The sequence below is a fragment of the Crotalus tigris genome, unplaced genomic scaffold, assembly GCF_016545835.1.
Source record: "Crotalus tigris isolate CLP2741 ecotype Arizona unplaced genomic scaffold, ASM1654583v1 scf7180000019060.718356, whole genome shotgun sequence".
NCBI classification, from domain to species: Eukaryota; Metazoa; Chordata; class Lepidosauria; order Squamata; family Viperidae; genus Crotalus; species Crotalus tigris.
Window position 1 is genome coordinate 402023 of NW_024097351.1, and position 71755 is coordinate 473777.

The following is a 71755-nucleotide window of genomic DNA, read 5'->3' on the forward strand; positions in this document are numbered from 1 at the left end:
AGAGTTAGTTTTGTTTTAGCTAAGTAAAGTGGATTACCTACACTTACAAATCTTGCACAACAGCAATAAACCACAGACTACTCAATCACATTCTAATCTGGCACATGATATCAATTTGACCAGAGTACTGACAGCTCATTGGTTACAAACAAGGAGGAACACTAATCTTGATCAGGAACCTCAACAAATAGAATGCTGGCTGGATTTAAGGAAAGCATATGCAAATCCTTCCATGAACTAACTTTGATCTTTTGGAGCTACCGGTATTTACTTGGTACCTAACTTGCCGTACAGAATTGTTATGAACAACAATAAAATGCATGCAAGAGATAAACCTTTAAAGAAGAGATGAAACTATAAATATGAATATAGCTGCAATCAGGACGAAACAGAAATACGTTCAGCTTTCATCTAAAGTAGAAGTTATACATCTTTAATCCCTAAGGTATACAGTAGTTTGTAATTACAAGAATGCTAAAATACCCATTTTATTCTCAAATGCAGTTTTTAAAAATCAGAACACTCCCCTGGTAACCTAAGATTTTTTTCTACCTGATATGACAGTATAGTCAAAAATCTTCCTTTATGTGCTCAACAGATATCTACCCCCAAAACGTAAATCATTACACTGAGTTTTACCAAGTTGGCAGAGAAAAAAAGCACAAAAAGGTCAAACTAAGATACTATTTAGACTCATGTTTTTTCCCTCTTAAGGTTTATGGAGCACCTCTCTAAAATAGAAATTACAGATTCAGAGAATATAGTTTTAAAATAATAATTTCCATCAGCTAAGATGCACTCAGGCAGCAAATCTATGTGGCCACTAAGAGTTGAAATTGATAACACAATGAATCAATCAAGAACAATTTAATAGAATGCAGCAGTAATAGAATGTAAAAAGTTTGTAAACGGTTACAGAACTTTAGGTCAGCTAAGATGTATGGATTTGCCAAATATATAAACTTGCTACTATATTCACAAATAGCATAGGACATAGATATTAACATACTACAAAGAACATTTGCTCAAGTAACACTTTTAATTCCAGTGATGCCTCTGTATCCTCTATGTATGTTTATATATGTGTATGCATGTATATAGAGTATTCTTAGAAAATGAAAATTACAGGGGAGATACAGTCCAGTGCTGTATTTGGAAATGACCCTCCCCCACAAATACAAAAGACATCTAAGTAAATGTGATAAAATGCTTCTGGGAGGTCTTATGGGAGAAATATCCTCAGTGTGGTTTCAAATTAATACTGGTAGTCCTTGCTTATCACTCATTCAGTAGCCACTTGAAGTGGCACTGAAAAAGGAAATTACAACTGGTCCCCAAAGTTGTGGCCATTGCAGCACCCCCATAGTCAATGTGATTTATCAAGCCTGTGACCAATGCACATTTACAACTATTGCAGAGTTCTGCACTCATGTGATCGCCATTTACGACCTTCACAGCCAGTTCCTGACAAGCAAAGTCAATGAGGAAACCAGAAGGAAGTTACACTTGATCATGCTTCATGGCTGCAGCTGGAATTGCTATGATTAATTAGCATGGTCATGTGATGTTTCACTTTACAATCACATTGCTTAGTGACAAGAGTTGTTGGTACCAACTATGGTAGATAAGTGGGGGCCACCTGTATTTGGCACTGTCTACCTTTACTAAAGTAGTCAGTTTGTGCTAGCAATCATTTTATCAAAATTCCACCCATATACCTCAAGTTCTTTTCAGATGCAAAAGCTTTAATTGATTTATAAGAGGAAGATATCAAATAATGAATGAGAGATTCTACACTTTATTTTTACTATGATTAGTTTCCCTTTCAATTGCTGCATTTGCTTTAAATTTCCACAGAAAAATATTCTAGTTTATGTGAGCTTTATAAAATAGAAGAGGCCCATTATTCTTTCTCACAATCAGTAGTTTTGAAAAGTATTCAAAGTAAATAGGTTGAGCCCAATTATATTAAATGTAACTATGCTGCAGGTTTATTTCCACAATTTTACTTCAGTGTTTTACTTCCTAAAAAGAGTAGGCTTGCTTTTTATTAGGATGATTATCCATGATTTATAATCGGCAAGAGTTTTTTTTCAAAACTCTTAAAGAATTTCAAGTGGGTATGATCCCTTTTGTTAAAAAAGAAGGCATATTATGATAGAGAAGTATGTAGTTATTAGTTATGGGGAAAATCCAGGGTGAGACACTAATAAGCAGAATAGATTTTTCTGCCTGCTGAGGAGCAGCAAATTAAGGGGGAGGATTTATTGTACAGCATTCCCTGCTAGACATATTTCCATTTCAGTTCCTTCCAAACTATTTTCAAACTATTTTATCCCTTGCTCAACACCATAGCCTTCTGAAGTTTCTTTATACGCCCGGTGTGTCTTTAACACCCCTTCCCCCAAAAGAAGCATCTCTGCTGATCAAAGAGGATCAAATCCATTAACCCTTTGTTTCAGAAGCTAGTTTAAGCCATGCTGCTTTTCATGAACCAGAAGAGTCCTGGGGCCACCACAATGTCTCATGCAGCCCAATTACAATTAGCGGGGCATAATAATCATCCCATTTCTCGAAGAGTGTCATTTCCAACAAACAATTATATTGGGATCATTCTCTAATCTTTCATCCAATTCCCGATAGCTCATTCCTAGAGAGAAATAAAAAAAATAATGATGAAAGAGCATTAGTATAATTCCACTGCTTAGGCAAAATAAGGAAACTGATTTCTATTTCCCAAGTAATCCGAAGATTGTGCTGGCTTTAGAATTGTTTGCTATACTGTTACCCCTATTTACTTTTAAAAATATTATTTTGTTTCTGCGTTGTTATCTATCAATAAGTTACTATGTGTTGTGAGTAGATGAATACAGGAAATATGATTCCTTACCTGTTTTACAACAAATCTCATCATAGCTATGGCAGCCAGTGTACAATCGAGCTGGATGACTTCTTTCATCCCGAGCTATTTTTACAGGATATTTCTGGAGCCGCCGAATAAGACCCTTCATCAAACCAAACTGGATGAGTTTTCTAAACAAGAGAAGAATATGCTCAGAGAAAGAGGCAGAAATATTTAACAGCAATAGTACTTAGACTTATATACCACTTCATAGTGCTTTATAGCCCTCTCTAAGCAGTTTACAGAATCAGCATATTGCCTTCAACAATCTGAGTCAACCCTTGAGCCACTCAGAATTGAACTGCACTCTAACCACTGTGCCACTACGGCTCTTAAGACACTGTATTGCAGGGGTGTCAAACTGCTGGCCCGCGGGCCAGTTGCATCATGCAGAAGCCATGCCCACCCCAGCTCTGGCAATGCAAAAAGTCACGATATGTCGTAACATATCACATGATGTGGCGAGTTTGACACCCGTGGTGTAGTGCTTCTTTTTTTGCTGTCCATCTAGATAGCTGCTAAAAACAATTTTGAGATCAGCAGGAATATTATATGTATTACTGGTACAGAAACCTATTTTCTAAAACTACAGTTCTTTTGGACTGGTTTTTTTTTCCTGTACTGTATCACAGACTGTTATTAGTCCTTATTCACACATGCATGGAAAACTTTGATATAAATATCAAAAGAGATGTGAGACTACAAGAACCTTTTCCATCAGGCGCTATATTTAATGAGGAGAAATAATCATTTGGAGAGGAAATTGCTCAAAGGACCATTTAAGATCAACCAACAGGCATACAATTATCAAATTTCTACCTGCCACAATTGACAGTGTTTGATGTACATGTTACATGTTTAATAGGCCCTGACACAAACAGATCATGATAATTATTTCTCCTTCCAGACATCCTCAAGTTTCTGATTTTTTTAGAACAAATGAATGCTTTGCCCATTGATACTAAAAGAGAAGTCTGACAATGTACGCAACAAGAATGTTGTTTTTTGTGACTAAGTAATGCTATTGCTACTAATCAAATAACCAGACTCTTCTTACACACAGGTTTACTGAAAAAAACAGGATAGGAAACAAATTAAGAGAAGGGATTTCATATTTTGATTTAGCCCATTATTATGTGATCTGGCAGCTGCAAGAAAGAAAAGATGTGTTTGTTCTGAAAATATATATCCATTTTAAGGAAGCTGAACTGTGGCTGTTTCTACCTATCTAGACAGAGCCCTAGGAATTGTAGTTTGATGAATATGCTCTCTTACAGATCTTAAGCAAAGTTCTTGGCCTTGTAGATGAGACAACAGTGATTAGATTGAAATCAGACACATTTAGCCTTGAATTGCTCTATGTGGCATATAGCTGAGTCATTGGTTTTCTGAAGGGAGGGGAAGCTTCCCTACCTTTCATCCACTCTCTGGAGTTGGAGAGTGTAGCGGCAAATAAGGTCTCGAACAGTCGTCCCAGGGCTCAGTCCACAGTAGAGCTGGAAAACATCTCTCAAACTGGCTCGCTTGTGTCCTATAGAAAATAGTCAGAGAACAAAATTGGGAAAGCTATTTGATGAAGATGATGGCTATCATCAAAATTAAAGAGTAAGAACAGCATTCAAAATTACAGTGTGGATTGCATTTAGAACTAAAAATAACATTGCAAGGCTGGATGCAAATTGATCTATACTGCCAAATATAGGTTATTAAAGTGGGGTCAGTGACAATGCCAGCAATTGTTATGAGATTTTTATTTTGGACTGAAAGTCAGCCAAAAGCAAATGAATTCATTTTATCTACTATAAATTATTCATATGACTACAATCATTGTGAAATGATTGTTTTATGGAAATATATCTTACAATAGCTTAGTAAATAGCTTATATTAATAACCGTTGATTTTACACAATCTCTTGCAAGTATTTTAACAGGAAAAATGTCAGCAGGCTTGATAAGTGTGAGGACAAGGACCAATTTTATAGTAGTTCCTCTGGATGAGGCGGAAAATACACACTTTCCTGAAACTAAGTCCAACTCAACTCATAAGGATGTAGTTTGAACAGATACAAACAGGACTGCACTTTCAGCCATCCATGCTTCTTTACCTGGTTTTGTGACATATGAGAGACATTCATCTTGCAGGCATTTATCATCCACTAGGTCCTGAACTTTAGGAGTTGTGCAATAGACATTTGAGTACTGTGGGAGGGAAAAAAGGAGATTCCAGTCAATAGTGGCAGAGTTGAACCATTTTAGTTACTGCTGGAATTCTCACTAATTACTCATCAAAAGCATTCCAACAGACTGCATAGTAGCATATAATAATATTACATGAATAATGGTATCAAGTAGCAGTATAGAATAGTATGCTAATTACTAGTAATCATTAACAAACTTTTGCTTTTAGGTTACAGAACTTTCCCACTGAGATCACAGAACTTCTGCCACACTACAACCTAAAATCTGGAACTCTAGAATACACAAGCTTTTTTGTGATGAAGGGGCAGATCAATCTGAGCTGTTATTTGGGAGTTCTCTGCTACCATCATCTCCTATGGCTGTGGTGGCGAACCTATGGCATGCTTGCCACAGGTGGCACGCAGAGCCCTCTCTGTGGGCACACGCGCCATCGCCCCAGTCCAGCTGGGTTTTATAAAACCTTTTCAATCAATTTCAACTTCTCTCAGGAAAAAAAAAGATCTCGCAAAGTTGGAATTGATTGATTGAACTTTTTAGTTCCACCCAGTCTGCCATTACCACCGCAGCCACGCCCACCCAATGGGCCACACCCACCCAATGGGCCACGCCCACCCAGCACCCGATGATACAAAAGTGAGTTTTGGGTTGCAGTTTGGGCACTCGGTCTCTAAAAGGTTCGCCATCACTGTCCTATGCAATTTCAGCCTTGCTGGGCTCTTGACAGCAGAACAAAAGCCAGGAGATGTGTTCTTCCCTATCCCTATTCCTCTTAAAAAGCAGTAGGCTCCCTTTCATCTGAAAGTAATTAAATGACACAGACTGAGAGCTGGAACGTCTGGCACATAGAAAAAATAAGGCGTCCCTTTGCCCTTTTCTGATGCTCAAAAGACCTTGGTATAGGTGGAGAATGAGCTCCAAAGTCAGTTTTCTCTTCTAACATCAGCAATATCTCTGTTCCCTGGGAGGGATGGGTTAGAATAGTGAATTCCTACAGCTTCTAAGACACCTTTCTTGGCACCTCAAGATAGTAGCTGAACTCTTAACATTTTTGGCAATTAGCATACATATTCTTTCCATTTACAGTTGAGGTTTTTTTTCCTAAGACATGTACTTTAGATATACTGTTTTCAAATATCAGGGACTTCTCATTTCATTAACATCTATCAGGTTTTTAACCCTGTATGACAACTAGGGTTCTTTTTGTTTAAAATGGGGCTAGATAATCTCAAATTTTCTGTTTTGAGGTTTCACTAAAGCCTAATTGAAAAAGATGCAGGAGCTGAAGAAGACATAGATCAACACTTTTTCCTGTGATAAGGTAACAGAAAATAAATGCATATTTTAGGTATATCCTCTTATTTCTCATCAGATTATTATGAGCGAAAGCAGGAAGGGATTATTGGAGAAACAATTGCTCTATTAGGGTGTGAGTTCTATTCCTTAACACAGGGCTGTCAAACTGCCGGCCCACAAGCCAGATGCGTCATGCCAAAACCGTGCCCACCCCGTTGCTGGCAATAGGAAAAAAGTCACGATACATTGCGACACATCACGTGACGGGTTTGACACCCATGCCTTAACAACTATATTCTTTGATAGATGACCCACATTTACGAAGCACCATTTGATCATGCATAATCATCCAAACATATCAACTTGATATTTTATCATCTCAGTTCATAATATATGTACATTCTACTCACTTGAAGTATTGAAACAAGAGTGACTACATTGTAGTATCTAACAATAAAAAGAAAAACCATTAGAAAGTAACGAACATGGAAAACTATATGCATATTATATGAAAAAGAAAAATACAGGTGAAAGTAATAAATTATAGGGAAACCAGTATCATTGGTGACTGGATATGTCATTTAAATTCAAAGATAATCCCACCTTCCAAATGGATTGACAGAAAATGAAGCATATACAAATACTGTGCAATGGCTAGGTTCCCCAAACTGTTAACCTAGAATTATCAAATCCACTGAGATGGATTGTGGTGGGACAGAAATTGGATCAAGAAGTAAAAAAAATAATTTTAGCAGAAACCAGATTCTTCCATGATCCCATGCATAAATATATGTGTTATGTTTAGGAGCAGATGGGCATATGTAATTATATACTATCTAGAAGTTAATCTTCAAAAAAAGGGCTGGATTGGGAGAGGCCAGAAAGATCTTAATCAAACTGTGTGCTTTTGAATCCATGTTGACTCCTGATAACTGCCTGGACAAATCCCTGCTCTTTACCTAGCAAGATTTCAGAAGTGGGTTGTCATTACTTTCTTTTTAGGGCTGAGAAAAAAAGCCTGGCCCAAGGTCACCTACCTGTCTTTGTTCCTTAGCTGAGACTAGAACTCACAGTCTCCTGGTTTCGAATCTGGCACCTTAACTACTACCAAACTGGCTCAATATTAATCCAAGCAATAACCTCTAACTGAAAATTAATTGTTTATAAAATATTTTATTAAAAAAATTAAATAATTTCCATTTATATAAACCATTCTCATTAATACACAAATGCAGAAATATACAAATATATATACTCCAATATCTGCATGAGCAAACATAGTTCCCTACCTCATTCCAACAGAAAAAAAAGACAAAAAATGAATTAAGATGTTGAAAAGAGAAGGGAACAGAAGGAGAGGATAAACAAGGGAAAACAGTGGACTGCACACCAAAAACAAAAACAAAAGAAAAATCCTATTTCTACTTTACAAAAGTTAAATTCGGGTAAATAGCTGCAGCCGCTCAAAGTATCTCCATCCACGATTTCTGGCCATTTCTGCTTCTTGCTTAACTACTAAATGTCAGATGACACGCCCACTTCCCCAATTTACAGTACATGGAGAAAAGCTCTTAATTAAATGCAGTATCCTATGGAAATGTTATTAGAAAGATGATTAAAGTTGCAGAATTAGGGTAAAGAAAGAGCCTTAGTGTATGATTTTTTTAAAACTATGGTCAAAACAGTATCAAATGAATACAAAAGAAAAATTCTGCAGGCATCAAAAAAAAATCAGAACTTAATGTAAAGAGGATGTTAAAGAGTGGTTGCTGAAATGTTATATGTTACATTATGTTATATCATGTCACAACAATGTAATGTAAAGCACTCTCTTTCCTTTCCTGTAATCAATTCCAGTAACTTTTTCTTTTGTGCACCTAGCACTCACAAAAGGTTTTGGACAGCAATTCGAACCAAATTGAGTTCTACATCTGCTTCAGCTGATATTTTCTGAACATGACGAAACCCATCAATATATGGCAGGATCTAATGTGAGAGAGGATGTATACAATGAATGTAAGGTTAAAGATCCATAAATATAAACAATTTTTTTCCTCATAAGTTAAACCAGAAAGACAAAATAAGATGAGAAAATGATAGTATAAAAGAACATTTGATTTCAGTGGAAGCATGTCCTAAGCCAGGGGTATTAAACTGCCGGCTCACAGGCCACTTGCATCATGCGGAGGCCGTGCCCAACCCAGCTCTGGCAATGCAAAAAAAGTTGTGATACATCGCAACACGTCACGTGACATGGCAAGTTTGACACCCGTGTTTTAAGCCCTTTCACTTATTTATCAAAAGTATGTAGCTGCCCATCTGATGAAATGTAACTGTTGCATGTGAACGATAGTTAACTGGATGGCAGAGGCAAAGTAAGGTCTGATGCCAATACTTTACTAATTGCTTAATTGATCAGAATTATCAATTCTGGTGTGAACATCAGCTTTCCAGGATTTTTTAAAAATTATTTATTTTCTATAGCCACCCATTTCAATCAATGATTCTGGGAAGCTTACAATTAAAAATATATTATTACATTTAAAGCAATAGAGGCATTTTAAAACTCTAAATAAAATACTCTAAAAACATCCAAAATAAATACAGCTGCTGAAATACTTGGGCAATTAATAATAAAGCCAAGAAATTGGACCCTTAGCACATTCAGCACTACAGGCTCAGGAACACAACCTGATGTTTAGAGGTTTTTTTGAAATGCTAACAAGTTTGGAGCCATTCTAATCTCTGAGGAGAGGATTTTCCACAGAGCAGGTGTTACTGCAGAAAAGGTCTATCTTCTGGTGCCCACCAGTCAACACTGTTTGGCTGATGGGATCTGCAGTATGCCCAATCCTCAAGATTGAATGGGAACAGACTCTTGGAAAAAGGCGGTCCCTCAGGTAACCCAGATGCAAGCCATGTAGGGCTTTAAAGGTGACAATTAACACCTTGAATTGAACCTGGAAACACACTGGTAACCAATGTAGCTCATGCATAAGTGGTGCTATATGTACCAAAATCTGGCACCATTTACTACCTGCACCAGCCATTTTCTTTTGTGTAGCGGAAATTGCAGGCTCTTAACAGCTTTTATCAGAATGACAAAAGCAGCATTGAGTCACGAGCCCTAGCCTCCTTGAATGTGCAATGTTATGATGCATACAGAAAGTGAGCAAAGATTGTGCTGCACTGCCATAGTGCTGCTTGCCTCACTTTGACATTTCTCCCCCTTTGACCTATGCAAGCACTTTTGTGCTGAACAGATGAAGATCTTAACAAATGCATAGTTTTAGGGAAGGAATGTGTGCAAATTCATATCTGCATCCACTCACTTCACTTGATTTTAACTCTCATGTGCACACAAATAACATAGATTCAAGTAACTTTCAATTTCAATTAACCTGCTATTGATAACTAAAATACAGGTAGTCTTTGCTTAACAACCGGTCATTTAATGACCAGTTATAATGGATCTCAAAAAATATACTTATGACACATCCTTGAAGTTACTTTTCTGCAATGCAGTCACATGATCACAATTCAGCTGCTTAGAAATTGGTTTGCTTTAAGATCAGCTGCTGTAGCCTGTGGACATGTGACCGTGATTTACAACCTTTTTTGCCACTTATAAAATTCATGGAATCCTGCTACCTCTCTTAAAAACTCCATTCTGATGAATAATATTGAATATACAATTAAATAAATACAGAATTATTAAGACCACAAAACGGCAGTCTGAATCTCAAAGCAAGGAAACATTTAGCTAGAACTCATTTCAATACAGTGGGGACATGCTGAATAAATTCGTACACATTCAAACTTTAATCCCTTTAATCCCTCAGGAGATTAATTCGTGATGGATCTGGTGGAGGAAAATTGCAGGCAAATTCTCCCTCCAATGTTGATATTATCGTGAAATCCATGAATGGGACTATTTCAAGCTAATTTTCTGCACTAACCTGTTGAGTAGTGAGGTCCCATTGAGAATTTAAAAAGTCATCTTTATCTTGGGTGAAGACAGGGACGTCATATTCTTGTACAATTGGGGGATCTGGACGTTGCTCAATCACTTTCAGGTGAATGGTGTTTGATTCATCTATGAAAAGGGGTAATGCTTAACTCACTGCAAGATTATAGTATCACAACAGGCCTGCTGGAATTGAAATACATCGGACAACAATACATCGGACTACTTTATAGCGCATAATTGGATTGGGTGTGCAACTGAAGTGCTCACATTACAACATGATTAAGTTTTAATGTTGAATGTACAGCAATTTTCAAACCAGTGGGTAATCGGATAACCCAAGTGAATAACAGTCCAAATCAATAGGATAGTGTTACAGTATAGCCTACTCACCTTATTGTCTTACAGCATGTTGCACTTAGTACTAGAGAATGTTCAAATTATGCAAAAACCCCAAGGACAATTAGTGTCTTTTCCTTAATCATGTCAATTTATAAGAGCCAAAGTATAGGAAAATAAATTTAATTAATAAATTATATGTATATTTGTAAAGAATAGTAAGAACTTCCTTCAAAGGACCAACATCCAACTTTTTTGGTACTTTGTGGACCCTTGATCTAAACAGTGGTTGTGGCTGAGAACTGTAGGCTGGAGAAGACTGCTTTGGGAAATGACATCTCCCTTCCCATCCAACAAATAAATAGAAACTAAAGTATACTGTATGCTCAAGAACATTGATACAGAATTTCACTTACCACTTTTTCCTGTTGTTGAGCAAAATCATATTCTTATCTACTTTACCTTTTCATATTGAGAGATACAGATATGAAGAAGTCTTTCTAAAAGTGCCGCATGGTCTTATCTGCCCAAGACTTACTAGCCTGAATTTTAATATGCTCTGTTCCAAAATATATTTTGTAACAATATGCTTGGTGAAAATACCAATAGGCAGAGTGCATTTGCCAGTAGCATTCAGTTCTTCAAGTAGGATGGTCATGATGGGTATCAATTTTTGCTTGCTCTCATCATTGGAAATGAAACCACTTTCAAGCTAGGAAAAAATGGAAATAAAGTATAATAAAATATAATAAAAAACCTATACACACATGAGAGCAGAAATGAAGGATACCATAGTTAGGCTATTTCTAACCTCCAGAGTAGTAAGGTAACCTGCCAATTTTTTCACAATCGGTTCCAGTGCACAGGTCTTAGCTCTAGCGTCACAAACAAAGCCAAGGTTGAAGTGCAAGGCATTCCGGGTGTATTTCTTATGTTCAATGCAAACTGGGCAACCAATTAGCTTTTTCTCCATAGCCGTACTGGATTTTTGTGGAGCAGGGGAGAGAAGAGAAAGAGAACAATTATCTTTATAGCACTCAAAATACTGAGTAATTGTATTTCTTCATCAAGTAAGGCTTTTCTTACAGGGCTCCTGCATAATACTCACACTGTGATAAGCTTATTTTGGAGTTCGGGTTTGGTGATGATGTATACTTGCACTGTATCAAACAACTCTCGGGAAATAAAATCCTCTGGTACCTGCAGGAACAAGACAGAACTGCAAATAATTAATAGACAAATGAATTAATAAATAATGATCTTGACTTTTAGGACAACAGCATTTTAATGCTAGGGCAACATGTATTTCAAACTAAGGCAGAAAAACACTTTATTTACCACTGCAAAAATAAAATGCACAATCAGAAATAAAAATAGACAAGCAGAGGCAAAATGAGCTCTGATACACTTTATGAAAGACATCCTGACAAAAGGTGGTCCCCCATGAATGGCAAGTACTATGTTTTCCTTGGTCTTGGTTTCAACTTCAGTCAAAAGTAGTAAAGAGCAAATCTAAAATCTTGGACCACTGATGCCAATCAGAGCAGAAAATAACAAACGAGACAGGTAGCTTTTGCACAACTGACCTGATATGTTATTTTAGGTCCCAGGGTTGGGTGGAATTCACTGAAAAATATACACTCAATTCTGCTGCTGATTTCCATTGTTGTAACTGAAAAAGATGAAATACACAGAAATGAATGGAAAGCTACTTTCGGGGAATTTTTTTGAAGTATCACTCTTATTTTTTTAATCCAATTTCAAGGCTATCTGACTTTCTGATGACTCTGGGTGGTTTACAAATAAAAAAATAAAAAATAAATCGTGGCCAACTGGAAGGACAAATACTCAGCTATAACCAAACAGTAACTAAAGGAGACTCCAAAACCACTCTATCCCAAGGTCCGAAAGAACAACCTGGTTTTAAACAATTTGCTGAACATCATAATAAAAGGGTGGGAGCTGCATGAATCTCTGGGGAGATATTGTTCCAGGCAGTGCGAAAGTTGCCCACCTTCTGGAGTGATTAAATAACCCAGGTCCAATAGTCATCTGGGGCAGAACAATCTAACAGGTTCTGTTAGTGATCTGAGCAATGGACTAATATCAGTGTCCTCCAAAATCAGATTACATCTCATCTGCCCAAGACAATATCCAGACCTAATTATGCACCATGTTCATGATGATTTGGGACAGATCTATGCTTGTCACGGTGGCTCGACATCATTGATATTCTCTGAACTGACATATGCACCAAGCCTGCTGACTCACATCTAAGAAAAGTTTTATGACAAGAATAAACATTCTTAAGGGTACGCAAGAACAAAACTGTATTGAAAGATGGAGAAAGGAGACCATCGAACAAGGCATAACGTTACAGGAGGATATGGCTGAAGAATGCGATCTGCCTTATATTACTTGGAGGACCCTGAATAGGTTGAGGGTTGGAGTGCCTAAGGGTAAGAGCAATATGCTTAAGTGAAAGCTTTTAGCGAAAAACAACATGCTGTCTGAATGCGGAGAAACACAGAGCTGGCCCATCTGCTTGAGTCAGCTAGTACCAAAAGCATATACCAGTAATAACTTATTTTTGCCTAACAACAAAACCAAGAAGGTGACTTCATTCTGGCAGTCTAAAGTTTGATCTAGACATGGAAAAAAGAAGAACATCACCAGCTGGTAAATTGATATCCCAAGAACTTGTAGCCTCAGGGTCTCAGTTACCAGCTTAGTAATGAAATCCAGCAGTTCAGCCATGAGAGATGCTGTACAACATAGAGGGCAGTGCAACAGCAACAATTACATGTGTTCCTGGAAAGCCAACTTCAAATCAGAGAGGGATTCACTTACTGACTCACAATGCTTGCTTAACAAGGGCAGCAGAGTATGCCAGGATTGCCATTGCTAAGCAATGCAGTCACATATTTCACTTTACAACTGCATCACTTAGTGACTGAAATTCTAATCTCAATTGCCACAAAAAGGAGAATGGAGCAGACTCATAGTCACAGCCAGCATCTGTGATGCCACAGGGAACCCTATTGGCCTCAGCCAGCAATTGAAGAACTTGCCCTATTTTTATATGGAACAAATTCCACAAAACTAGGTTAACCCTGAATAACCCCTGCACTGAATATGTAACCTGAGTACTAAGCTTACATTCTGCATAATTTTAGCTTATTACTAGAAGACTAGCACAACTACACTGAATGAATTATTTTACTAGTGTAACTACAATAAATCTGGATGTGAGTTGTCTGTGATTTATATATGATCTTGTACAAACCAGAACTCTGCTGAATTATTCTTGTTCATTCAAGACTAAATGAGTTACAGATCAAGCTGTTAAGATCTGAGTCACCCCTAATCAGAAAGAGCAGAGGGAGTAATCAGTGCATTTTGTGAAATGCAATTCAGAAACTGTTGTTTTGAGCAACGTAGAAGGTAGCCTCCTAGCATTCTTACTCTTTAGTTCCCACTGATAGCATAGGAATACTATAAATGTTGTTGTTAGTTGCAAAGTCATGTTTGACCCATCGCGACCCCATGGACAACATTCCTCCAGGCCAGGGGTGTCAAACTTGCGACCATGTGACGTCACGCAACGTATTGGGCCGATTTTGCCATTGCCGGCAATGGGGTGGGCGCGGCTTCTGGATGACGCATCCGGCCCACAGGCCGGTAGCTTGACACCCCTGTTCAGGCCTTCCTGTCCTCTACCATCTTCTGGAGTCCATTTAAGCTCACGCCTACTGCTTCAATGACTCCATCCAGCCACCTCATTCTATGTCGTCCCCTTCTTCTATTGCCCTCAATCTTTCCCAGCATTAGGCTCTTCTCCAATGAGTCCTTTCTTCTCATTAGGTGGTCAAAATATTTGAGTTTCAACTTCAGCATCTGGCCTTCTAAAGAGCAGTCAGGGTTGATCTCCTCTAGGACTGATTGGTTTGGTCCTTTTAATTTCTTGGCTGCAGTCCCCATCTGCGGTGATCTTGGAGCCCAGGAAGATAAAATCTGTCACTACCTCCATTTCTTCCCCATCTATTTGCCAGGAATTGAGAGAGCCGGATGCCATGATCTTGGTTTTCTTAATGTTGAGTTTCAAGCCAACTTTTGCACTCTCCTTCTTCACCCGCATCAAGAGGCTCTTTAGTTCCTCTTCACTTTCTGCCATTAGAGGGGTATCATCTGCATATCTTAGGTTATTGATATTTCTCCTGGCAATCTTAGTTCCAACTTTTGATTCATCTACTATCTACTGCACAGTATCTAAATACTGTACTATAAAGAGTATCTACAGCAGCCGCTCTATTTCCAAAGACCCATATTTTCCAAAAGAGGGCAGGACAATATCCCATGATAACAGTAGATATATGTCTACCCACTCTATCCATCACGTTGATAATGGCTTTGTACTGTATTTAGCAATCTTTTAAGTTGGCTGAAAACAGGTGCCCTATTTTTCATTAGAACTTCTCTGTTAATCTTCCCATTTACGTATGCACAAATTTCTAAACTACAGTACTTGGAGATTAATCTACCACAGTCCATCAATTTATTCAAAGTTTTTCAGACTTGGCAACTTTAATAAGTGTGGACTTCAACTCCCGGAAATTTAGGGAGTTGAAGTCCATGCATCTTAAACTGCCAAACTGAAAATCACTACTTTAGTTCATTAACTACAAGCCAGTCCGCACTTCTTTAAATATAACCAGTTCCAACAATTCTGGCAGAGAGCATTTGTCTTTTTAAGAGCTGACGGAAAAGACGTAGTGGAAGAAACCTAGAGATCAAACAGTATTCTTGCCTTTAATCAATAATCAAACTGCCTACAGGCCCTATATGAAATTAAAGGGTATTATTGCTCAAGAAAGGCCCATTTAATGCCCAGTCCCCTGAATTAATAGTAAGCGATCGAGACTTGGGTTCACGTAAGCTCCTAAAATCCCCGCCAGATAGTGTGCCTACGGAAGGAAAGCATCGGAAGCCTTCACGCGCTTTCTTCCTCTCTCTCTCTCTCTCTCTCTCTCTCTCAGGTAGCCAAAGACCAGCCCACAGGCTCTGCACCTACCTCCTACGGAAGAGTACGGGCAAAGCACGCATGTGCAAGGCTAACTCCAACCGGGCGAGCAAAAGAGCTTGGGAAAAACAGCGATCTCAGAGCGCGTGCGTCTTGGTGACCCTGAAGAAAAGACCCTTCCTGCAGATTTCCGCGCGCCAACGTGCTCGCCGACCTTGCCCGCTGGTAACAATATTGTTCTAAAGCTAAGGGAAGAATGGTAGGTACCAACGTGCAACGCTTGTCACGTGTCGCGCAGTTAGCTGTATTCGAGAGGGCTTCCCCGGTGATGGACAGCGCGGCTCAGCCTCTCAGACGCAGAGACTAGCCGCCAGGGTAGGAGGAACACATGACAAACTCGGTAGACTTGCCCAATGAAAAGGCATCAGATACTTCCTTGGCTTCCACCAGAGTTGGTGCTCCTTTGCGATGATACTGTTCGCGGCGGTGGTGAGTTGCTTGGACTCCCCCCTCCCCAGGCGGTTGGATGGAGCTGGGAGAGGAATGCTTTTAGAAAAATCCGCGGTGGGCAGATTAGGACAGATCTCCCGAAGGGGATGGGATCTGCCTGGGGTTTCCAAGGCTTGAAATGCCTTTGTGAAACAGCAGCCCGGGAACTCACGCTTATTATCCTGGAAAGAAGAAACCTAGATACAGTCCTTGATTGGTGGAGGCATCTTTCCACATCTCTTGTACTACAGACCTTATCTCCTATGCCAGTTGCAATGCAAGATGTGGGGTGGGCAAAGCTGAGGTAGGGAAGGGCTGCTTTATCCGAGGAGAATGTGTGTCCTGGTGCTGTCAAATCCAGGTTAGGCGGAAGATCGGCACATTCTCTGCCTCTCCCCGAAATGATTCTCGAAACTGTATCATCGTTTTGGACGGAGTCCTGAGAGCTGTGTGTTTCTTTAGATAGGTTAGCTTCTCGTGTTTCCTTCCTTTCTTCCAGCAGCCACCTCCACTTTCGATTGTGCCTGTAAGATACGCGGTGCAAAATCAAAGTGCAGGCTGCCTTCGTCTTCTTTTTCAAAATGCTCAGAGGGAGTCTTGCCTTGCCACTGAAATAAAGAAAAGGAAGGCTATGGCGTCTGTCTCTTTGCCTTAATGCTGTATTACAGAGAACAGAACAGCCTAGGCTAAAAGAGGGTCATTGTCAGAATCCAATCATATTTCATCTTTAATTATCAAATATAGAAACTCCCAATTCTGCCTTCTTTGGATTCTGCCATAAGAGGGAGAGAAGGGGGAGAACAAAGGGGCTTTATGGCCCTCACTTCCTTCAGTAGACTTCAAAGAGCTGAATGCTGAATGTGTGTTTATTGTAACCTATTGTAACCTCAAAGCGTTAGCACCAGAGAACATTAGCATTAACAAAGAAGAGTATTTGCCTTTCATGTAGTTATCTGAAGTCTCCATCCAGACGGAAGAAAGAAGAAACGGGGTGGAATTGTGATACTTGAAACTATCACTGGAAGGGGGGTTGATTGGGTGGGACTACTGGGGAACCCCTTAAAACCTTGAATGGGAGAGCTTGGACCCCAAGTCCTGTCTAGCATGCCTGCAACCATTTTCTCTTAATAAAGGATTCCTGTTGGAAGAATTATTCCAAGAGTTCTGTCTTCTTAAGATGCAAAGTGGGGTGGGTCCTTACATTAGACAGGACTTGCAAAATTAATCCACCTGGAAGGAAGACCCTTGCCGGGGGATTTTGCAAAAATTTACCATGTCAGACAATGGAGCAAGAGAGGGGGAAAACTCCCTGGAAAGAGAGCCGCTGACCCAGTTGGAACCTTGCCAGATGTTGGGATCCGAGAGGCCAGATTCCTCAGGAGAAGAAGTGGTGGAGACACAGGACCACAAGCCTCGCTGGTCGATGGGCGTTGGAAAGAAAAGTGAGTGGGGAAAGGAATCAAGAAAGGTGACCCTGAGACGGGGGACCAAGCAACCAGAATGGAAGCAGGAGATGGAGAAATCCCTGCACGCAAGTGAAGAGGGAGGAAGCTGGGCACCGTACTCAGACTGGATCCTAGAGAAAGCTATTGACCTGATGAAGAGAACTCTCAGCTCCCTAGGAGAGGAGAATACTGAACCCTACGGCCGCCCCAGTTCCTGGAGCCGCAAAGGGAGAGACACCGAGGGGGACATGGAACCTGCAACCCCAGGGACATCTACTGATCCAGGAGCTCCCACCCCCTACCGGACCACAGATGGCAATCTGGACGGAAGGCACTACCACCCACAACAGAGGCACCGATCCATTCCAAGACGTCCACCGTTGGAAGTGAAATTCAAAGGGGAGCCAACACGCTTGGGGTTTTTCCTAACCCAAGTCCTCAGCTACATGGAGGAATATGGGCAGGATATTCCCAGCGACAAAGCCCGCATCCGGATCGTGCAATCTGCCCTGGATGGACCAGCTGCGGATTGGGTAGTGAACTTGCATGACTCCAATGCCCCAGAACTCAGTAACTTCAACCGTTTCATGTCCTCTTTGAGAAGACGATTTGAAGACCCCCTGGCTGATCGCAAAGCCCGTGAAAGAATAACAACGATGAGGCAGGGCAAACGCCCAGTGGCTGAGTATACACAAGAATTTCGGGCCATTGCCAGCAAACTGAATTGGCCAGAAGACATCCTCCTTGGCCATTTCAAAGACGGACTAAACTATGATCTATATGATGCTTGCCTGCCCCGAGGGGACCCACATCGACTTGAGGAATGGTACGTCTTGGCAGAGGAAGCAGAGATCGACATATTGAAGAGGCACCGCCGAGGAAAACAATGGAGCCGCCCCCCGCCTGAGCTGACACACCAACCGGTGAAATCATCGGATACAGCCAAGAAGCAAATGAGATGTTTCAAGTGCGGAAGAGAAGGGCATCGAGCTGTAGAATGCCGCTCAAAGGCCCCCCAGCACAACCCAGACAGATCCCAAATCAACAAACCCGGAAAGTATTCAGCTAAGCCAAAAGAAACGGCCATGAGAATGATGGAAATTGCAGAAACCCCCACCTCTGCTCACCAAGGGGAAAGGACTCCAGCCTACACCATAGGGCCGGTGGATGCCTCAGATGACAGCTCGGAGGGCGAACCCCTGGTAAGTGGATGCATCACACCCATCTTCAAAACAGTGACTATATTAATCCCCCCCATGCCCGAAGCTGTGAAGGTGAAAGCCTTAATAGACTCTGGCTGCACCCGCTGCCTCATTAGCCCAACACTAGTGGGGAATCTGGGCATCCCATCCAGGAGACTGGAACAACCAATCTCATTTGGCCAGCTAGATGGATCCATAGCAGGGGGGGTGCCAGCTACCCTAGCCACTTTGCCAATACATCTCTCCCTGGGCAACCATGAAGAGGACTTAACGTTTGTGGTGACCCCAGGTATGGAATGCCCAATGATTCTAGGGATGGAATGGTTGAAAAAATGGAACCCCTGGGTAAATTGGAGGACGACAGAAATCAAATTCCCGAAGGGGGACCCTATGGACTTAAAACCCCAAGGGAGGCTACCAGAATCAAGAATAGAAAAAGCATCCATAGGAGAGGAAAAAAGATTAACAGAAATACCAGAGGAATATAGGGACCTTGCTGAAGTCTTCAGTGAGGAGAGGGCGAATGAGCTTCCCCCCCACCGACCCACAGACTGTACCATTGAATTCAAGCCTGGGGCAAAACTCCCGAAGCCCAGATTATACTCCATGAGCCCAAAGGAGAAGGAGGAAATGGAAAGATTTATAAAAAAAAACCTGGAGAGAGGTTTCATTGAGCCAGCCAAGCCTAAAGTGGCTGCCCCGGTCCTTTTTAGAGAGAAGAAGGATGGCTCTTTACGTTTATGCGTGGATTATAGGGCCCTGAATACAATCAGTGAAAGCAACCTATACCCGCTGCCCCTCATGAAAGACATGCTGTCACACCTATCGAAAGGGAAAATTTTTTCTAAACTAGACTTAAGGGAAGCTTACTATCGAGTGAGAATCAAGGAAGGGGACGAATGGAAGACTGCATTTAACTGCCCCATGGGGTGCTATCAATTCAAAGTCTTGCCATTTGGATTACAAGGGGGCCCTGCAGTCTTTATGCAACTAATCAATGACGTTCTAAGGGAGCACCTGTTTAAGGGGGTCCTTGTTTACTTGGACGACATTCTTATCTTTACCGAAACAAAAGAAGAACACGTCAAACTTGTCAGAGCGGTTTTAAAGAAGCTGCGAGCCGCTCACCTATATGCCAAACTCTCAAAATGCGAATTCCACCAGGAAAGGATAGACTACCTAGGCTATCGCATATCCCCACAGGGCATTGAAATGGACCCAGAGAAGGTCAGAGCAGTATTAGAATGGGCACCACCCCGCACAAGAAAGCAACTACAAAGTTTCCTGGGCTTTGCAAATTTTTACCGCCAATTCATCCCCTCATTTGCACAGATAGCCTTGCCCCTCACTAACTTACTAAAAACGAAGGGAACATCCTCAGTAAAACCTAGCCAGCCACTAACATGGACAATGGAGTGCCAAGCAGCGTTTGAGAGACTAAAGAGACTTTTTTCTGCCGAACCAGTACTAAGGCACCCAGACATGGACAAACCCTTCATAATACAGGCAGATGCAAGTGATGTGGCAGTGGGGGCTGTGCTATTACAAGAAAATGATGATGCAGTATTGCAACCCTGTGCATATACATCTAAGAAACTCACGGAAACAGAACAGCGCTGGCCCGTATGGGAGAAGGAGGCTTATGGGATACGTTGGGCATTACTCACGTGGCGACAGTTCCTGGAAGGCAACAAAATCCCCTTCCAGGTATGGACTGATCACAAAAATTTAGAAGCCCTGAAAACTTCCAGGAAACTCAACCCCAAACAAGCCCGCTGGTCCCAGCATTTTCACCAATTCCAATTTAAGCTCAAACATTTACCAGGAAGAAAGAACTTCCTGGCAGATGCACTATCTCGCATGCCCCAATATAACAGCGCACGAACCACAGACTCTAGACCAATAATGGCAGAGTCACAACTGGCAGCGCCAGTAACCACAAGAACCCAAGCCAAAATAAAACCACAACTGGACAGCCAAACTGGGATTGAATTCAGAAAAAGTTTGGAAACAGATGATTGGTTCCAGAAAAACAAACATGTGTGCACAATGAGAGACGGATTGCCTTGGGTAGGGGAAAAGTTATATATACCAACAACTCAAAGACTAACTTTCATGCAACTTTGCCATGACACAAAATCAGCAGGGCATTTTGGATTTGTAAAAACTTTACACTTAATTAAACGGCAATTTTGGTGGCCATCAATAAAAAAGGACATAGAAAGTTATGTTGCCAGCTGCCCAACCTGTGCATCAGCAAAGAGGTTGCAAGGGAAATCGCCAGGGCTGTTACAACCAGTGGCAAGTCCCTCAGCCCCCTGGAGGGAAATAGCCATGGATTTTATAGTGGAATTGCCTGAAAGCAATGGGAATACTGTTATCTGGACAGTCACGGACCTATTTTCCAAACAGGTGCACTTTATCCCTTGCCAAAAAATTCCCACTGCAAAGGCCTTAGCAAAACTTTTCATCCAGCACATTTACAGATTGCACGGGGCACCCCAACGCATCATCTCTGATAGGGGAGTGCAATTTACGTCTGCATTTTGGAAGGAATTTTTATCCCTTTTAGGGACCACTCAGGGATTGACATCTAGCCACCACCCTCAAGGAGATGGTCAAGCGGAACGGTGCCAGTCGGTACTTGAGCAATATTTGAGATGTTTTTTAAATTTCCAACAGAGTGATTGGACGGACTTACTTCCTTTTGCAGAAGTTGCCTACAATAATGCAGTCCACTCCAGCACAGGCTACACTCCTTTTCAAATAGCCAACGGCCAAAGTTTCAACCCTATGCCAGAGTTAACCCCAAAAGAACCAACGATCCCTTCACTGAAAGAATGGATGGAAAACCTACAAAACACCTGGCCAATAGTCAGAAAATCACTAGATGAAGCTAGGCGGGCATACAAAGCACAAGCCGATAAAAAAAGGGTTGAGCCTACACCATTCATTATAGGAGAAATGGTGTACTTATCTACAAAATACCTAAAGTCCCTACAGCCCTGTAAAAAACTTGGACCAAAATATATAGGACCTTTTCCAATTAAAAGGATCATAAATCCAGTAACAGTAGAATTAGAATTACCCAAAAACCTCAGGCAAATACACCCAATTTTTCATTGCAGCTTGCTGAAAAGAGAGCATCAGTCACCTCTACGGCCAAAAATCCCCCCCCCACCACCTCCAATCATGGTGGAGGGGGAACAACACTTCGAAATAAAAGAGATCCTTGACTCTAGGAGATATCGTGGAACAACTCAGTACCTAGTTGCCTGGAAACACCTCCCTGCCTCACAAAATGAGTGGGTCCATAAACGTCACGTCAGAGCCCCGAAGCTATTGAAGAAGTTTCACACAGAGTATCCTAACAAGCCTAACTAAATTTTTTACTTGTGTTTTCTTTCAGGTGGATCTCTCTTATTGTTAAGAGGGGCCGGATGTCAGAATCCAATCATATTTCATCTTTAATTATCAAATATAGAAACTCCCAATTCTGCCTTCTTTGGATTCTGCCATAAGAGGGAGAGAAGGGGGAGAACAAAGGGGCTTTATGGCCCTCACTTCCTTCAGTAGACTTCAAAGAGCTGAATGCTGAATGTGTGTTTATTGTAACCTATTGTAACCTCAAAGCGTTAGCATCCAGAGAACATTAGCATTAACAAAGAAGAGTATTTGCCTTTCATGTAGTTATCTGAAGTCTCCATCCAGACGGAAGAAAGAAGAAACGGGGTGGAATTGTGATACTTGAAACTATCACTGGAAGGGGGGTTGATTGGGTGGGACTACTGGGGAACCCCTTAAAACCTTGAATGGGAGAGCTTGGACCCCCCAAGTCCTGTCTAGCATGCCTGCAACCATTTTCTCTTAATAAAGGATTCCTGTTGGAAGAATTATTCCAAGAGTTCTGTCTTCTTAAGATGCAAAGTGGGGTGGGTCCTTACAGTCATGTTATTTGTGGTTCAGCATCTTGTAGGAAGCCAGCCAATAAGCTAGTAGTACATTAAACTATATGTTTTATTTGTTAGGCATACCTTAATGAAGTATCATATGAAAGTCTATTGCTAGGGTCAACCTGCCTTAAGATCAGCCAAATTTCTTGGTTTCAGTCTCATTTCTTTTTAATGGTTTTATTTAATTAAAATTATATAACTATAGATTCATCTTCTTACAAAGCTTAATTTAAGTTTAATTCTCCACTCAGGATATTTTTATTTATTATGACATCTCCATAGGTAAAGCAAATTTGTGGCAAATTGAGTTTGCATATTGTAAATTTATGATTTCAAAGTAGCCTTAACTGTTACAGGATATCTAGAACTATAATTTTCAGTTGGCAACAAGTTGTCATTATGAAAATTTGTAAGAAACTCATGCATATATGATTACATATTTAAATTGCTTGCCTATTCCTTCAGGTGCAAACAATTTAATGGATGGATTTTGCAATGCCAGAAAAAGTCTCAGGATGATACACACTTGGTAGTTTTAGGCAAATTAACATCACCTAACAACAGTAAATATGAACAGAGGAAAAATTATTTTCATGTTTATATTTATATAAAATTGGGTGAATAGATCGGCAATACAGCTTGCAACCTGTATAATGCATAAAAATTAATCCACTGGCGTTTTCCATTGGTGCTTATGACTGAACAATTCTTCAAGAGCTTTGTCTTGAAATTTTGTTTTTCAGAGTTTCAAATGTCTGCCATCTACTTTTATGCTGCTCAGAGGACTGAAGATGGGCAGCATGATAGATGTGAACATGAGCTATGCTGTGTTCTTTAACCTGGACACATATTCAAACATATTCATAGCATATGACTGAGATGCATTTCCACGGACACTTGTAGTAAAGGTTGAATGTAATACTGCAGACTATTCAAGAAATCATAATTTCCTAGTGAAACAAAACAGTAATGATTTAATTTTTTAAGGCTTCTGTAAGGAAAGCTCTGATGGTGTACTAGCAGTGAAATGTACATTGTTATGCCAGAAGTATAGAATGAAATTTTTTGGCTTATGATTCATAGAAAAAAGTGCTGCATAACATTTTGAAAAGGCCCCAGAAAGGAAGATCTGCAGGCCTGCATGACTGTTGAGTTCAGTTTGAAGAGGTGGATATTTTGCTTCTCACACATACAACAAAAGTGATTAATGGCTATGTTCACATGATCCCTGCTGAACCACAAAGTAACCATCCATATTTTAGCTTACTGTGATTTGTTGACATTGGGTTTTTAAAATTAAACAATGGTTAAATTAATCACAAGGAAGCCTGTTGGGGCTTACCTATCTCTATGTATCAACCATGGCTGTGTGCTTCCCTTCTTTTGCGTGTCTGTATTGGTTTGTGGTTTAGTACCAATCTCTGTCAGGGTTGTTTCCCATACTTCTGAATGTCCGTTGAAGTTGACAGCGGGAGAAAATGATTGTAGCAGCTTGCTGTACTTATATATTGCAATACTGATACTATCTCCTCCTGAATCTAAACAATGGAGTTAGATCAGCATTAGTGGTGTATTTAGGCTTCCTTCAGGCATTTAGGTTTAGTTTGAGTGCTGTGTGTTTAGTCGGTTTGATTCCTAGAGGGAACAAAACCCTCTTAATCTGAAGCCCACCCTATATTAAAGTTTAGAAAACCTTTCCCCAACAACAAAAAAATTACATCCAACCCTCAAAAGTCAGCATATGCTTATTGCCCATAAAATGAGAACAGGAAAAAGGAGAGAGAGAAATGACATTAAATGATTGGAATTATAACATTTTATGATATGACATTACATTAAGAGCCTAAAAATATCTAAAACTTAGTTTCCTTTCTGGCAGAATCCCAGGTTTTGATGAGAAATCCATGTTGAAAATGCTCTGCTTTGACAGCCTAGGATTTTATTTGGTTATATTTGAGGACTAAAGATTATTCTTGGGTTTTCCAATGCTTTTATTTTGCTCCTTTTTAATATAATCTCTTTACACTTTTCACACAGGATAATTGACAGAAGCATGAGAAGCTTGAAGCAGATTTTTTTTGTTTAAAGACAATACTGCTTGAATTTTCCCTCACTTTGATGTTCTGAGGCATTTGATAGGTTTTGTACATAAACACAGAAGACTAATAATTAGTGGACAGTGGAAGGCCAACATCTTATTCATTTTCCAGAAGACATGGCTCTGACAGTTGAAACAGAATCTCAGATTTACTACTCTCTTAGGACTGTATTTGGTGCAGCTGCACACCTGGTTTCTCTTGGATTCACCATAGTCATGGTGGTGCTCACCAGACCTGGATCAAGTAAGTAAAGAGCAATGGGAGGACCATGCGGTGTTATTTCCCCAATAGTACTTGAAACATGGACAGGAATGCTTAAGATCTACTGTACAGTATAGGTCGTCCTGCTGGATGATGACTTTAGCTAGTAGGTCAAGGCTGGGCACAGGAGGATGGGGAGCAGGAAGAGAGAGGAAGGCTGAAAGTGAGTCAATAGCCTCCCTAGTTGAGTTAAACTTGGATCTTGGCAATTCTAGTCACCCATTTTCAGCAACACCCCACTCTGGATTTTCCAATCTCAACTGTACTGTTATATATAATTAAAACAATTAGCAGAGTGGAGAGGTAAGGTGTTGCGCCTGAGCTAGTTAGATTCAAATCCCACTCAGTTATGAAGTTCTCTTGATAAATTTTGGACATTCAGCCCCACTTACCTTATAGGATCATAGCTGTAGATACAGCATTGGGAAAGATTCCATTCATAAATGCTCCATTGAGTTCTTAAAGAAAAAAGTTACATTTGTATGCAATCCTGGTTTGGCAAGGTATGCAGAACTGGCTTCTAATTGTCTTCCTAGAAAAAAGAGAGAAAGAGTGACTGGTCCAAGGTCACCCAGCTGGCTTCATACCTAAAATACCTAGTAGTCAGGGTTTCCCAATTTCTCACCATACAGATGCTTAATATATAATCATCTGTGATTATGACTGGACTGCATCTATACTGCATTGCCTGTGCTGAGTTTGGTCAGTTTGGTTTGCTTTTATTTTATTGACTACAGACTGAGCTTCATCCCACTAAGTTCATCCATTCATTGCAGTGTCTTCTCCAATCCAGTTATAATTTTGTATCTTCTGTGACGAAAAGGTAAATCAATTTCTTTTAGTGAAAGGAAGGTGACAATGAAATAAGAGTCTTGGATGCAAAGACTTAACATGGATTAATGTCTATTTTCCATGGTGAATAAAGAATTTTGAGAATATACATAATTTTTCAGGCTCACAGGAGTATGACTCAATATAATAATGTTTATTTTATTTGTATCCCATCTTTATTATTTTTATAAATAACTCAATGTGGAGGTCATGTCCAACACATCTTCCTTCTTCTATTTTCCCTGCAACAACCACACTGAAGTGAATTGACCTGAGAGAATAGCTGGCCCAAGGTCACCCAGTTGGCTCTCATGGATAAGGCAGGACTACAACTCATGACTTATTGGTTTCCAGCTTTGTATCTTAATCACTAGACCAAAGTGGCTAACATTTAATTTTGAAAATGTATGTTGTGTTACCTTACCATGAATATTATGTAGTATAAAGTTTCATGAATTAGCATTTTAAAAAAATTTCATAATACATCTATTTTCTTTTTTTAATTCTCCAAACCAATCCTGTTACTCTTTTGGAATTTAAACAATTGGTTTTAAGTTTCACTAGGTTGTCACTTTTTTTAATGGTGGGGATGGACATGTTTTATTTTTTCCTCAACCTCAAGAGATTATTAGATTCATATTTAAAAGAATCTAAAAATTACTTATTTTACAAAAAACTAGTGAGCTTCCAATGCTGGTATATTTAATATTATTCTACTTGTTGTTTCTCAGTCAATATGAATCTAACACTTCACAATTTGTGGACATGTCAGTTCTTTTGTCTTGGGTCACAATTTAACTTCTTAGCTGCAGAAATCGTACTAGTGATACAAGGATACAAGGGCAATAATTACTTGTCAACCCTGTTTTGCTTAATTTGGGAGAATTTAGGAATGTGAATGAAAGCCTTGTGTTTCTATTTCTACCCTTAAAAATACTCAGTCTAAAAACACGATGAAAATTATCCCTAATTAGCTTCCAGATTTTGGTGGCATCTCCCAAATGCAGTATCAGCATAGGCACAGCTATGATATACAGTAAATCTTGAATCGGATTATATCACACCAGAGTATTATTTTAAGACTTCAACAAATGAATTGAATGTATGGAGCATACATTATCTTTTCAGCCATGATTAGCCAGCAGAGATTGATTTTGCTCTCATTCCTTTCCAGGTCTGTTCTCCTGGCATCCTTTCTTAATGTCTCTTGCGGTAAGCCAGACAAATGAGATTATGTTTTCTTGATTTTTTTTATCTCACATTTATTGTTTTTATAAATAACTCAAGGTAGTAGATATAAATAATACTTCTTTCTTCTACTACTGGTTATCATTTCTCAAATAATTAACTATGCAGGTAATCCTTGACCTATGACCACAATGTAGCCTGCCCATTACAGTTGAGAGAGTGCCTTGCTTAGTTACCTCCACCCCCTGCAGCTGTTAAAATGACTGTGTGGGTCGGAAGACAAGGTGGCTGAGTGGTGGAAGATGCTGGAAGGCCTAGCACAGGCTCAGGCCCACCTGCCCTGGGCTTCCCATGGCCTCCTTCACTCCATGAAACACTTCAGGCTCTGCTTCCCACCTCTTGGAGTCACTACAGCCCTTGGGCCTGTTTCTCCCTCCCCACACTGGTTCCCCACAGGGCTTTGGGCTCCTGCCCATTCCCCATCACCCAGTTAGCTTCTGAAGCTCTCCAGAACTGTGTACATCACATTGGGGAAGGACATATCACACCATCCCTCAGCGTTCCTGGGCCATGTGGCCGTGTCACAGATGCAGTTGCCATTTTAGTGCAGCCACAATGCCTACAACACAGTTCCTTGTGGCCGCACTGAAATGGCAGCTGCTTCTGGGGATGCAGCTGTGTGGCCCAGTAACAGAATGATCCACTATGCTCTCCTAACATGATTTGCGCAATGCTGTAGAAAGCCCTGGCACTTTCTGCAACACTGCAAGACCATGTTAGGGAAACAGAACAAACTGCTTCATTCCTGGGATGAGTGGCACGATCCCAGAAGTGGCGGCCATTTTACAAACAACCCCTGGAATCCCGGAAGAGGCCATTTTATGAATGGCAATTCAATATGGACTCTTGGAAGATGTGCCCCAACAACAAAATGTCTTGCTATGCTTCCCTAAGTCAAGCTCTAGAGCTCTTTGACAGCTAAGTGAGGAGAAGGAGGATGTGGGGCCTAGTGGTATGGGAAGCAAGTCCAAGGCCTGTGGAGACCGGGGTGGGGAATTGGGAAACATAGGCAGGAGGGCACTGCAGCATCACTGTGGTTGTTCATAAGGATTAATGACTGGGAGGGTGTCTGCTGTAACTTTGAACAGCTGCTAAGTGACTCTAATTCAGTGTTTCTCAACCTTGACAATTTTAAGGCATGTGGACTTCAACTCCCAGAATTCCACAGCCAGCATTGCTGGCTGTGGAATTCTGGGAGTTGAAGTCCACATGCCTTAAAATTGTCAAGGTTGAGAAACACTGCTTTAATTTGAGGACTACCTGTATAACCTTATCTTTTATAACAAGTTCAGTTTGCTGGCTCTTCATGCAAAAAGGCAGAATACTTTGTTGCACATAATAGGGGGCAGATATGTATTCTTTACTATGGAAGTTGGGGAAAGATAGCATAACACTTCTGCTGCCCTGGTTCAAGAGTGAGTCTCTCTATATACCATCTTTCCAAATCTATATTTTCTCTTTTGCAGAATTTCATTTTAAAGTTAAGTATCTTCTTGAATAGAGCCTCCCCCATTGACAAATTAGTGTCTCACTAAATATCTGATGGTTTCCCAAATTTTCACATGAAATATTCTTAAATATTTTTTGCAGCTAACCTTTATGTGGGAAATCCTTATGTCTTTTTCTGTCTTCCCTTTTCCCAGTTTTCTTTCCTCATGACAGAGGCTCTGCTGACTTTCTCTCCAGAGAGCAGCCTGCTCCGGTCCTTCTCCCGCAAGGCCAAGGTCCGCTTCCACTGGGCTTTACAGCTGCTTGCTCTTATCTGTGCATTGCTGGGATTTGCCATTATCAGCTACAACAAGTACCTCAATGGGAAAGAGCACTTTGTCACCTGGCACAGCCAGAGTGGCTTGCTGACAGTGGTATATGCTAGTCTGCAGTGCATCGGTGGGCTTGTCCTGCTGTATCCCAAGCTGATGAAGAACTGGACCCTGAGCAAACTGAAGCTGTACCATGCCACATCAGGGCTTATTGGGTATCTACTTGGTTGTGCCAGCTTGATGCTGGGCATGTGTTCCCTGTGGTTTTCTACAACTGTGACTGGAATCTCTTGGTATCTAATTATGTTGTGCCCTATTCTCACCAGTTTGGTTATCATGAACCAAGTGAGCAATGCCTATCTCTACCGTAAAAGAATCCAGCCGTGAAAACAGTCTTAAAACAAGACATCTGTGTGGGATCGCAGAAGCATTTCTGCATTATCTGAAGGAATCCATAACTATGTACAGGAATACTGGAACACAAGAATCTCTTTCTACCTGCCTCTAACTTTGTATGGATTTTTTTATTGCTTCATTTTTCCATAGCATAGATGCCTATGCTGTTGAACCAAATTTCTTGCAGTTCCATTGCTGCAACTATAATTATTAGTATTGTTTAAGAGTCCAACCATGCCCTACTGGTGCTCCCTCACCCCCAAATGAAATCAGTGGATATATTATGGTTTAAATTATTCTTGATCTGGCCATGTACATTTACGCTTGTAAATCTAACTTGCTATAATTTCTTTTTCATACTTGTGCTCTATTCTAAGGCCTGGGCATTTTTAACCTTCCACTTTGAAAGATGGCTTTTATTCAATGTATTTGGTTTTTGTTTGCAGTGATGGTCAATTCTTCCTCTTTTTTTAAAGTGATATGCTATGTGACGGTACAGCATATCCAGCTATATTAGTTAAATCACATGTGCTGATCAAGGGCTAATAATATATTTTACATTTTTTAAAAAAAGTAGAATTGCTTTGTGCAGATGAAAAATGTGAAGAAACTTCAGAAAATGAATGTTCCTTCACCTGTTGTTTTTCCTACTCAAGCATATCTGTCCTGTTCCCAAATACTGTCATCCTCTGTAAGATAGAGACAGCTCTTCAGCATAAAAGGTATCACTTAAAACCAATATTTTAATGAGCTGAGGTGGCGCAGCAGTTAGAGTGCAGTACTGCAGGCCACTTTAGCTGACTGTGTTCAGCAGGTCAGCGGTTCAAATCTCACCGGCTCAAGGTTGACTCAGCCTTCCATCCTTCCGAGGTAGGTAAAATGGGGACCCAGATTGTTGGGGGCAATGTAAATATATATATATATATATATATATATATATATATATATATATATATATATATACATCGCTTACTGGTGTACACCGCTTAGAGAGTGCTTGCACTTAAAGCGGTATATAAGTCTCATAAATAAATAAATGTCCCTCCATTCTCTAGATACATTGAGGTTATTGTAACTCTATTCCCAACCAATATTCTGACTTTCTGCTCTGCATTAAAAGACGCAAAGCTATAAAAGGGCACTTTAATTTAAAGCAGAAAACATGAGCACATATTCTTGGATCTCTACCAGAATTTAAACTATAGTCAGCCATTTCTGTAGGTTGCATGTTATTAGCCCTGATTTAATGGCATAATAGGAACGTTAGCAGAGCATAATAGTGAATCGCTTATTTTGCTAACCCTTTAATAAATTTTCAAAAGATGTGTCCCCCAAAAGCACATGGTATCCTTATCTAGGAGCAAATAACCCATGACAACCTAGATTATTCTTGTTGTGGCCATCTATAATTGTAAATTATAGTGCCATTATAATTTTATAGATAAAAGATAGAATTGGGAAGGAAAGTTCTAAGGTGGTGTTTCCCAAGTTTAATATTTTAAGATGTTTGGACTTCAACTCCCAGAATACACCAGCTGGGAATGCTGGCTAGGACATTCTGGGACTTGAATCCCCACATCTTAAAATGACTAGAGTTGGAAACACCAGTCTAAGGACAAGGAAGTAAGCACAAACTATTTTTAGAAAGATGAGAAAATGCAGAGTGAAGAATACTATTTTATCCTTATAAAAAAAATGTTGAGGCCACCCAGAGTTTTGCATGACTTTCACAATGCACATCTGACTCTTTCTCTACCAATAGTTAATAGGGAGTACCCAATTTATTTTCTCCTGCTTAGTAGCTCCTGTCATATTACCTTATAATCCCTTGTATTTTCCTCTAACCTTCCCTCAACTTTTCCTGTACTTCCTTGCTATATACTATTATAAAGGCTGAACACTGATTCTTAAAAATATACATTTTTACTCAGAAGAAAATTCACTTGGTTTATATATGCAGGTGAAGATCTAATAAGGCTTATCCCACATGCAAAGAAGAGACATGGCAAAAATTCAAGGGGCCATGCATCCAAAGAGATGTGCAAAAGATTAGGAAATAGCCAGAACTGATTGTTTCAATCTCTCTCAACACTTTTTGATGCAGCTTCAGAAATGATCTTGTGTAAGATGAATTGAATCTGTCCCTTGGAAGTAAGCATTAAATTTAGAGGTGATTCATTGTTATCCCACAGCTTTGGCAGCTATGAAGTTTCAAAGCATAGTGGCTAAGTTAAAACTAAATTACAACGTGATTGGTTTTTATTTTTGACTTAAGATTATGTTAATTATATCATTATAGTATCTTTATGAACCCGGCCACCATAGTTTATTCAACAAATTATGGTTAAAAGAAACCAAAATTTAGCAGAATAGATGAACCTATCCCACAGCACTAGCATAATGGCTAACAAAGTGTGCTGTTTCAGGTTACTGATAATCCAATGGCATTGTAATAATGAAATATTAATTCCTTTTTAAACCACAAAAGGTAAAAACAAGTAACTCTCCTCTTGAGTTTCCACAATATTTAACTCCTGAACTTCCTTCTCATGCTGTATTATATAGTCTCCTGTTCTCGAAAGTGGGGTTTTACAGCAAATGGGGGATAGCTTGGAGTGATAAAAACTAGTCCCAAAACTCAACAGGAAAATAGTTGGAGAATCTGTCACAAGTGACTGTAAACCTTATCTTTTAGACTTGTAAAGAAAAAAAAGGCTTATTATCCTTGCTCTGTAAATCAGGCAAAGTATACTTTTGACCCAAATGTTTCAATAATTGAGTAGTAAAGAATAACAGTACTAGATAGTGTAATCCTGCAATTACAGACAGAAATTGATTGACAAGGAAATCCTCTCATTTCTCCAGACTTGAAGTTGTTTCATATAAACAGTTCTTTCACAAAAATGAGATATGCAAGCAGAGCTTGAGAAAATCTCATATGTGCTTAAATACATGTGCATAATCAGCATTTTCATGTATCTTTAATTCTTAGATCAAAGCACTTCCCAAGCATGCTGAGATTCTTCAAGAACTTAAAAAAGGATTGTGCTTTTTCCTTTGCTTTCCGAGATGGGGAACAATCCTAATTGCTTATTTTTTTATCTTATTTTAGCAACAATTTACCTATTATAATGGGTTTTGTTTGTTAACAAACATTTTGTTAATGTTAAAGCACTTTCGGTAACCATAATTCCTGCTTATGTTACTTCCAGGAGCTCCTTAAATATATCTTTGTTTTCTACTATTGAGAAGGGATAACACCTGCTTTCCAAAGAGGGAGAAAAGTGATCACAGAAAAGTTTAATGAGGAAATAATATTGTATCACAGATGTATTTAAAGACACTCATGTTGCAGTCAATGAAACAGACTAACATAAGTCCTATAGTTTTCAGAGACAGATGGCCACAGGTAACTTTAGTTGCAATGTAAGCTTTGATTGCATTCCCCTCCTGTCCTATTTTTAAAATTTAATTATCTATTACAAAGGCAGGAACAAAGATTGATGATTTTGTTAAGATCTTACTACAAGGCATTGTGTAATGAGTATGAGATATGCTCTTCAATCAGTAACTAAATGTCTATATTTCCAGTGGTACATAGTTTAGATATCTGTTGCTGCTCGTGTTCCAACATATATTTTACCATACAGTATTATAGTTAAAAAAACATACATTAGGCTTAAAAAGTTTGTATTTGCACTGAAAGCATAGGGAAGATTAATCCCTCCATTGATAACATCCATGAATAGTTTATAACTGGTTCTAATACTACTTTTTTGACCAGTGTTTACCTATTAAACTGATGAAGTAATGACTGCTGCCTTGATAAGAAGGAACATAGGTAATATTTGTTATCTGAAAACAAAACAAAATATATGCCAACAAACTGTGTAGCAAATAAATGTACCACTGAAACTTGGGGGTGGGGAAAAGAAGCTTGTACTTATGAGTGCTGAAATAAAGATTTTTTTTTTTAATGCAGCAACTGTGACGTACTGCCATCATGTTTGTTTTTGCTTCCTTCAGATAGATTTTGCATTGTTCAGTGATACAGAAGTCATTGGAATGATAGCTTTAAATTTTGTGAAAGCATAACAACTTCAGATATTTCTATTAACCTTATTCCCTATTAAAACTTCTGCCTGTGTTTCAGAAGACCATTATTCATTATGGCCGCAATATTTTAAGAATAGTCATTTTCAAGTCACTGAGCAATAATTTAATATTGCAGCCAAATTAGCTATGACTAGAATTAGAATCTGTTCATCTGAGCCTGTGTATGAATTCACATATCAACTCCTGATGTTCATTTGAATCGTAAGCAGAAGCAGAGCTGGCAATTATCAAGAATTTTCTATTTTACAATATATAAAAATACTATATACATTTTATACTGATGTCTTCAACTAACAAAGTTTTACTTCATTCACACCATGGCTTAGTATTTTAAAACTTATCCAATGTCTTCATCTATATACACCACTCTGTTCCTGCTGACATCTCTGGAATATTGTTTTCTGTCCTGATTTCTGTTTTCATTAACAGTTTAAGTAACTCAGTAAACTAAATGTTGATGAAGTAAAATGGAAAAGTGCAGTGGCAAAATCATTGAAATAATAGGACATAAGGGGAGAATACAAAAATACAGATGTTTAAGAAACACAAACCTCCCTGTCATGGAAACTAATTCCCCAAATGCATTGCTGAAAATATTGTCTTTCAGAATGCATATATGGAATGAGGGAATTAATCTGATCTCAGCCAATGCAGCAGAATTGACTAATAAAATTAGTATACAGTAGGAACCTGAGAGATAATGATATGCTGGAATTCAACCTATGAAAAGCTAGTCATGAGCGTAATGTATTCCAAAATTCAGGAAAGTTAATATTAATAAAATCAAGGAGGTGTTAATGTTCTATGGCTAGGTATATTAGGAAAAGAAACTCAAGATAACGGGAAATTCCTGGGAAGGTTATAAATGGCACAATCATAATTTCCAATGATAAATGGGAGACATCTAAAAAAAATCTATCTGGCTAATTAAAAATGTTATTGAATTACTGAAAATAAAGAACGCAGCCAATTACGGTATGTACAGTATATGAAGCCCAACCGTAGAGAAGTGATGTCAGTGTGAACTATACTGGCAAGTAAAGATGATGAGAAGATGGTAAAATCTTAATAGGTGACATTTTTCCTTTTTCCATACTGTGAAATATGTAAAACTTGTGAAAGAGGTATGATGATAAACAGCCATGACTGCAATTCAAGACTAAGAATTGGTGACTAGCTTTCATAACAAATCTAATGCTAATAATAAGGCTCCTCAAATAAGCCCTTAAAAACTTCATCGAAAAAGCAGTTATGCAAAGAAATGACCTGAAAATGGATACAGGAAGTTACATTCTAGATCAAAAATCTTATTTCCTTTTATAGGCAGCATAACAACTAAGTGACAAAATAGGTATCTGTTCAGTTTACTAGATTTTCTCAATAGTTGTTACTACCAAAATACCTTACAAAACAGTGGGAGTACTTCTAATTTATGTGAGTGTATGCCATCAAATCATTGTTGCCTCCTGGTTTTTTCCCCTTGGTGGTGAAAGTGATCTGACTTGATTTATATCTGCATTGGACTATTGCAAGAATGTTGTCACCACACTCTTCACCTCAATTGACCTGGCTAAGTAAACCATACACCATCAACTCATTAAATACCGTACCCATAAAGATGGTGCTGCCACAGAAGACTCTGTGAAACTCCTGGACCTATGCCTTAATATTTCAAGTTCAAGGCACCCCAATGGGATCACCCATATCAGGTCTAATAGCAGAAGCAGTCATGCAACAACTCAAAGCCATAGTCCTATCCACTATCCAACCAAAATTCTGGACACACTACATTGATGACATCTTTGTCATCATCAAATGCTCCCAAATTGAAAAAACACACCACCTACACAACAACACATTCCCCAGGATCAAATTCACATGTGAAGAGGAAACAGACAAAACACTTCCATTCCTTAACATTGACAATCGCAAACCCACTCAGACCAGATCCTCAGCTGCACAATCATCCCACCGCACACAAAAAAATCTGCATCCAGACACTCTTTATAACAGCCAGGACATACTGCAGCACAAAAGAGAAACAGCTGATTGACATCTTTCGCTGCAAAAGCTATCTGAAAACTTGTATTCAGACACACAGCACCCAAACCACAATGCACCACACAGCCAACCACCACACAAAAGCTAAGCTTTCCATACACAAAAGGAATGTTGGAAATGACAGCCAGAATTCTCCAACCCTAGGAATAGGAATAGCTCACAAACCCACAGCCACATTCCACCAGGAATTATCCAGAACCAAGTAAGATAGAGAAGGATGAAAAAAACAAGCAATTATCCCAAAGATGATTTTTCATGAAGCAAATGGATTCTTATTTTTCTTGGAAGATGTTTCACTTCTCATCCAAGAAGCTTCTCCAGCTGACTGGATGGTGGGGAATGGAAGAATTTATACTCCTTGCAGACAGCTGGTCCTTTGCATTCTTTTAGAGAGTCATTAATGCCGCCTGGAGGTTTATCCGTGTCATCAGGGTCACCTGACTAGTGTAAATGGCTGTGGAGTCTTCTTGGAACTGCTGAAAGGACTGTGTTGTAAATTGGAAATAGATGATGTCGTATCCCACCCCCTCCCCTCACATCCTAAACCAACAGAAAAAAAAAGGCTTGATCTTGGGATCCCTTTCCAGAATATCAAGCTAAGGTGCAAAAGATGCTCAAGATTCCTCTTTAAATCTCAGAAGACTACCTTCTCCACGCTCTAACCAGGCCACTACGCAACATGAATCAATCCAAAGAGGCAAGCCATTTGTTGAGCTGCAAAGTCTGAATATGTAATGAATATAGGAGGAATGCATGTTAACAGGACTAAATATTTTACCCAACCTACTAATAAATCCATTATAGTTCTGACTCTGAGAACTACTTTTCCACCAAAAAGTTGGCAAATTTCTTCCTCATTTCTAACCTTAAAGCATGATCATATCAACACGGCTTTATGGTGATCACCCTATCTTAATTGGCATCATTTCTAATACAGCTATTACAAGGAATGCATTGTACAAAGTGAATTTCTTCCACAGACATCATTCCATGCAGATTATTTTTTACATTCAGTGGAAGGAAAACAAGGAAGTATTTCAAATCTGTTAAGGACAATATAATTCTTTCTTCTTTTTATTTTTAGAACAAGTACACAATGATTGCAACTCATCAGTGGGGTTTTCTTAGTGGTGCACATAAGAAATTCATATTGGGTAAAGAAGCATTAAGTTTAAGACCTAAGAAGTAGATATGTATTCAACCCTGGAAATTTTAAAGATCAGATAAGCAAACAATTAGGAAACACTGAACTTTAAGGTATCATGGTTGTTTTTTACTCAAGCTTTCAGGTTCAAAATGGACAGTGATTATTATGCAGGGTTTCTGTAGTGAAATGGGATGAGAAAGTGAAAAGGGATATACATCATCTTAATCGCACTGGGCATAATTCTGAAAAAGAAGCAAGGCTCTAACATTCAGGAGTTTGCATGTAAAGACTTCACAAACATTTGTTATTGTATTTTAACATCTCATGTTAACAATATTGACTGCAGTGAAAATGATTTTGTGAGCTCATTTCCAAATAGGAGTTAACAAGGTCAAATGATGGGAGGTTTAAAAAGCCAATCAAGAGGCACTCTTTGAAAGAACTTTTTATTGAAACTGAAATCTGTGTTTTACTTCTTGGTTGAGTTGACAAAAAAATCATGGTCCTTTAAAAAATTATCTTAACATTTTCATATATTCTCTTTCCATTGTTTTAAGTGCTACCTAACCCAGTTCTTCTCCACCTTTAGTTGGCTATCTAGGCAAGAAATCTCAGAACTTGTTGCCCCACATATCTCAGCCCAAAGGAAAAGAGGTTAATAATCTCACCAAACAGAAAAATTAGGCATCAGAGAAATTGTCAGTCTCCTGCAAACAAAAAAGTAGTAGTATCATGTAACCTATTGCGGCAAAAATTTACCCCAGTAGTGTCTGAATGCACTGGTTCCCCACTAAAGAAAAAAAAGCTCTTTACACTTTGAATAATTGTAAATGGAAGTGAAGAAAAAACTAATCAAATTAATTTCCTTTCGGAATCCTATGGAAAGTCTCAATGTTTTCTATCCAAGTATTAACTGGCAATCTAGAAGCAAGCTGCAGCCTGCATCCTTTCACTTTAAAAAAAATCAGCAATGGCATTATTAAAAGACTTTAACTGCTGCCTCTACAAGAGGGAAACAGTTTTATTTGGCAGGGTTTAAAACTATGAAACCCATAGATAACAGAAATAAAAATGAGTAACAAAGATCTTTTTTGCTTATTTAATCAATATTAAATTGCTTAATTAATCAATAACTAATTCTGAAAAAAGCCAAATAATCATTGACAACAATCACTGCCACCAAGTAAAACTGAAATCGAGGAGAAAGCTATACATTCGAAGGGGTTGTTCTGTGCTATTTTGGTTGGGTTTATGTGATAATTTAGCATTTAGAGCTCAAAGAAGAGCAGATTCAATAGACTGGAGAATACAAAACTCCATTCAGATTAACCAGGATTGCCATTAAAGGAACTGAACACAAGCACTGTGTTAATAGCCACAATGGTAGCTATAGGCTGGGGCAAATTTTATAGGTCTTTTTAAGGAGACAATCCTTATTGAGCTGTAACGTCCTTCCTCCCCTGCCAGTTCTGAGAAGTTCTTAATTTCAAAATCTTTTTGAAGAAATGAAACAAATTCCCAGGTCAGTCTGATAATTAACAGTCCTAAGACCTGGCAAAACCACAGGTGGCTCACAAATGCTGGAGGAAGTAGTTAGGAGGCATAGTGTTTTGTTCCTGCAAAACAGGAAACACTAGGATACAAGAGAGGGCAGATGAAGGATCATTAGCAGCTCTGATATGCAGGGGCAGGCAGGAGACGCAAATGCTTCATGGTCACAACTGAGAGGGGGCATCTTCAAAGGTAATGAGGCTGGATTCTTGGCTAGAAGCTTTTCCAACACTGGCAGAGTCCCGACTCTTTTCAGATAGCAAGGGAGTATCGGCCTTGGTATTTTCTTCATCTTCATCCTCCATATTAGGCCAGGCTGACTGATCTTCCACACGCTTCAATCGTTCATTCAGTGCCTTTAGAGCCAGTTGTCTACAGAATGAAAAAAGGTACAAAGTCTGAACAATCTATCAGGCATTCCACTGAACAGGAATTTTCTAGCATTAGTTAGTGGAAGAGACTAAAATCACTTTAAGGCTCTGTGGATATAAATAGCTCAAGCCTGAAAACAATTCTTCTTCCCCCCACATCGCATCAATCAATCTATGAGGGTTTTGTCACATGCACTATATAGATTCACATTAATATCTACAGCAATATCCATTTAACATATATTATCTATTAATAATATCTTTAATGGTTCATTTGTCCCTTCACTTATGACAATTATTAGTCAGGTCTCTAGTAATGTATTTGTTTTCATTAATGATATGAAAATAATAAGATTCTTTGTCTTTCAATATAAAGTGCTAACATTTAATACATCCTTACTCAAGTTGACCTTGTCCATATATGTGACATTTAACCTTTCTGTAAAAGCACAACCTCTGGGGGAAAGCGTGTACATTACAATAATGCAGTTACTAGTTCAGGTTGCAGTTTACATACAGTCATAAATGCACTTATTAAATTATTAAAAAATAAAGAGTTCAATACTGTAACTCAAGAACAAGAGTAACAGTGTAGTAGAATAACTCTTATTGATCTAGTAAAGCAATCTAATTTATGGGCTACATGCTTCATTATATACTAGATAAAGTTTCAATCTATTCATTCCAGTATAATTATACTGAAAAACTGGTTTATTCTACAATTTTTGCTAGACAATCAAGCATTCTATACAGATGTACTCCAAGAAAAAGATCAAGTGAGAGAAAGTTTGCCCTGGTGGCCCTGCCATGCAATTTTAGGAGGCTGTATCTTGATCTTCTCTCTTAAGGAAAGGACCATGACAAACTTACTTTTCCTTTTTTGTTCTAGGGCAGAAAAGGCAAAGTTCATCAGTTTGGCCCTGCATTTCTTTGGAATGTTTTTTCTGTGCAGTTGCCCAAACGCTGCTTTCTTTCACAGTAGAGTTAAGAAGACAGCAGGGACAATAATGAAGTATTCTAGGGGGTTATTGCTGATTGAATCTACATGTGCTTTGCTAAGAGGAACTGCAATCTCTCACAAACGATCCAAAATAAAGGTTTTTTTAATAGAAAATATAGTGTTAACAACCTACAAATGTAATTTGCTTGGGCTGGAGATCGACCTGTTTCTACCCTACAGTACTCGAGGTTTCAGTTGAAGAACATTCTTGCCCAGATTTGTGCTTAGTGATCTTGTTATCATGTTACAAAGTACATAAAATAATTCAAATGGTAAAAAATTATCACCATAGTAATTCCTTTAATCATAAAAGGGATGAATTTGTTCCCATTTGCAAGTATTAATTTGTGATTCGCAAATGTAAAGTATTTAGAATATATTGTTTTATATAAAATAACAATGGAATAGAAAAAACAGATTTTTTAAAAACAAATTAATAAAAAAAAATCTAAAAAAAAATAGAATACATTTGCTTTTAACTGAAATTTCTCTTTCAGTAATGCACTGAATACATTTACTTTTAACTGAAATTTCTCTTTCAGTAATGAAGACTACGGTAGTTCTCTTCTTTCCCTTATGATACAGGATCAAGTTCTCCAACCCTGTAATTATTTATTCTGCATTTGTATTCAGACTGTTCAGAAACCACAGTAACAGGAGAAAACCTTTATACTACAGGCATAAGAGAATGTGAGCTGAAATCTCTAGACCACAACCAATCAAACAATTATGCAAGACAGCTCAAGAGTGCCTTTAAAGCCAATTCATCGAAAGCACATAAAAAAAGGATAGTTTTATAACTTTTAAAAACAGATATAATAGTTTAGCCTTATAAATAAAAACTCTTTTAGCTTTACACAATTACATTTTCGACCCAGGGTATATAATATTTAATACCGTTAATACAATAAAATTATGAACTCCTCAAAGTGATTCTGTCTTCTGTTTAGCTCCACTGTTCATATGAACTCACAACATAATTTAAAATAACATTTTGTTTAATACAACTAAATTGCTGAGATGAAAAACAGTGTAATGTATAACAGTTACTTAAATTTTTGAACAAGATCAGAGTTCTTTCCGGATTTTAGACTCAAAATAATCAGAACTAAACAAAAAGGGCATCAATTTTTTAAATGCTTTAGAATTTAGATATACAGGTAGTACAGTACTTGACTTACTATCACAATGGAGCACAAAATTTCTGTTGCTAAGCAAGATAGTTGTTAAATGAGTTTTGCCCCATTTACGACCTTTCTTGTCACAGTTCTTAAGTGAATCACTGCAGTTAAATCAGTAACACAGCTGTTACGAGAATCTGGCTTCCCCATTGACTTAGCTTGTTAGAAAGTTGCAAAAGATGATCACATGACCCCAGGACACTGCAACCGTCATAAATACAAGTCAGTTGCCAACCATCCTGATTATGTGACCCAGGGGATGCTGCAATGGACATGTGAAAAACAGTCATAAGTCATTTTTTTCAGTGCCACTGTAACTTTGAATGGTCACTAAACAAATGATTGTAAGTTGAAGAGTACCTTTGTACCAGAAGTCTAACACATGTATTGTGAATTTTCAAGTCTACAATTTCCTTTACTGACCATAAATTGTAATGTCTTTCTGTCTCATTTTAAAAACTTTATTTGGTAAATGTCGTACTTAGACAAAAAAAAGTTTACATTTGGTATTTAAAATGTTCCAAATTTAAACTCTAAACACTGCATATATAGTTAGGATGTATTCACTTACTTGAGTGAGGTTCCCAGTTAATTCAATGAATCATTTTTAAGTGTTTAGACATAATTTTTATGGAAAAAAGCAAGGTACACGCAAATTTTTGATTTCATACAATCACGTGCAATTTTCTTGATAGTCTTATAGAAGTAGCTTACAAATGCTTTCTTCTGCAACTTTTATATTTCAAACCTAGTCCTTTGCAAGCTTAAATGGTGCAATTAGTACTGTTAATAAACTGCAGAATGCACTGGCAAATTTTAACTACAGTGCTGTAAATAGTAATAACAGACTTAATATTCAATTCTGCTGACTACTGTGAAGTTACCTTTATGTAAATATGTAACCCCATAAATACATGGGTCAAATAATATGCAAAGACTGAAAAAGAATTATTTAAATCTATGTTTAAAAATAAACTTTCTTACAACTCACTTTTCCTAGTGTTGGCAATACTGATAATAGAAAGTCTAAAGAAGTAGGCTGGAGGCCTCATGAAAAGAATTCAGCTGGATTCACAGTTTTCTTGAATCTCAACTATAACTCCTTGTTCTGGTTTAAATATTTTCTCTCTCCTTTGCTGCAAAGAAAAGGAATTGTTTTAAAATGCACAAGAACAGGAGAGATGTATCTTTTCACTCTTACTTTGCTCTGCATATCTCAACTTGGAAGGGTATTCATATCTTTGATAGAATATTCTGAGGGCAGAGCTCTCAGTAGTAGCCAAACAAGAAAGTCCATCAATAAATCAAAGAAAGGTACATTTTTTCTCACGTACATAAGGCACATAAATATAAAACATCAATTTAAAAAGGGACTATTTTCAAGTTTTATCTTGGAAAAATAGCCATAGTTCACTTAGCTCCTCCCTTTTTCTTTCCAACATAGATTACATAAAAGTTTAACCTAAATACATTTCAAGAAAAATTACCTCCTTCGTTCAGCATCCTGAGGATCTGTTCCTGGCAAGCTGATAGTAATAGAAGAAGGGGCTCCAACATCATAACGTTTCACTGTTTTCCGGCAGACTTTCACTTTCACTAAGATGGTGTGCACAAGATTAGCCAGCAAACCAACCACAGGTTGTATGATCTCAGGGAAGAATGTGGCAAATGCAAAGTGGTCTGACATATCGCCACGCCCTCGGCTATGCCTCTGGTAAAAACGAAGATATATCCAACTGGAAAGGACCCCAAAACCATAAGAAGCCAAAATGTTGCTTTCAATAAGAGTAGTCAGTCTCAAAACTGAAAGAATGAGAAGCAAGAGCATTGGAACAACTTTCATTCGCACCTGAGGTATCTTTAAGACAGTACTGTCACCTATGGTTTGCTTGAGGGCCACTAAGACACCACCGAGGAAACCCAGCATTCCATAAATGCGAACAGAAAATAAGTAAGATAGACTGAATGTTGCCATGTAAGTAAGAAGATAAGCAAAGGCCCCCAGAAGCCCAACTGAAATATTCACCACTGCAAAGAAGATCAAAAGTTCCAGGGCACCCCATAGTGGCTCCAGCAACCTTCCTGCCACCACTATGGTGACCAGGCTTACACCTACATCCCAAATGTGCTTTTCCACCAGGCTGTGGGTTGCCAGCGTCCATATCCAAAAGTTGGGTGGAAAGAGATATCCGGGGGTAACACCAAGTCCAAACACTGTGTCTACAGCAAAGGAGAGAAGATAGAGCAAAATGACAATGGCACATAAAGATTTCACTACTACACTGGTGCTGGCTAACACAGCCAGGAAATGCTGTCGTGCTACTGGGAGGTATCTGTTCATGTTTCCCCTAAAAGCACCGTCCCACGAGTCAGAGAATTTGATCCAAGAATCTGGCTTAGGGTGAGGATTCGGTGGCCCGGAAGCCTCTCTTTCCTTAGCGCAAACGTACTCCCAGTTCCGTCATCTTTTTCCCCATAGCGCCCAAACGAAGTTGGGAGTCTGGTTCGAAATGGACGGCATCCGCTCCCCCAGCAGCCAGCTTTCCTTCGCTTCTGGGGCACGGAGTCCTTCTCCGTAGCCCCTTTACGACCTTGTTCCACCGAAAGAGATTGGCACGGCCAAAGCGGCTTCTCCGGGAGAGGCTGGAGTTTTAGCGCCTAACAGACGGCGAAGGCGCGACGGGGCCGTTTTGGAGAAGGCGGCGCTGGCAGCCCCATTCAACCCGATGGCAGGGGCGGAAGGTTGCCAAGGAAGGCCTCGCTTCGGCCTCTGTCCGCCGGAAGCAGAGATCTCCCCCACCTCCCGAGTCGCTCCGTCGAAGCCGACGCCCGGCGGCCCCGCCCCACGGCGGCACGCCCGCTGCGTTCCTGTTGCCGCCGCCTCTTCTTCCTCCAGGCCGGACCCCGCTTCTCACGACTCCAACGCAAACAAACGGTAGGCCTGCGCACGCGTGACTGGTCTGTGAGCCGTCCGGTGCCTGATGGGAAATGGAAGCTCACCTATTGCGTAAAGGGTGATTCCAGCATGCACTGGGACACAAATTCTCGCGCGAGAGAGAGGGCACGTGGGCGGCTGGGTGGGGGAGTCAATGGGGTGAAAGGAGGGAGAGGTCGCCCCAGAGTGTAACGAAGCACCCAGTAATACAATTTGCTAACAGTTTTCCGTCAACTTCTATTTAAGTGTTGAGACTCTAGAAAGAATGCAGAGAAGAGCAACAAGATGATTAGGGGGACTGGAGGCTAAAACATACAGGGAACGGTTGCTGGAATTGGGTATGTCTAGTTTAATGAAGAGAAGGACGAGGGGAGACATGATAGCAGTGTTCCAATATCTCAGGGGCTGCCACAAAGAAGAGGGAGTCAAGCTATTCTCCAAAGCACCTGAAGGCAGGACAAGAAGCAACGGATGGAACCAAAGAGAAAAGCAACTTAGAACTAAGGAGAAACTTCCTGACAGTTAGAACAATTAACCAGTGGAAGAACCTGCCTCCAGAAGCTGTGAATGCTCCAACACTGGAAGTTTTTAAGAAGAGACTGGACAGCCATTTATCTGAAATGGTATAGGTTCTTCTGCTTGAGCAGGGGGCTGGATTAGAAGACCTCCAAGGTCCCTTCCAGCTCTATTCTAAGTCCAAGTGGATTTGATCTTTATGAGAGTTTTTTTGGGAAGGGTTGTTTATGAAGGAATGAGAAAGTGCTGCCCTGAAGGGGCTGATTTGGGCAAATTCAAGCGGGGTTTTTTTGGGAAGGGGGAGTTTCTCAACATTTTCAGAAGTGTGGGCTTCAGCTCCCAGTATTCTACAGCCAGTATGGCCATTGAGAAGAATTCTGAGTTGAAATTCACACGCCTAGAAGTTGCCAAGCTGGGAAACCTTGCCACATACAAAGACACACAAAGAGCAATTTCAACCAAGAGTTTCTCTGTTAAAATGATTGTTACCCATCAGTATAGCTGGATGTATGGCATATCCTCTTGGAATACTTGTAATTCTTAAGTTGAAGCCCTATATGTGGTACTGCTGTAAATGCCTAATTCAGAGGTGTGCCACTGTAAGGTTTTCCACTAAACCTCACAATTGCCCCAGCATTACTCAGGAATTTAAAAGAGCCAAAGAAACTCCTGAGCCGAGGTTTCACAAGCAAACAACTTTTATTTTGATCAAAACAGAGTTGGGTGACCCCATCTCTCTTTGTGGCTGGTAGAGGAATGAAGGCAAGCAAACAGAAAAGATGTCTTCCACCTTTTATACCTTTTCAGAACAAAGAGATCAGGTCTTGGTACCAGGCATAAGATGGCACAAAAAAACAATTCCTAGATGATGACTCATACACAGCAACCCAGGCTCCATTCGTAACTCCTTTCCCCCTCCCCTTACTGTGCTCTTTTCATATAAGCAATCACCTATACCTAAAGCATGAAGCCCTTACTTTTCCAATATATATATAAAGCATCTGATCAAGCAATTAACTACAAAATAATGATTACAAAATAACAAAACAATGATTACATGATAACACTATATGTATCAATATAAAATGGTTACTATATGTAAAATAAATGCTAATGTCAAACTTAAACATACTAAAATCATAAGCACAATAAAATCCTTTCACCACACATGTGCTAGGAGGTGGATCTGGCTGAGCGAATGACTGGCACAAGGTTACCCAGCAGTAAAGCAGCTTTCATGTCTAATGGAGAACTAAAGCTCACAGTCTCCCAGTTTCTACAAGGAGGCATGATGATAATTGTTTCAGGGAGCGGCTATGCCTGTTGATGATGGGCAAATAGGTTATTTTAGAATCAGTTATCTAATTCTCATCTGCACCAAGTATTTTATTGTAAAATAATTGGAAGGGAACTGGATAACAGGACATACTCTTTCATTTCCTATTTTGTAATGAAATTATGTCATAAGAAATGTTGCAAATATTCTGGAAGTAGCTACAGTTACTGTGATGACATAATCTTGTTTGTATGATGGCTATTGAGAAATTGGCTGAGCACTAAAGAATGGAATACAGAGCTCTACATTTCTTAAATTTGCTCACATTCTGTATCTTTGGGATGGGGATAGCATAATTATGGCCTTAACTTATCAAGTGCTTGTTAGAAAGATTGGCTTTGTACTCATCAAAGAAATAAAAAAAAAATAATTTCTGGATTGTTACTGGAGAAACCGAGAACATTTAAAACTTGAAACCTGGTATTTATTTTTTCACAAACACAGAGCATTGCCTTATTAGTCCTCTAACTATTGCATTGATATGGCCCAATAATTTTTTTCTACCTGAGATAACAGCTTACAATTGTCCCTAAGTGTTTCAATGTTCCGGTAATATTTTTTCTCTCCTGCTACTTTTTCCCCTTAAGGCAGGGGTCCCCAACCCCTGGGCCATGGCCCACTACTGGCCCACACAAATGGCTGGCCAAAGAGTGTGGGCATGTAGCTCAATTTGCATGAGTGGTGGGCCAGGAATCAAGTTAGAATCTGTCAAACCCCCACTGGCCTCTTTTCTGCCTAAGGGTGTTGGCTAGGAGGATGGCGTTTCGGCAGGCTTTTTGCACTTACCTTTTTCTTGTCCTCTGCTGGTGAAGACTTTGTAAGCTACAGTAGCTCATCTAATTCTGAAGTAAATTTTCCTGGACCTCCTTTTATTTTCTTGTAACTTCCTCCTAATATGTTCTGCCGACTGTCCTATAAAGATCTTATTCAACATTCTCTGGTTTTTGCCTCAGGGTTTAGATTGGTATATTGCCTGAAAACCTGATATTCTCTCAAGAAAGTCCCCAGGACTCTCATCCTTCTTTTGCTTAATTTCATACATTTTTGAGAGATTTTTGATCTTGGGAACTCCATTCTGGATTCCATACAAGACCAAAGACAGATAATTCCGAACCCTTTCAATATCTCTGGTTATCATCTGGATTCCATTCCGGCTCCATGAGGGGATATTCCCAATGAGGATCATCATTATATTATTTCTCTAATTTCTACTCCATTGCTCCACTCACCAGCCTCCGTTCTTCCAGTGTTAGAAGAATATCCATCAATGTTTGAATATCTGCCCAGGTGGGGTTATGTGTTCTAAAGATAGACAGAAACAGAGAATGTGTTTTCTCTGGGTTTTCCCTATAACAGGTTTGCTGTTTCCAATTGTAGAGATCTGAAGTAGAAAATGGGTTGTAGACTAATATTCAGCATGGTCTGCCCACTGCTCCTGCCACTATACTTTCAGTGGAGCCTGTATCTCAGTTTTTAACTCAGTTTTGGACCAACTGTTACAGGAGTGTCCCATTTCCTGATCTCTTTATTCTCCTGCTGCCATGCCCCTCTTGAATTCTACCATCAGGGGTAGTTTGTCCCATAGATAAACCAGGTGATAGGTCATTCTCAGGATCCTTCGGTAAAACCGGGGAGCACTGGGCTTTCTTGACTTAGGATCCTGTGCTTTACGTACAAAAGTTCCTTTGCAACCGCAGTCTTACAACAAAAATGGACTATTTGCTAATTTCACAAAGAGCTCTAAGAACTAAATTTTAGTATGCCTTTTCTGTTCCAAGAGGGTAATTCTTACTTTTCTAATTAATTGGAGATTGATTGCTCCTTGTGGTGGCCAAAAGCCTCCTGGTTTATCTAATTTTGAGTATGGCCATACTAACACACAATAGTGAGAAAAGGCTGCCTTAGTCCCTATATCTTGTCCCCCTAAGCTATCAAAATTAGCCAATATGCAACCCACTGGTGTATCCCTGGGTAGTTTCCCTTTTGGCAACTTTGTCGCCACTTGACCATGTGTCCTTTTTATTGCTGCAATTTCCCATTTTAAGGTTGAATCTCGGGGATATACCTTATTCCCTGGGAATGTCTTCCATTCGGTCCTTACCTTTTATTTCCCTTAAATTCCTGTCCCTTTTTTCTTTCCCACTGCCAGTGGTTGTCTCTGTCTTGGTTTCTTTGGGGCTTCAGGCATTGAATTTGACAAGGATATCACTGAGGACTTTCACCAAAGCTGCACATTCTTTTAGACAGTGGCTTATTCCATTCATTCATTTTGAATGCTGATTTTTGTTGATGTATAGTTCTGTAGTTTGCTTTTAGAAAAGAACTATATTCATATTTAGAAATCGCCCGAAAGACAGCACAAGCACTTGGAGATCTCCTTCTTGCTTCATCCTTTTATTGTCAGTCAGGCTACTTCTGAATCCAGATTTAGAAGACATTCAGAAGAGTGCTTTCTTATTGAGAAATAGCTTCACTGACAGGCAACAGGTGAAGAGAAGGGGTTTTAAAGAGCATTGGGAAAGCTACAGTAAAGCTTTAGTGTTTGCCACTGCAGTCTGAAAGGTGTCAAACCTCACCATTCTCAGCACCCATTCAAACTTGCACCATCTGCTGGCAAACAGTATTTAGTTCAGCTATAGCTGCTATACTAAAAATGATTAATGATATCCTTGTTCAGGTTTTGGAAAGATAATATTCTAAGCAAAAATCAGCAGTCCTGTAGTTCTGTAAAAATAGTGTAGCATGAAATTTTGTTTGGGTTCTTCCCCATGACTTTTCACCTGTAATCAGCAGAAAAAACCAAAACAGAGTTTGTTTCCCCTGCTACAACTTGTGTTTTTATTTATAATTTTGATTTATAAAGCTGCCCCAACTCAAACCCTGCTCTGGCTGGTACAATACCTAAAAACACAAGAAAGAACAAGAAAGAACTGCCCTTATATGAGGAAACATTTCACAAGAAAAAATTAAAACTCATCAGTAGCACACTACAACCTATCCAAGGAACTCAGAGAAAAGCCAGATGTTTAAAGAACATGTAAAATCTTGCAAGTTCAGAGTGGTCTGAACCTCTAAAGCAGGGATCCCCAACCCCCAATCCGGGGACCAGTACTGGGGCACAGCAAGCCAGCAACCAGTCTGCACAAACAAGCAAAGCCCCATCCGCGGGATGCGGGCAACACACAAAGCCACACACCTTCCAGTCTGCGGAAAAACCTCTTTCCGCGGAACTGGTCCCTGATTCCCAAAAGGTTGGGGACCTCTGCTCTAGAGGGACTCTATTCCAGAGAACAGGCAACAGAGAAGATGATATTTCTTAATAAAATAAAATAAAATGTGTGCTCACCCTGTCAAATCTTACTGGATGAACAGAAATAATGGGAGCCAGGCAATGCTTCATGTAACCAAACCCTATGCCATGAAAAGTGGTAACCATTTATAGGTGATAACTCAGCATCTGGGCCTTCACCAACCAGGAATGACATGCATCTAAAACACAAGATCAGGCTAACAGCCTAAAGGATCTGTGCACTTTCTCAGGTTGTAAGATGCTTTGATCAACTCAGCAGGTCATGCCCAGTTCAAGTTTAACTCAGGGGAATCTGAGAATCTTTATTCACCAGGTGCTAGAATAATCCTCAGAAGAGCTTTGCAGATATATATTTGTGACCTGTCAGTTTAACCATGCTATGGGCTAGCAAATTAACTTTATTCTATCTTGTTCTGACTGGCAATGGTTTTGACAAATGCTTAAATACTGAATTTATATATTTGTTAAAATTCACTCCATTTTGGCTGACATTTGAGTACTTGGACACAATGGAACATTTAACTAAGTTTGTTATGATAAATGTACTTGTATTTGTGGCGCTCCAGAGTTAGAGGCCATAACTCATACATTGTTTGAATGCCAACTGCATAAGAAAGAGAGAGATCAATCTCTTGGATCATACATTAGACAAATAGCCTACTGGGATCAGTACATTAAAATGCCATATTTTGTATGCAGCCAGAATCCAAATATTACAAATAACGCAGTCCCTTATATGAACAAAACAGTGCAATTGAGAACTACATACATAGATCTGATTGGGGTAAATTGTAGAGCAGGGGTATTAAACTGGCGGCCCAGGGGCCGGATACGTCATGTGCAGGCCACACCCATCCCGGCTCCACAAAGACAAAAAACATCGTGATACATCACGATACATCACGATATGTCATGTGATGCAATCGAGTAGAGGGAAAACAAATATGATTTATAATTTTCAGTTCTGCCTTTTACTCTGTTTTGTTACACATGGTCTTATTGGTCTGTATTTTATATTCTGGTATGCCCTAATTGCTAATCAATAAACTATTATTACAATATTATCTGATAGACATTAGGAAGAACAGCAGAGAAAAAAGTCACATACTTTACCATGCAATCTCCCCTTCTCTTCCCCCCCACCATTAGTTGCTGCTGCTTAGGTTGACCAGATTTCAGAGCCTTTGATATTTTTTAATTCAAGTGCTTTTTTAATGGTATCTCTGTCTTTAGATCCCAGTTAATTCCACAGCTATTTGGCACAGAACTGTCAGTTTTTTTCCACTGTCTGATCGTCAGAACACAATCCTGATTTAAAGTGGTGTGCCACAGTATAGGCCAGTGGTGGCGAACCTATAGCACGGGTGCCAGAGGCAGCACTCAGAGCCCTCTCTGTGGGCACACGTGCCGTTGCCCCAGCCTCGCCTCCCCCCGCGACCCCCTCCTCTCCAGCAGCCCCCATGAAGGAGAGTCGCCCCTGAGCGTGGCTTACGTGGAGCAGTGCAGCCAAGGACATGGCAGCCAGGCAGCATAGACAAGACTCTGCCCTCACACCCCATCATGCACACTTGATGCTGAAGGGCGTAGGCAGAGGACGTGACTGCCATAGCGCTGATGGGTTGCCTGGGCGATCTGTGGTGGGCCCTGGAGGTGGTGAGTGGCCCTGCAGGCAGGTGGGGTGGGGAATGGAGGGTGGAGCAGGGAAGGGCAGGGGGGTGGAGCAGGGGCGGGACCAGTTTTTGGGCACTCGGTCTCTAAAAGGTTCGCCATTACTGGTATAGGTAATGGAGAGCATAGAGTGGAAACTATATTCTTTTAGCAAGTGGAATCAAACATTGCACTTTGGCACTAGCCATATCCAGTACATTTTAGCTTGGGTTTGACATTTTGTAAGTAATGGTTTGCTTGCAAGGGGATTAGTGGTTTTGTTCACAAATAGTGTTGCATATATTACTTAAGGAAGCTGGATTTTTGTGAGTAGAGCAAATAGTTGAATTTTTGAAGCCTAGCGTCAATATCTGTTTGGGCTATTGGTTACATGTGGCATTTTGATCAGGCCCAGTCCACAACAAAGCCCTAAAGTAACAAATGGCTGTATGCAGCCTGGTGTCATCATTTCTGCCTTTGTCTTTTCCAGGCAAATGGACTCCCTTCCAAATAGTATAGCCAAGCATCTTGTTTATTTTGTAAGAATGCTAATGGGACTCAGTTGTGGGCCATAGACATTCTAGGAAGCAAACATGAGGCTGATCCTTGAGTTTCCTATTTGAAAAACATAAGCTTTTTTAAAGTCCAGGGATCAGGCACACTAGAGGTACAATGACAGAGACAATAAAACTGAGCACTATGTTTTGGTTGTTAAGTACATCTCAGTTTGTACTTGAGAAAAAAATGGCAGCCATATATAATACAGGTAGTCCTCAACTTATAACAGTTTGTTTAGTGACTGCTCAAAGTTACAATGGCACTGAAAAAAGTTATGACAATTTTTCACACTTATGACTCTTGCTGCATCTTCATGGTCACATGATCAAAATTCGGATGCTTGGCAACTGATTTGTATTTATGATGGTTGCAGTGTTGCGGGATCATGTGATCACCTTTTGTGACCTTCTGACAAGCAAAGTCAATGGGAAAGCCAGATTCACTTAACAAATGTGGCAAGAAAAGTCATAAAATGGGACAAAATTCACTTAACAAATGTCTCACGTAGCAACACAAATTCTGGGGCTCAGTTGTGGTTGTAAGTCAAGAACTACCTGTATCAGACTTACTGCCACTTTATTATTAACAGATGAATAATCCTTTTTTTTTTAAGTGAACATGGTCTTGCAGGAGTAGTATGCAGTCACTGGAATGTTATTTACTCAATTATAGAATAGTTCTAAGGTAGAGGGCAGAACTGAAAAAATATATAGTATGTAAGGTATGTGTATATAATAGAATATTCTTATGTTTATGCATTACTTTGCTTGCTTTACTAGATCAGCTTTTTTTCTTATTTTTCTATGAGGGATATGTTTATCTTTCCCAGATCACTTACCAGTATGTATATACATGATATATTCTTTTGTTGGGTAAATGAAGAGGGAATAGTTAATGATTTAACAGAGGAGACTGCACAGCATATCTTGAACCTTACTTACATAGTAACCTGAAGGTTTTACACTCAAAGAGATCTTCCAACAAGTCTAGATAAGGTTATTGTGTTATTGTGTTATTTGTTTTAAGTCCCAAACTTTTTAGTCTCTTCTTTATGGGAATTACTCTCTCCTTATTCAAGGCCCAGTGACCATTGAACTTGCCCAATACCAAAGTCAGGTTATCTTACGTTGGGCTTATACGTTACAAGGGTTCTAGGACAGGGGCCCCAACCCCCGGGCTGTGGACCAGTACCGGGCCGCGGCATGCCAGCAACAGGTCCACACAAACAAGCAAAGCCCCATCCTTGAGATGCAGTCAGCACACAAAACCATGCACCCTCCGGTCCACGGAAAAATCTCTCCCTGGTCCCTGGTGCCCAAAAGGTTGAGGACTTCTGTTCTAGGACGTTAAGAGTCTGCAGAAATAGAAGTTTCTAGGAAATAAAGAAAGGCGGTAACACAATCTAATCAAAAGAGCACAGACGAGCAGGGAGCAAGAGAATTCATAGGTATCTATAAAGGGGTGCATCAAATGCACTATGAGATTCAGATGCTTTGTGTTTCCGATCCATTATTTGTTTAGTTTATTATAATCTGTCAGCAGGAGAATTGATATAGATTTCAGAATGCTCACTGCTTTTCTTATACTTAAAGAATTTTATTTAGATATTTGTATTCCGCATTTCTGTCTCTGACTGACAAACAGGCCAGGAAATTTTAAAATGGATAATTGCCATCTCCATCATGCCATCACTACCTGTTCAGGACATTGTTAAAAATAACAAACAAGTTTGTTTAGGTATATGTATTAGTCAAACATTTCCACATGCTTATCTACAAAGCTGATGACAGCTTAACTCAAACTTTATAAAGTGGCCTTTCTTTTTGGATTTATCAAAAAAAATTAACCCCAGAGGTTCTGTTTTCTGAAAGTGTTTAATTATATGATGTATTTACATTTTGAAATCATATCCTCCTATATTCACCAGAGATATAATCATCCATGTTTGGCAAAATGTATAAATGGAAATGTACATTAAAAAGTTTGCTTATAAACAAAAGGCACAGACTTGCAAATATTAACCTTCAGCATATGGCATAGTCTCTGACTGATGGAAAATTGTTAGAAGATCATGTTAAAATTCTACTACCTATTTCTGTTTCTTCCTATGTTATTAGTAAGGGGGGGGGAAGCTATGTCTGCAAAGCTTGCTGATGGTAAGAAATAAAACAGAGAGCTTTATAACTCTTGTTCAAATATGGAATTAATAGAGGACCATAAATTAAGCCTCATTTCAGAAATCTGATAGTAGCTTAAAATAAGATTGCAAAACTATTGAGTCTTATTTTTTTGTTTCATTCAGTAAAATTATGACTTGAGAAACAGGAACAGTAATTATCAAATTATAAGAGAAATTTATCTGCCCATCTGTTTTTACCATTTAATAATCAAGAAAAAGCCCACTGCATTTGAAGTGAAAATATGAACATTATTTAATAACTGATCCTCTGTAATAAACAATTTGAAAATATTTTACAAGGAATCACACACACAATATTTTACAAAGATTTTAGTCTTTTTTAAAATTGTTCAACTCTTCTGTACAAAACAAAATTAATGTAACAAAAAATGAATTATTGGAAGAAAGCTTTTTAAGTGAACAATGATAGGAATAGGATTCAAGCAGCTATAAGAAGAGCAACTTGATGTTTTATTTTATTTTCTTAACTTAAAATATAATATATATTTATAGATATGTATATTTTTCATTGTTTTTCTCAGATGAGCAGCACCCAACTAGACTACAGATTTACATACACTCCTGGTAAACACAGCCAGCCATCTGGTCAAAGCACAGTTCCCATATACATAACCAAACACACACTAAAAAGCTACAAGCAAAATGACCTTTAACCTTGTCATTATCAGTGAATCACCTCGTGTCCCTTGACTTTGGATTCAAATTTCCAAGATCTTGTCAAAATCATGGATCTCCCCCTTCCTTTCCTTACTTCTCTACTCTACTCTACCACAAATTTTGTCCAAACTGATTTTAAAAGGAATTAGGCATGATAGGTGGATTGAAAAATGACTACGTTTCACCTCTGCTAATATGTCTTTGTATGAAGAACTCAGCACATAGGGTCAATGGAATTTATTTTCACATAGTCCTTTACTTTTTCTAGAAAAAAAGTTTCTAACTAGGATTGACAAGGTTAAAATAAAGAGTTCTTTGCTCTCTAGAGACTCTTCTTTGAAGATTCATTTTCTCCAAAGCATTTTCCCTACTTCTCTGAATTCAGGAAATTGGTTTAATCCAAGTTCATAATTCTTTGCACGGTTAATAATTACATGAGATTTTCTTTGCTGATGCTTTATGTCAATTGAATGTTCCTTTTAATTCTTCCAGTTTCATCATATTTTACTTTCTTCAGAACGATATTTTCTGCTTTTACAGCTTTGGATAATATCACCATTCTGTTTCTTGTATGGGTTTTCTTTTTGTGCAGCCTATGAAACTTCTGATTTCCTCAGGTGATAGAAGCAAAATGGTCATGCTTTTGGCTTCCTTTTTCCAAACGTATCCTCGACTATCAATCAATACCAGCTTCATCCATCATAAGTGAGGAAAAAAAAAGACTGGAGGAAGACTTAATGACAATATAGAAGTGATTCTGACTGGGACATAGCACCAACCATTCAGACTCTAAGATAAGCTGCAGATAACACAAATTATGTGAATGGACATTCCAGTTCCTGTTTACACAACTGTTTCAACAGAGCTGGTTGTTGCCTAGCTCAGCTTATATTTACACATACGTCTGAAAAGTTCATTTTCAGAAGGCAAATTTTGCTACAATAGCAGGGAAAGAGCAAAGTATTTCTGTCCAGACCCACACTTATTGCAATATGATTAGCTCATGCACAAACATCAATCTTGCCCACCCCAATTCCCTCTCCAAAAATTGAAATCAACTTGGATTGAAAAATGGGCCATAGTTTCATCTTCCAAATGCTGATTCTCTAACTCTGGAAACGTTTGCTCAAAACGTTGCTTTCTTTTTGTACTAATTGTGAAAAATGTGAGAAAGGATTACCATTGAACATATAGGTAAATAACAGGAAATTCTTTTCTAACCAGTGATTTTTGCATATATCGCAACTGAAGTAATTGGAGGCAGGGCAGTATTTCTCTGACATGCTACTCAGTGATTCCCTGACTGATAAATGAAGAGGCTGAATCATGTTTGATATGTAGTAATCAAGGCAATATCTACAATTTGCTAAGTTCAATATGTCTTCTGCTGCGGGTCTGTTTTTATATTTCACTTCCAGTGTTCTCCATTCTGCCATTTCCTTTCCCTTCTGAACTTGAGTCTAGAATCAACTAATGGTAAGGGAGTTATTCAACTAGAATTGCACCGACATTAAAAAAACCTATGAAACGTCTACCCAAACTGAAGGTGAATAGACTCCAGCTAAAGCTGAACAAACGCTATAATTATTAGAAAGGATAATACTGTTCCATAAGTGGTCCTCTGAAGTTAGCTCTGTTATGTGGGACTTCTTTATCAGCATTGCTCATATTCCTCTCCAAGAGCATTGCTTTCCCAGACAAAAAATTGTTCTGAAAACAGAGTCATTATCTCTCATGGCAACAGAGGTGTATCAATTCAGTGATTTATCCAATCTGGACCAAGCTCAGGAGAAATCAGTTCTATATGTTTGTAAAAAAAGCTGCCTGGGCATAGCAGTCATTGGCTAGAACCTATAATGCTACTAAACCATCTTTCCCCTGCTGCTTCCAGATTTCTTGGCATTTCAGAACAACAACTATTATTATTATTATTTTAAAGATGTACATGATTGGAGTTTTAAAAATATGTTTTAAAGCAAGCAATTCTAAATCTAGTATGAAAAAAAAACAAGCCAGAGGACCCAACCAGTGCTTTCAGCAGTGACATAAATGTCCTCTTAAAATAAGGATATCTGGAAACAGACTCACCTCAAGGAAGGGAAAAAAATCATAGGAATTACAAGATATACTTGCACCATTATAGAACCACTTAAGGTATGTTTTTTAACCTGTCTTTGGTTATTACGTACATAAATACATCTGTATGTATATGTATGTAAACAACAAAATGTACCCCATTATGACTATAAAATTTCACCAAACAACAACAACAAAAAAAACAACCCAACATCTTGGAGGGCATCGGCCAAAAGTCAAGAATGAAAAGAGTACCAGTTCAACCCCAGCAAATTTTAGCTTTGACCTTGAATAATTTAGCAAGAACAAAGAGGCTGACTAAGAAGTATGTCATGGCCATTAACAGTGATGAAGTGGTAAGATATTCAAAAGCAGGGAAAGGCCATGTTATCCAATCAGCTTCTTGTATGAATGAGAAGCACTTCAGGTCCAATATCGTTTCCATATATACTTTCTGTGCTCCTAATTTTTCCCACTTTGAATATCTGTTGTTGATGAATATATACTAGCTCCAGAGCACTAGCCAAACAGTCACAGACAAAGTGACATAAGGAAGACAAGAGGTTTTACTCAGACTAACGTAAAATGAATCTGGGGGTTTTCAGCAAGCACACTACAGACAGTTGCCCACATCACAAAACAATCACACAATTTGGCACAATTTTGTAGTTTCTGCTCAGAAGAAACCAGGGAGATTCTGAGAGTGTATTCACAACCAGCACAATTGATTATCACTGGTAGTATACACAAGGAATAATGGCACTATCTTTACCATACATCAGAGTTAGTTAGAGCTATGTATTTATAATCTCCCAGTTTACTTCTGTAGAAATCTATACAAAGCCAATTAAGCAGAACTACTATCCTTAGCACCAGTGCAATTGTTGTGTATATAAGCAGTCTGGAAAAAAAATGCAGACTTGGAAGGAGAAGTCTTTTTAGTTGCTTACTTGAAAACGAGGATTTACTTGGGGGAGGGTTATATGTACACAAAGGAATTTGAATGAAGATAGCTTTTGAGAGATTAAGAATTTCCTAGTCTCAAGAACAAAGTTTACTGAAAAGCAAGCAGTGCACCATTGGTTCTACTTCCAGATTTGTCAAGTATTTTTTTCCTACAATAGTTCCAAGCACCACATATTTGCACTTTGCAGCCATAATTATTACAGAAGTATTATGCTTTTGACTCTTTAGATTATATTATGAGGACCACAGAAATCTTACTTCTAAGAACATCAGTAAATAATTTTGTCTGATATGCCTGCAGTATTGGCTGAGGAATGGGTTGCATTCAACAATTGTACACCTTCCAAGCTGCACTATTTTTTTCAATTAAACAACTGGTGGGGTCATTATAAATGGCAGAGGCTGAATTAACATGTAAGTTGTGAGATCAGAAGGCTTTTCTCCAAAATCCTGGTTTACTACTAAAGCACAATACAAAGACCACAGAAAGTTTGATTCAAACAGAATCTGAAGTTATTAATCAAACTGGATTGTCTTCCTCTTTAGAAAACTTCAGGTTGAAGTAATTATGACCTACAGTTTGCTTTCCAGATTTTCATAGCAGTTGAAATGAAAATGAAATCCATAGCAGTTGAATAATTCATAACAGGCGGTGTGTTTGGATTAAAAGAAGTCTGGATTAAAGAACTGAGCATATTAAGTTGAAATGAATGCATCACTGTGTACAATATTTTAGCAGGCTTTTATAACAGCAATCAACCTTGTGCCAGAGGGAAAAACTCATGCAGTTCTTGGCATTGCAACCAACAGTTTTTCCTTGATGAAATTGGATCATATGTCTGCAGTTCCCCATATTGCCCAGAAGGTTCTGGCTCTCTTACAACATCAAGCAGGAACAAAACGGAACAAAACGAAATGAAATGAAACAAAACAGGATTCTTCTCACTTTGCTGGCTATTTCAAGTGTAGAGGCAGTGCAGTGGGGTATATTTGGCTGACGAGAAGGATCTTCCAGAATTGTCAGGGGACTGCAGGCATTTCAGTTCATAGTATGTAGCAAGATGTACTTATTATCATATGTTAACAGGCATAAAGATTGGAAATCTGCTCAAGACAAATCCTAAAAACAGCCTTTTTTTTTAAAGGACATCAGTTGATGAATTCCAGTATTATACTTCCTTTTAATTCTTCAATAGTTGCAACTACTTAAAATAATTCCAGACGTGAAATGTACACTTGCAGAGTCATCAGAGGTGCTCTGTTGGGGTCTGAGCTGAGTGGCAGACATTTTAACAGCCATCATTGTGAAGCAGAACATTTTCACTTCCTCCAGACTCAAGTACACAAACAATAAGCGTACAGTTAGATTTCTGCACAAGTCTACGAAGAAAAACTTTGGCTATCATCTTCATAGGTTGGTGTGGCACACAGTGCTGCCTCCACTAGGGTGGACAATATGCTTTAAAATTTAGAAAAAAAGAAACTGAAGAAAAGAGACTTCATCTTTGTCTAAGTCATCTCAATAATTGGCTTATCTTAAAGATTGGATACGGCAAAGCTACCAACTGAAGACTTCATAGTGATTTGGGAGAACAGCTCTTAAAATAGCTAATTATGTTTTTTCAATTGGTTCAAATAAGAAATGGGAAAGCAGGAAAATAATCAACGGGGCTGCTGGATTTAAACCATAATTGTTGCTTGCATTCTATCTTGCTATTCATTTTTTAAAGATTGTCTCAGTTGCTGCATCCTCCAACCTTACATGGATTACTGGAATGGTATACAAAAGCATCTTCACCCTCTTCTTTCTGCCCTGCTTGGTTTTCAAGTCCTCTTTACAGAATAAGCAGTTTAAATGAATAATTCCGACCTTAAAATTCAAGTGATATCCTCTGCATTTGTGCATGTTTCTTTCTTGCTGACAATAAATGCTCTGATCTTTCAGGCTTAATGTTTGGAAATCAGATGTTGAAAGATCTAGATTAAACTGTTTAGGATGAAAATAATTCATCATTGATTGGAGATGGGATCCACCTATTGAAAGGCAGAAATAACAATGGCCCTGGAAAACTCATAGTGAATTGGGTGGAATGATATTGGGGTGATCTTATAAGATTACTTTGAGTCTGAAAAGCTACTGGAATTAGCTGGAAGGTTTGCTAGGTTATAGAATCAATTTGGCAAGACTATCCATTTTTTCGGTTATAATGATTGGTGTTGTTTTTGCAGTTTTCATTATTGGAATGGTAAGGTACGTTACTTGAGACAAAATAGTATCATCAGTATTGTTGATTAAATACTTTTAAAACCATAATAAAAGTCCTTCACAAGAAAACTAACAAAGGTCTCCCAGAATTCCACAGATTCAATGGAAAAATAAAATCATGGGGCCGTATTCTTTGTATTTGGCCAACAGCTCAATGAGTGGAAAGGGGAACAATGAATCAAAGCTCAAGAATGTTCCCTGTGTGGAGAAGATCACGGTGGTCCATGCTTCCCCTCATCATCTCAAAGATCTCTTTAGCACAATCTGCTGTGCAGAGACACCGGAAAGGCAAGGATTGATGGAGGAAAAGGAAAAAAAAATAAATAAGAAGAGCTTCTGGACTTCTGAGTAAAGAAAGCAACAATCCTCATGAGTGAATGCCAAGTGCAGCCAGAACTGATGGGGCTAGGCAGAAGTCATCCTCTAGCAAGTCTGGAGGGGATGATGATGTGCATAAAATAAAAAGGATGGGTTAAGCTAAATGGTCGTTTCAAAGGCAAAATGCCAAGGGCAGCGAATGGTGACTTGCAGTCAAATAGAGAAGGAATAACTGCAAGCATAACAAGATATTCAAGGAAGGTCTGAAGGAGGCCCCTCTGCCACAATCCGAGGTGTCTTCCTAGAGAGAGAGAGAGAGAGAGAGAGAGAGAGAGAGAGAGAGAGAGAGAGAGATTTCTTTAAGGATACTTGCTTTTGCTGAAACTCATGTATATATATATCTGTTTTCTTGCTGAAATTTGCTATATGTATTTTTAAATTTTGTTTGTTTTAAGGAAAATAATCATGCAAATAAATTTGTGCATTATCCAAGGCCTTATTTCCTCTATTCCTTGTTCTATTAGAACAGTTTTGAATATCTAGGATTCTGGAATAAACTTAAGTTTCATAGATTCATTAGCAGGAAAAGAATAAATTTTACTGTTTTCAGGATCACGAATAAAGTACAATGAGATTAAAAGGACATCCAGACCAATGTCTTGTTCAAAAAAAAGTTAAAATTCATGCCATTTTTTTGCAGCATTTATTTAAGAATTAATTTTCAAAGGTTCTTTCAGAGAGTCTTTTATGATGTATACATACAATAACTCATCAAAATTGCATCGGGTGTAGGTACTGCTATGCCTCTTGTCATGCACATTTGTTTTTTTCATCTAGTTTATTATTTTCTTTAGAAAAAGAAACAATTCACAAGCAGCAAAAAAAAGAGTAGCTGTATTAATGGTTCTAGAACAGTGATGGCGAATCTTTTAGAGACTGAGTGCCCCAAAACTGGCCCCACCCACACTCCACCCTCCACCCCGCTCCCACTCCACCCCACCCCACCTGCCCGCAGCACCACTCACTGTCTCCAGGGCCCGCTGCAGATCGCCCAGCAGTGCCATGGCGGCCACGCCCTCTGCCTGCACCCTGCAGCATCAACTTGTCTATGCTGCCTGGCTGCCATATCCTTGGCTGCACTGCTCCGCATGGGCCACGCTTGGGGTGACTCTCCTCCACGGTGGCTGCTGGTGAGGAGGGGGTCGTGGAGGGAGGCGAGGCTGGGGCAACGGCACGTGTGCCCACAGAGAGGGCTCCGAGTGCCGCCTCTGGCACCCATGCCATAGGTTCGCCACCACTCTTCTAGAGTCCAATAACCTTCATTCTGTTAGTTGAAAGTGAATATTTTCTAGAGGCAGAGGCACAATATAGATGTATTTATAATGACTGCCAAGACTGGAATGTATTTATAATGACTGCCAAGACTGCCAAGACTGGAAGACTCTATAACCTTTCCCTTTCATTTTGCCCTTTTCTTCCCTTCCCTTCCTCCTTTCCTTCCCTTTTTTTTCACTATTTACTACTTCTCTTTATTATTTTTACTTTCTGTTATGGTTTTTGCTTTGTTAAAAATTTCTTGATAAAAATTATTTTAAAAAAGTGAACATTTTCCTACATAGCAGAAGGAAAGTTTCTGCCTATTGTTTTTAAATTTCCTAGGACAGTGGTGGTGAACCTATGGCACACGTGCCAGAGGCGGCACTCAGAGCCCTCTCTGTGGGTACACGTGCTGTTGCCCCAGCCTCGCCTCCCTCCACGACACCCTCCTCACCAGCAGCCCCCTGGAGGAGAGTCGCCCCCGAGCGTGGCCCACACAGAGCAGCGCAGGCAAGGACATGGCAGCCAGGCAGCATACACAAGACTCTGCCCTCACATCCCATCGCGCACAGTTGATGCTTCAGGGCACAGACAGAGGGTGTGGCCGCCATGGCACTGCTGGGCTGCCTGGGCGATTTGTGGTGGGCCCTGGAGGTGGTAAGTGGCCCTGTGGGCAGGTGGGACAGGGGATGGGGTGGGAGTGGGACAAGGGCAGGGGGTGGAGTGGGGCGGGGCCAGTTTTGGGGCACTCAGTCTCTAAAAGTTTCACCATCACTGTCCTAGGATATCCTCCTCCCTAGAGCAGAATCATTTCAGATGTCGCATTCCATATATATAGCATTAATTATCCCTCCTTTTACTTACAGTTGCATTGTAATCAAAACAGATGTGGGGACCCTTCCGGTAACGTGGCTTCTCTACTAGCTCACATTGATTGCGATCTCCTGGAGGAGCTTTGCGTGGTATCAGCCAAATGAAGCAGAAGATAAACAACATTAGACAGATTAAAATGATGTGAATTAGAAGATTAAAAAAATAGAATACAAATGCTAACAGATTAAATTATCTCCGAATATTGAACTGCTCCTGTATTCCAACCTAATTTTTGTGATTTCTGTCCTTCCTCAAATCCTTCCTTGTTTTTGTTTTCCTCTCTCTAAAGTCTGTAATTGTATCAATGTAAATGGTGAGTGGTGGGAGGAAAAAAAAAACGTGAAAGGACTATTTTTGTGAAAGTTCTCAATGGCCAGTATATTTAAATGGGCTCCTATAGAAATAAAAATATTTGTAAACAAGGAGTAAATAGACTAGATGGCCTTTTGTTTGACTCCCTAGCAGCTTGTCATACACAAAAAATTGTAATGCATAAAATATATTGGTCAGCTGATTGTTGGGTTGTCTTATAGCACAGGAAAGTAGGTCATTCCAGCAACTCACTGCGCTTTGGGATGGAAAGAAAAGAGGAACGGAGCAAGAAGTATCCTTCTTCCCTCACTTTGAATAATATTGGTTGGAGATGCTGCCTTTCTTTTGTCACTTGATTCATTTTCTCTCCTGAAAGGTGCTTGAGAGGAAAGGAGGGAAATTGCTTTCCTTGCAGGAATTCTGATGTTGGGTGGAGATGGATGAGGGAAATTACATGTGTGTGCATTTATACAGGAGAGTATAGCTCCTGTCTTTCAGTGCAGCTCTCTGGTTCTAGGCAGTTTGTCTTCAACTTGATCTATTTTAAACTATATTTATAAACGTTATACAATATCATGTTAAAATTCTGCATGCACTTCCTTCTTCCCCTTCTTGGGTCTCCAGAGCAATTAATCATTGGTTAGTTGTCAATTAGTCATGACCACTTTGGATTACTTCTACTATCTGATGTAATGTATCTCTGAGTTGGAGTTTATGGCCTGTTGTGGATTTTCCATAGACCTGTTTGGCTATTGCAGGTATAATAGAGGAGAAGATATGTATCTTGAGCACTGATGTTACCTAGTTGGGTAATAAAATGTCTGCAAGCAAACAACTAAGCTCAGAGAACACCAAGAACTCCACTACTGCAGGTACAGATTGTTGGACCAGATGCCGTTTGGTCTGATATAATGTAACTTGTCTTAAATTGTTACAAAATTTCCTTTTACATTTATCTACATAGTCTACAAAATTGTAATGGATTTGAGTTCAGATGATTGTATGTTTAAACTATTTGTGATAATATGAACGTCAAACTAGTTATGGGAAATGTATCTCAAGTAATATTTATAAAAATACACCAGAAAAAACATCAGTTAATAATAGGCATACCATCTATTATACTGTTTCTGACTTGGAATACAACTGATTACCAATACCTTTTATCTCTGCTTGGAGAAGTTTTGTGGATTCACACTGATTGCATATTGGCTTTTCTGCTACAACAAACAGAAGATTAGACCCAGCAAGCCTTTGTGCATGGAACAGCCTGGAGAAAAAGGGAGAGAAAAAGAGAAGCAGAAGTACTGCTATCCTATTATCCTATAATAGCCTATCTAATTTATAAGTTGTGTCTGCAAAGAAGTGCTTTGCTAGTAGCATTTTTTCTTAGTAAAGAGCTTCAGCTTCTGAAGAAGCCATCATAGCTGTCTCATTCAACTCTATCATCTATCATCTCTATCCTATCTATCCATCCTATCTATCCATCCTATCTATCTATCTATCTATCTATCTATCTATCTATCTATCTATCCATCCATCCATCCATCCATCCATCCAGTGGTGGGATTCAAATATGTGAACAACTGGTTCTCTGGGCAACAAAAAATTAGCTACCAGTTCTTCCAAAGTGGTGCACTATCTCACCTATCTAGTTGGGGATGGAGAAGGTCATTAACTATTTCCACTCCTGTAGTTATTCCAATAAACATTCCTCCTCCCATCAGCATCAAAACAAAGCATCTATTGATGTTAACAGAAGCATGAAAACAGTTTTAAAGTTATATTTTTAGGATTATTGCTATATGCACTTCTCAGAGCATTCTAGGAAATGCAGTTCTTTTAAAAAAACCCACTGAATTTCTAACAGAATCATACCATCATAACATTCCCCAGGAGTTTTTGTGTCTAGCATAATACTGATGTTTATTGGGATGTCATTCATCTTGTGTAATGGCATCAGAAGCTGTCTGCTGTTTTCATTAAACAATCAGTTACAAGCATCCTATAATTTCTATGACAGATACCACTAATTTTGGTACCTGTTAGTGGTTATGTTCCTTAATCCCACTGTTTTTTACAAGGACTGAGCTGAAGAACTAGAGTCTTACAATGTCTGAACCTTTACAACAGGGATTCTTTCTACTAACCTAGAGCAATTTCCACAGTCAATGATGGTGTTGTAGGTATAGTTAACAGAACTAAAATAGTATTGGGTTTGCTTCATGATGCAGCTGGTCTCCTTGGATTCCATGTTGTCTGCTGAGACATCCTCTGTTTAGACACATAGTACATATAGTGAGTTCGCAAATAAAGGCATAAACATTTTTAAAATCTTTCCTACATCACCTAAAAAGCAGTTCATCCGGATTGGAATGGCCTTTTCTAAAGCTGTTCTTGTGCCAACCGCTACTGATAACGGTGCAAGAATGTATGGGGGGGGGGGGGAATTCAACATTTCATCCTATATTTCCACTTTTACCTTACTGTTTGTTTTTTCTCATCTACACAGACATTTATTTTTTACTGTAGAAGTGTAACATTTCTCTGCTCAGTCTAGAGCAGTGTTTCTCAACCTTGACAATTTTAAGGCATGTGGACTTCAACTCCCAGAATTCCCTAGCCAGCATGGGGAAATCTAGAGAATCAACCTAGTTATTGCTTTTCATTCTGCTATCTTCTACTAATCTACATGAAAGCTTGTTGTGTTCCCTTGTCCAACTAATTCACCTTGTGAAATTGACTTACACCTGCTATTTTTTCCATTGCAGAAGGTCAATTTAGCAACTTATTTATTGATGGCTGCACTCCTTTTTTTTTTGGCATGATAGATCAGATTTATTGGCGTATACTCTGGTGAAGATTTATGTGTGCAGATTTTATATTTGTGCCCTAAAGCCCCCTGAAGCTGCACTCAGAATAACTAGGTCACAATTTGCTTCTCAAGATTAAAAAGCACAAAGATGAGGGATATTTTTTAGAGACCCGAACCATTCAGTTGTAGCAGTAACATATTCAGTCACATGATAATGAAGGAGCAACTGACAATCAGATAACATTTAGTTTTATTTTCACTTCCTATATTAATCCAGCTATAGTTAATTTATAGTTCCTCCTCCGGCCATTTCATCCTGTGGGAGCTGAAAGAAATATACAAATAGGGATTGTTACCTGTTTGAAACCAGCTGTTATAGGCTAATCCATACAGGAACTGCTGAAATAGAGACCTTGTGGAAAGAAATAACAATTAGGTGTCTGTAAAAGAAAATAATTTCATGTCACAACACAGAACAGGTTCTTTGAATTAATTTTGTTTTGACATCTCCAAGTTGAAAGCAAAAAACCCCCCAAAAATATAAACATGAATTTGTAGATTTCTAGGGAAATTTAAAAAACAATAAAATTACTATTTTAGATATTTCCACTAATATTTCTGCAACAGATTGTGAGATCTATCCTAGAATGGTTCGTGTTTTGTTACATCTAAACTTCTGCAGTTTATCTCATTAACTAAAAGAAAGGAAAAAAGAGAAGAAAGTAAAAGAAAAAAGAAAAGAAAAGAAAAGAAAAAGACTCACCATGCAGCTGCTGAGCTCCACCAAGCCAGGTTCAAGAAATCTGCCATGGTTGGCTAAATGTAAATAAATAAAGTATGCTTTTAAACAGAACACAGTTGCTACTAGGAAGTGAATATAGTACTTGGGAAATCCAAGCTCAGTGAACTGCTGTTTCTCATGTGTTAATAGTGTAAATATCAATCCCTAATTTTCTTTCTCCATGAGTGTTGGGCTACTCGAAGTCTGAATTTCCTTGGGTGAACAGTGTGTAATGGTAAATATAGTAGGTGCCTATTTGAAGGGGACAACTATACAATTCAGATGGTATCCATGAAGCTTATTACATTAGAGCTGTCCTTTTCTAACCACCATCAGTGCTTCATCATTTATATCCTAAAGGTGCTTTTTCAAGAGGCAACTGGACTTGGTTTTCTTTGAAGACATTTCGCTTCTCCTCCAAGAAGATTCTTCAGCTCTGACTGGATAGTGGGAATGGAAAGATTTCAGTGAAGGGACACAGGGCAGAAAACATCCTGCAGAAAGCACAGTTTCATAACACAGTCCTTTCAGCAGATCCAAGAAATCTTTCCATTCCCCACCATTCAGTCAGAGCTGAAGAAACTTCTTGGATGAGAAGTGAAATATCTTCAAAGAAAAACAAGCAAGTCCAGTTGCCTCTTGAAAAATCACCTTTGGGACAACCATGACCTGGATGACTGAGAATCTACATTGACCAGTGATTTCCAACCTTTTCTATACCCCACACCCCTAGAACGCTTCTGATATATTCTTACAAAAGTTTGAAATAACAGCAACAAATTATGCATATACACTATAATTTTGAAAACCCAAGTTTTCGTACCCCCTGGAATATCATCTTGCACCTCTGGTTGGGAACCCCTGCCATAGATATTCATCATTTACGCTTTCGCATGTGTGTATTCTACCCCTTAAACAGTGCTAGAAGTTTTGCTATACAAATTTGGCAGTTTGGCTTGGTCTACTATGTTAATAACTCTATCAAAAAGGCTGATAAGATTAGTCTGGCACAATTTGTCTGTGACAAGTATCCTTCTTTTAACTCAATAGGGTAGGTAGCCTGCATTCCCAGTTGATTTTTTTTTTTTGTCATTCATAGGGATTTTAGAGTTCTCTTTGTGTCAACTTATAGTAACCTCCTCAGTCAAATGGAGTGGCTTCCAATTTATATTTTTAGAGGGGGAATGGGTTGCCTTCTTCTTTCCCTTACACTGGCTACTTTGTAAATTTAAATACTTGCCATTCAGTGATGTGAAACATATTTACACCCGAATAGCCAATGCTTCAATCAGGTAAGATCCGATAGCATGGAATCCTGACTCACCACATAGACCCCACGTGATGCACTTCCTGTGTTGCTTGGAGCTTCTGGAGCACAGACAGATTGAAAGTCGTATGATTCTTTCTGTGTGAAGAATGAATTGTTGTAGAGAGCAGACATCAAATGGGCATCCACCTCACTGAAGAACTTTCCAACCTGAATATCAAACAGGAGAAAAGAACAATCATCAGTAATATCTATATATGTTGCTGTTTGTAAAAATGTTATTGGTCATACATTCTGTACATGAATATGAGAAAATAATAATTAATGAATGAACTGTACTAAGTAAACAGACAGTCATATTAGAATATTGAAAAATAAAACTTTGGTAATTACACAAATATCACTGTGAAATGAAGCAAGTACCCCCTATTATTTTTTTTTTTAAGAAAAAGAACAGCTCACCTGGTATTTGTAGTCTTCTTGGTTGGAGATCACCAGAAATCCACCATCATCAATAAGCACACAAAGCAGATCCTGCAACATGGGAAGAGGGAGTGGGTAGCTGCAATGACATGGAGTGTTGCTGCTATATTGCTTTTGTTTAAGGAGGCCACTGGCCTTCTTTTTCTTCCCTTATTTTATTGCACCTTTCTGCTCCACATGCATGCCAATATCAGCTTCCATAGGCAATTCGAAGTGCTAATTTTAAAGCCCATATCTTGGCATTAAGGAATCTCCAGGACTGTTTCTTTAACCCAACTTGTCTACCTGGTATGAAATACCTGGGAGAATTTCCTAATTATTCCCCAGGAGGCAAAAAGTTTAAAGCAGTGATGGCGAACCTTTTAGAGTCTGAATGCCCAAACTGAAACCCAAAACCCACTTATGCATTGTCGAGTGCCGGATGGGTGTGGCCCATTGGCTGGATGTGGCCAATTGGGTGGGCGTGGCTGCGATGGTAACAGCAGACTGGGTGGGACTAAAAAGTTCAATCAATCAATTCCAACTTTGCAAGATCTTTTCTTTTTCTGCGAGAAGTTGAAATTGACTGATTGAACTTTTTTTTTTTTGTACACGGCAGCGGAGGCCTAAAGCAAAAAGGTTGTATAAAACCCAGCTGAAGGCCTAGGACTGGGGTGATGGCGCACGTGCCCACAGAGAGGACTCTGAGTGCCGCCTCTGGCACCCGTGCCATAGGTTCACCACCACTGGTTTAAAGGCTTTTGTTTCTCTACTTTGGTGCAGGTGCTTTTAAACACCCCTTTCCCTTCGAATCTGTGCAGCTCTCAGCTTACTTAGCTCTAGGATATTATGAAAAATTGAATTAAAACAAATTTTGAATCTTGAATGCATTTCTGTCTTTCTACCCATTTCTGTATTTCGATTTTAGATTTCTTGATGTATTTTGTGGTTATATTTTTTATATAATTGCTTAGTCTTGAGTATTGTATCATGCATGTTTTACTGTTAATTCTTACTGAGATCAACTGAGAGTAAAATGATGAGGAAGGCTAAAACAAACAAACACACAAAACATCTACTTATGATCCAGACAGAGCAGTGATCTGGCCCTGCTGCCTCTTAATTCTTTCAAGCTATGGAAGTAGGCCCCTAGACTTGCATGTGAGGACAGCAGATCCTACAGGGTCCAAATGCACATCCCTATCAGTCATACACACACATCTGCCCAAACATGTTTCACATATCTTTAAACCTTCATTTAAAATAAATTGTTCTCAAACCACATTTAAAATCCATTTGACCTCCTTTTCTAATTCATAAAAAAATGGTTCCTCAATCTACTTTTAAAATAGAATGATTCCCCCCTCTTTCCTATAATCCACTTTTAAAATAAATAGTTCTCCCCTCCATTCTTTTATTTATTTTTATTGGTTAGCTGGCTGGCTGAACGATTTGCTGGGTTCTTCTACTGTGAAACCAAGAGTATTTGTTGTTGAAGGCACAAGGTCAGGAGGAAGTATGTTTGAGAGCAGGAAGAAAGAAGATTATAAGTCTTTATCAAAGGAATAAGTTATAAGGTGGAACATTTTAAAAGGCAGACAAACGGTGGGAGCATGAAGTCTCTGCAACCTTCACCCAAGCATAGAGAGCATAAGATGTAGACATTCTACATGATTGGTTTTAAATTGATGAATCAACTTCGAGGCAGGGATGGGTAAATGGGTGACGACAGCACCATCATTAGCCTTTTGATCTTGGACATCAGTCACTGTCTGATCCTTCTCCAGAAGAATATTCCATTGATATCAGATGTTTCCTGATCCTGTTAGCTTTCCATAAAGCTATCAGGACCTGACTGTTCTCAGTAAAACTTTGGATTCTGAATGGTTGCTATTGTCTGAGTGTGCGTTAGTGTGTGATTGTGGAAATGGGTTTCCTGTGTCCCTTGACACTGAGGATTTTTTTTGGCATAAAGTTTCTGTTTTTAATGATTACAGTTATGGAAGTTTGCAAGCCTTTCAGAGCTAGACATGACTGTAGCAGCAGAGAAACAAAGCAAATAAATAAAAATACATATAAGGAAACTTATTACAGGTTACAGATGGGTTTTTTTTACTGAGCAAAGGGAACATCCTTGTCTTCAACAGGAGATGGAATATACATTTCTGAATGTGCAATCCAAATTGCAAACATTGTCAATTAAAAAAAAAGGTACAATTTGCAATGTTTAAATTTTTGCATTAGTTGCTTTAGGCAGCAGATATTTCAGAAGCCTGCTTTTTGGGGTGAAGGCATTGTCCTTTGCATCATAACTATGTTACTTTTGCAGTCCTGCTCAGTATTGCCAGAAGTCAATTTTAAATTGCTTACTTTCTGAATTTTAAAAATCAAGTGGATTTTTACATAGTCTTCTGGTCAGAAGGAGTCATGCAGTGATGTTGCAGCTATTTACCTTGTCATTAGTATCACAGTCCATCTCACAGCTTGTGGAGAGGTCACACTGCAAACCAAAAAAAGGAGGCAATAAAATCAAGGGAATTCTAGACAAATCTTAGAACTGATTTATTTAAATCCACATTTTGTCTATAAATCTTTCATAATCACTTTCTAACACTTCTATAGACTCTATAGACACTAACAAGTACATCAAGGTTGTCCATGCCAGTTCTGAAACATTGGATCTGAATACTATACACCTCTAAAAGTTTACGGACATTCCATCATATAATGTTCTAATCGCCAAATTCACTCTTTCAATTTTGGGACAGATTGTATGTCACAGTGAATGAATTGTTGTCATCTAGACTGCGATGAGTGCATATGAATACATGAATCCATTGATTGGTGATACCTGCATGTGAACTCCAGGGAAAGCTCATAATGGAAAAACCAGAGATAAATTTGGGGGGGGGGAGTGCAAAATTCTGATCAAATGCTATCCACAGGGGAAAAGAAGTCTTTTAATTGACCTTGACTGGATGAATAAAAACAATACAAAAGAGTTCAGAAAAAATGATTGTATCATCTGAAGATCCACAAATGAGAATACTGACACTTTGGTTAGTGTCCGCTTAGAAAGAAGTCTGTTTTGAATAGAATAGTTCTTGACTTACAACCATTTGTTTAGTGACCATTCGAAGTTACAATGCCACTGAAAAACTGACTTACAATTTGTCCTCACACTTATGACTATCACAGCAGCATCCCCACAGTTATGTGATCAAAATTTGGGTGCTTAACAACCAGCAGGTATTTATGATAGTTGCAGGATCTCAGGATCATGTAATCACCATCTGCGATCTTCCTAGCTGGCTTCTGACAAGCAAAGATTCCCTTAACGACCACATGATTTCTTTATGTATCAATGGTAAGAAAAAAAAATAGAGCAAGTAAATGAATTTGGCTGATAATTAAAATGAGAAAACAACTAGAGAAATGTATTACTATTGGCATACAATTTTCTACACCAGCGTTCCCCAACCTTTCAGGGTTGGTAGCCTGGCACCGGGAGGGTGGGAGGGGGGAATGGTTTTGTGTGAGGGGCAGGGCGCAAGTAGGGTTGCCAGAGTGTTTGACGGCACCTGCTGCTTGCACCGGCGAGGCTGTGCATGTACATGTGCGCCAGTCCACCACTCAGGCTGCCTATTTGCGAATAGGCCATGGGCCAATAGTGGGCCACGGCTCACAGTTGGGGATCCCTGTTCTACACTCTAGATAACATGGCTTACCTTAAAAGAAAGAAAATGTACATCTATATATGGGAATATTAACTATGATTCTTATGATCATGAGGCTAATACAAAAAATACTTTTGTCATGTTTAGTAAACCCACAAAGTGTTTTATTTTAAAAAGAGTTAACTGTCAACATAATGGATGACATTTATACAATTATATAATTCAAAATTGTCTTGCTGTTGTGCTGTTTGGTTCGATATTCATCCATTTGTTTACAGTTTTACAAAATTTGGTAAGTTTTAAATATGTGAATATACTTTTGATTTATATACCAGAAACATATCACACTACAAAGAATTATGAATTTATCGATATGGGGGCTGAAAAAAATAAGCTATTTTTCACTGTTGGACTGGCACATTAATCCCACATTTATATCTTGAATAATCAATACATATTTACTTTCTTTTTATGACCTGATTCTCTAGCAATATACTGAAAAGACTAATATAGTATATGATACATGCCTAATGATGTGTTTAAAAAGTAAATGAATGATTTTTTGTATGTATTATTATTTTTAATAAGATTTATAAGGCCACCCAACTCAAACAGTATAGCTCTGGGTAAGTCTA

At 39.0% G+C, this 71755-nt stretch overlaps 4 protein-coding genes across 7 annotated transcripts in view; 1 reads left to right on the forward strand and 3 right to left on the reverse strand.

Annotated features, from left to right (window-relative positions):
- Window positions 1-410: 410 nt before the first annotated feature.
- Window positions 411-15966, reverse strand: NPRL2 (NPR2 like, GATOR1 complex subunit). 3 transcript variants are annotated; one of them, XM_039358671.1, is made up of 12 exons: window positions 15772-15966; window positions 12287-12372; window positions 11809-11900; window positions 11512-11680; window positions 11304-11412; window positions 10354-10490; window positions 8283-8380; window positions 6805-6841; window positions 5008-5101; window positions 4316-4433; window positions 2891-3033; window positions 411-2650 (listed from the first exon to the last, which is right to left on the reverse strand). In XM_039358671.1, exons 2-12 carry the CDS (start codon window positions 12362-12364, stop codon window positions 2583-2585), a joined length of 1143 nt encoding a protein of 380 aa, XP_039214605.1. In that variant the 5' UTR covers window positions 12365-12372; window positions 15772-15966; the 3' UTR covers window positions 411-2582. The 3 variants fall into 3 exon arrangements, with proteins under 3 accessions (XP_039214605.1, XP_039214606.1, XP_039214604.1); XM_039358672.1 differs by having other exon boundaries at window positions 11809-11919; window positions 15772-15965; XM_039358670.1 differs by lacking the exon at window positions 15772-15966 and adding an exon at window positions 15669-15726.
- Window positions 15841-29516, forward strand: LOC120315021 (cytochrome b561 domain-containing protein 2). Of its 2 annotated transcripts, none has more exons than XM_039358675.1 (4): window positions 15841-15979; window positions 24847-25151; window positions 27175-27212; window positions 28892-29516. In XM_039358675.1, the coding sequence occupies exons 2-4, from the start codon at window positions 25025-25027 to the stop codon at window positions 29393-29395; spliced, it is 669 nt and encodes a 222-aa protein (XP_039214609.1). In that variant the 5' UTR covers window positions 15841-15979; window positions 24847-25024; the 3' UTR covers window positions 29396-29516. The 2 variants fall into 2 exon arrangements, with proteins under 2 accessions (XP_039214609.1, XP_039214608.1); XM_039358674.1 differs by lacking the exon at window positions 15841-15979 and adding an exon at window positions 16030-16209.
- Window positions 29517-36632: 7116 nt separating this feature from the next.
- Window positions 36633-43803, reverse strand: TMEM115 (transmembrane protein 115). The gene is made up of 2 exons (XM_039358661.1): window positions 42319-43803; window positions 36633-38651 (listed from the first exon to the last, which is right to left on the reverse strand). The coding sequence occupies exons 1-2, from the start codon at window positions 43170-43172 to the stop codon at window positions 38444-38446; spliced, it is 1062 nt and encodes a 353-aa protein (XP_039214595.1). The 5' UTR covers window positions 43173-43803; the 3' UTR covers window positions 36633-38443.
- Window positions 43804-53540: 9737 nt separating this feature from the next.
- Window positions 53541-71755, reverse strand: part of CACNA2D2 (calcium voltage-gated channel auxiliary subunit alpha2delta 2) — a 238555-nt gene continuing 220340 nt past the window's right edge. Inside the window, exons 27-35 of the mRNA XM_039358660.1 lie at window positions 69896-69943; window positions 67444-67515; window positions 67039-67191; window positions 65697-65749; window positions 65290-65345; window positions 64269-64392; window positions 63279-63388; window positions 61798-61886; window positions 53541-59917 (exon numbers count right to left, since the gene is read on the reverse strand). Of these exons, the coding sequence (XP_039214594.1) occupies window positions 59789-59917; window positions 61798-61886; window positions 63279-63388; window positions 64269-64392; window positions 65290-65345; window positions 65697-65749; window positions 67039-67191; window positions 67444-67515; window positions 69896-69943 (834 nt within the window). The 3' untranslated portion in view covers window positions 53541-59788. The remainder of the gene's footprint in view (window positions 59918-61797; window positions 61887-63278; window positions 63389-64268; window positions 64393-65289; window positions 65346-65696; window positions 65750-67038; window positions 67192-67443; window positions 67516-69895; window positions 69944-71755) is intronic.

What these genes read in the sequence shown, in the direction of transcription:
- NPRL2 (XM_039358670.1), bottom strand. An exon ending in CAAATGCACTCTGCCTATTG is followed by an intron (nt 10,491 to 11,303) that starts GTATTTTCACCA and finishes CCCTTTTCATAG; the next exon opens with ATGAATCAAACACCATTCAC. An exon ending in CTCATATGTCACAAAACCAG is followed by an intron (nt 4,434 to 5,007) that starts GTAAAGAAGCAT and finishes TATTTTCTATAG; the next exon opens with GACACAAGCGAGCCAGTTTG.
- LOC120315021 (XM_039358675.1), top strand. Translation starts at nt 25,025, where the DNA reads ATGGCTCTGACAGTTGAAACAGAATCTCAGATTTACTACTCTCTTAGG. An exon ending in GCTCACCAGACCTGGATCAA is followed by an intron (nt 25,152 to 27,174) that starts GTAAGTAAAGAG and finishes ATTCCTTTCCAG; the next exon opens with GTCTGTTCTCCTGGCATCCT. An exon ending in CTTTCTTAATGTCTCTTGCG is followed by an intron (nt 27,213 to 28,891) that starts GTAAGCCAGACA and finishes CCCTTTTCCCAG; the next exon opens with TTTTCTTTCCTCATGACAGA.
- TMEM115 (XM_039358661.1), bottom strand. Translation starts at nt 43,172, where the DNA reads ATGAACAGATACCTCCCAGTAGCACGACAGCATTTCCTGGCTGTGTTA. An exon ending in CAGGATGCTGAACGAAGGAG is followed by an intron (nt 38,652 to 42,318) that starts GTAATTTTTCTT and finishes TTCATTCTGTAG; the next exon opens with ACAACTGGCTCTAAAGGCAC.